General features: G+C 44.7%; 1 protein-coding gene across 7 annotated transcripts; it reads right to left on the bottom strand.

The window, feature by feature from the left end:
- Window positions 1-12,640: 12,640 nt before the first annotated feature.
- Window positions 12,641-67,590, bottom strand: LOC110497344 (endophilin-A1). 7 transcript variants are annotated; one of them, XM_090209566.1, is made up of 9 exons: window positions 67,476-67,590; window positions 30,882-30,950; window positions 28,764-28,836; window positions 28,352-28,495; window positions 27,578-27,711; window positions 22,013-22,171; window positions 18,518-18,624; window positions 17,921-18,033; window positions 12,641-15,725 (listed from the first exon to the last, which is right to left on the bottom strand). In XM_090209566.1, the coding sequence occupies exons 2-9, from the start codon at window positions 30,888-30,890 to the stop codon at window positions 15,532-15,534; spliced, it is 933 nt and encodes a 310-aa protein (XP_090065692.1). In that variant the 5' UTR covers window positions 30,891-30,950; window positions 67,476-67,590; the 3' UTR covers window positions 12,641-15,531. The 7 variants fall into 7 exon arrangements, with proteins under 7 accessions (XP_090065692.1, XP_090065690.1, XP_090065691.1 ...); XM_090209564.1 differs by lacking the exon at window positions 67,476-67,590 and adding an exon at window positions 66,674-66,934; XM_090209565.1 differs by lacking the exon at window positions 67,476-67,590 and adding an exon at window positions 66,674-66,934 and having other exon boundaries at window positions 18,518-18,621.
- Window positions 67,591-72,089: the final 4,499 nt, after the last annotated feature.

The following is a 72,089-nucleotide window of genomic DNA, read 5'->3' as shown; positions in this document are numbered from 1 at the left end:
ACACATTCACAAATTTGTTTGTGAACAATTAACAAGCTAGTTAGCTACCACATGTTCTTGTCAAACTGTCAACAGAGTAGCTATATGAATGTGACTACTAACCACCTACGAAGGTGGTTTGATGTGTGGCTTGAAATATCTAATTCTATGTGCTTTTTGGCTGTTCAGACTGCAGAAAAAAGAACAGATTCGAATCAGAGAGGCAAATAAATAGGATTTGAGTTACTTCAAACTGCCAATTTGAACAAGCCTTTAGTGACATTTCAGTGTAGCTTGACAAATTAGGCCAATGTCAAGGTCTTTGCCATCAGCAAAAGATGACTTAGTTGAGTCACTGACTAACTGTGCCATTGAAATCTGGTCTAAACTCGTTATTCAAGCCAAGGGTCTTACAGACCGACCGGTTGATTGGTTAGCAACAAAACCCATGCTTGCACAACTATGGGGAAAAACAGGCTTGGCTTAGATTGTTGACAACATGTAAACTATATTTAGTCTCCAAATGTTTATTGAAAACATACATATATTTGCACAATGAGCATTTGTTGTCTCAAATACATTGTTACAGTTGTTGGTCAGCTAGCTAGCTAATTTGAGCCATATTAGCATTGGCATGAAATCAGTCAAAACACCTCAAAACAAGACATGACATCAGGAACAAGACAAAACTAGCTGAAACAAAAGATCCACCTACGATTCCCTACAAGGCAGCTTGTCATTGCTGCTAGCTATCTGACCGTTCAGAATCATAACAACACACAGCTTCTGGCCCCATCGATGCGCCCATCATTTTCCTGACTTTGTCTGCCAACCCCTCTATGGGTGATCTGTCGACCTGTATGGAGGTAGATACATATAAACAGGAAGGTCAGAGGGAAAGTAAGTAGTAATACATTTTCAAATATGAACATGATGGCTATGTTTGTAAAACTGAAATGTTGACATTTTCAAATCTTCAAAGACCTAAGATGAGCGATCATTATAGGCCTTAAGACTAGAGTTTGTACGAACGGCACATGTGTGTTCTGTACAGTACAATATCAATGGAAGATAGACATGTCCATTCTACATTATGTATTTCACGTTGTGCCCTGCTGAATGCAGCCCTGAATTGGTCTTCCACCACACCCCTCAGCTGATTGGTTAATTAGGTGAATTAGCTTGATTGACCCCAGGTGTGGCTACTTAGAATATTAGACAAGACTCTATATAGAAGGATGGTTGATACACCTGATTCTCCGTGAGGCTGTCCACTTTATGTGGCTGTCCACTTTATGTGGCTGTCCACTTTATGTGGCTGTCCACTTTATGTGTGTTTGCTACTGACTGTATTTGAATTGAGTTTGTATTTGCACTCCAGATGCTCTCCCACTGAGCTACTTTGCATGCTGTGCGGTGGCCCTTAACCCAGCAGCACCAGGAGAGCTCTGTTTGATGCTCTGTTTGTCCTGCCCTTCCACCAAGTACACATCTAACTTGTGTGAGCTTGGAAATGTGTAGCTTTTATTGTATTTAAACACATTTCAATAAATCAAATGTATTTATAAAGCTGTTTTTACATCACCCTTTTACAGGCCAGATATGTAAACTGAAGGACTTGCCATTTTAAAATAAGTTGTCCTAATAAGGAAATAACTGCCAATGGAAATCTAATTCGTATGGATGTATATTGGTATTCATATTACAACCACAGCATAGTATGAGGTTTTTGTGTTTTCTTGAGTCCTCTATAGGACAGCACCCCAGGGTGCCTCTTTCCTTCTGTCCCCCTCCCCCATCCCCCTACCTCCCCCTGCCAGATTCCTGTGTAAGCCTGACTGACGGCATCACAGGGAGACAGGACACATGTTGAGATCTGAATCCCGATCCGGAAACACCAGCCAGGGAACGTCCACTATCTTGAAGGGCTGCCAGACGTAGCGTGGTGTCAGACACCCTGCATGCTGCACCCCCATGGTGTTGTTAGCACACACACATACAGACATGGAACACACGTGTGAACACACACAGCCACGGAGCATGTACACATGCCAAGACACACATCAACTTTCCTGAGAACCAGCTGCCAAGGCCCCGTATAACACCCACGGTCTCTCTCTCCCTCCCTTTCTCCCTTCTTCTCTCTTCCCTGTAGCTGTCTGACCCGTCTTACTGCCTCGTTTGTCATCTCCCTTCGCTGGCTGTGTGAGCGGTAGCTGACAGACGGGGTATAAGCCTGTCTGGTGTTGAGAGCCGGGCTTTCCACGCTGAATAGAGAAACTATGCACCAACGCCGGAGGGAAGCATGTAACGACACACACTGGCACACTCCCCCACTGAGAGCTGCCTTAGTCGTCTTTTTCTCTCTATATTGGTTAGTCTAGCTCTCTCTCTCTCTCTCTCTCTCTCTCTCTCTCTCTCTCTCTCTCTCTCTCTCTCTCTCTCTTTCTCTCTCTCCCTCTTTCTTTCTCTCTTTCTCTCTTTTTTTCTCTCTCAATTCAATTCAAGGGCTTTATTGGCATGGGAAACATACGTTAACATTGCCAAAGCAAGTGAAAGAGATAATAAACAGAAGTGAAACAAACAATATAAAATGAACAGTAAACATTACACTCACAAAAGTTACAATGGAATAGAGACATTTCAAATGTCATATTATGGCAATAGACAGTGTTGTAAAGATGTGCAAATAGTTAAAGTGCAAAAGGGAAAATAAATAAACAGATATGGTAGTTTATCATAATTGGATTTGTTTTCAAATTATTTTGGGGTCTGTTTTAATCTGAGGGAAATATTTGTCTCTAATATGGTCATACATTTGGCAGGAGGTTAGGAAGTGCAGCTCAGTTTCCACCTCATTTTGTGGGCAGTGTGCACATAGCCTGTCTTCTCTTGAGATCCATGTCTGCCAATGGCGGCCTCTCTCAATAGCAAGGCTATGCTCACTGAGTCTGTACATCTCTCTCTCTCTCACTCTTTCTCTCGCTCTGTCTCTCTCTCACTCTTTCTCTGTCTCTGTCTCTGTCTCTGTCTCTGTCTCTCTCTCTCTCTTACACTTACTTCCCTTTTATCTGACTACCTCTCCTGTCTTGGGGCCCCTCCCGCCTCATTTTACTTCGCTAGAACAAGAGAATGGCCTTTGATTTATACTGGTGTGTGTGCTTGCGTGTGTACGCGGTGTGCATGTGTATGGCTGATGGGTGGGCATTATTGAGCATGTAGAAAAATGTTGGACATGTCTGCAGGTGGTTTGGACGGCAGTCTTGCGGTCTACTGTGATCTGGGGTTGCACAGTGTGAAAAGCAGGCTGCCACCGTGTGTGATTCAGATGCCAAATATGATGAAGTGTTATAGCGCCACCGCCGTGCCTCTGCTTGCCGTAGCTGGCTGGGCCACCGCATAATATTGTCTCTTAAAGGCCCAGTCCGCTATTTTGCAGTCGTTTTAGATCATTCAAATTAATGCTGTTTGTTTTTCAAATGAAGGAGTAGGCCTCTAATGCAGAAAGCTAGATACATTAATATTGTTGTATTTCAAATGAAGTAGGCCTTTAATACAGACAAAGTGCCAGGCAGCTTCCTCGTCTGTAGTTTCATAGCCATTGCTCCTGGTTGTTTTTCCAACTTCAACTGTTTTATGAATTCCATTTAAATCAAAACGCCTCATTTCTGGATGCAAAAGTAGAGTCAGCAAACGATCAGTTCTGTGATTTATACTGAACAAAAATATAAATGCAACAATTTCAAAGATTTTACTGAGTTACAGTTCTTATAAGGAAAGGCGCAAATCTATGGATTTCGCGTGACTGGGCAGGGGCGCAGCCACGGTTGGCCCTTGGAGGGCATAAGCCCACTAACTTGGCTGCCAGGCCCACCTATTGGGGAGCCAGGCCCAGTCAATCAGAAATAGTTTTTCCCAACAAAAGGGCTTCATTACAGACAGAAATACTTCTCAGTGGGTGGGCCGGATGTGGAGGTCCTGAGCTGGCGTGGTTACATGGGGTCTGCGGTTGTGGGGCCGGTTAGACTTATTGCCAAATTCTCTAAAATGATATTCGAGGCAGTTTTTGGTAGAGAAATGAACAATTAAGTTCTCTGGCAACAGCTCTGGTGGACATTCCTGTATTCAGCATTCCAATTGCATGCTCCCTCAAAACTTTGGCATTATGTGGTGTGACAAAACTGCACATTTTAAATGGGTCTTTTATTCTCCCCAGCACAAGGTGCATCTGTGTAATGATCATGCTGTTTAATCAGCTTCTTGATATGCCACACCTGTCAGGTGGATGGATTATCTTGGCAAATAAGAAATTCTCACTAACAGGGATGTAAGCAAATTTGTGCATAAAATTTGAGAGAAATATGTTTTTTTTGTATGGAACATTTCTAGGATCTTTTATTTCAGCTCATGAAACATGGGACCAACACTTTACATGTTGCACTTATATTTTTGTTCAGTGTAATATTTAAGTGAGTTCAACAGTAAAGTAAATTCTGTGGTTGTTTGGCAGTTTGAACTTTCTTTTACAAAATGTCCGACACTCCATATACATCAAGGGATGCATTAAACACCTGAATGAGTTTCCTGGTTCCCCATGGTCTTTTTAGATAAATCATCATTATTTGAACGAGTAGGTGGCCTGTAAATATTTAATGAGGCTCTTGTGAAAGACACATGTCTGAAGAACCAATGAAATGCGTTCAGTAATTGTAACATATTGTCTGACATTTAAATACCACAAGCCGTCATATCTCATCTCTCGTCACGGTTTTGAATAGCAGGCCCTGCTGCGTGTCGTCGACATCCACTGAAGATCTGCATGGGTAGAGACAAATGCAGAAGAGCCGGGCCTCTTGCAAAGGTAGCTGAGCTGTCTCTATGGCGATTGGTCCAATACAGGGGCCTGGACCACCCACCAAGACGACTAGTGGGCCTGTGGAATGCTTTATACTGGATTGCCTGTCTGTCTGTGTCCCCCCTAATCACATCTCCTCCTGTGGCCGGCTCACAGCTGGGATGGTGGTTGGGGGGTGGCGCTAGCGTCATCACTACCTAGGAGAGTGAGAGGGTGTGTGTGTGTGTGCTTGTGGAGTCTGTGTGTTTATGAGAGAAATGTGTGTGTGGGAAATCTCATAGATGTGTGTGAGCCAGGGAAAACTAGGCCTACCACAGGAGGCTTCTGAGGGAAGGATGGCTCATTATAATGGCTGGAATGGAGCAAATGAAACGGCATCTGGTCGGCATCTGGTCAGTTCAGTTGGTCATGGATCCTACTCATGACTCATACATGGGTAGGGTCCGTTAGACTAGATCAATGGAACAACTCTGATAGATTACAGCTGAGCAATAGAACGGAGATCTTTGAATTTCTAAACGGTAGGCGAGTGTACAAACACAGTCCATGTACATCCCTAACAAATCCTCCACCTGTATCCAAAGAACCCTCTAGACAAACATACAACAGGCTACATGTTGACATTCCTGCTTGGATAAGCCCCCGCTCCAATAGGACAACAGTGTTGGTTATGCCGTTGCCCAATGTGTACCAGTGTTTGCAGATCAGGTCAAACAGTGGCGTGCCACAGTACCAGGCTGTGTCTATATTTGCGGTGATCAGCTCTGTGACAGACTGACAGACACCTGGCAGAGGGCCAGCACACACTGAGAGGTGTGTGGGTGTGTGTGGTGATATGCTTCAGTGACATTGAAAGACTAGAGCAAGGTGACTCAGTGCTGTGGGGTAGGCCTACTGTTTGGATGGGTCTGTGTCAAGGGTGTGTTCGTGTGAGTGTGTGTGTGTGTGTGTGTGTGTGTGCGTGCGTGCGTGCATGCGTGTGTGTGCACGTGCATGCGTGTATGGGTAGTTACATGTACACGTATGTGTATGGGTGTGTGTTTGAGGTTGGAGAGGGTGTGTATTTGCTTGAGCGACATGGAGACCTGGAAACTTCCAGATGGAAAGAAGAAGAGGGAGAGCCTGGCGGACTGATGACAGACTGTGGGTGGGGACCATAGCGATGCCACACACTACAACGACAACTATCAATCATCTGGTTGCTATAACCCCCCAAACACATATGCCAATACACTGTAGATCAAACAATCTCACATGTTGCTCACCTGTCACTGACATTGGCTGTGATTGGCTGTGGCCTGAAACTGAGCAACTGGCTTCAATAGAAAACAGGAGTAGCCTACACGTTACTGTGAAAACATATTTTGGAGTTCCATGTGTGTTTAATGTGGTGTTAGTGACAAGCCTCTGATCTTTCCTCACTTTGTCATTCTGTCAGGTATCCTATATCTCTTTGCCCTGAGGCCTGATACTGTACCTCCAGAAGACAACCTGAGGCCTGATACTTCCAGAAGACAACCTAAGACCTGATACTTCCAGAAGACAACCAACCTGAGGCCTGATACTTACAGAAGACAACCTGAGACCTGATACTTCCAGAAAACAACCAACCTGGGTTCTGATACCTCTGGAAGACAACCAACCTGATGCCTGATACTTCCAGAAGACAACCAACCTGAGGCCTGATACTTCCAGAAGACAACCAACCTGAGGCCTGATACTTCCAGAAGACAACCTGATGCCTGATACTTCCAGAAGACAACCAACCTGGGTTCTGATACCTCTGGAAGACAACCAACCTGATGCCTGATACTTCCAGAAGACAACCAACCTGAGTTCTGACACCTCCAGAAAATAACCATCCTGGGTTCTGACACTTCCAGAAGACAACCAACCTGGGTTCTGACACCTCCAGAAAACAACCAACCTGGGTTCTGATACTTCCAGTAGACAACCAACCTGGGTTCCGATACCTCCAGAAGACAACCAACCTGGGTTCTGATACTTCCAGTAGACAACCAACCTGAGACCTGATACCTCTGGAAGACAACCATCCTGAGACCTGATACTTCCAGAAGACAACCAACCTGGGTTCTGACACCTCCAGAAAACAACCAACCTGGGTTCTGATACTTCCAGTAGACAACAAACCTGGGTTCTGATACCTCCGGAAGACAACCTGAGGCCTGATACCTCAGAGAAGACAACCAACCTGAGGCCTGATACATCCAGAAGACAACCAACCTGAGGCCTGATACCTCCAGGAGACAACCAACCTGAGGCCTGATACTTCCAGAAGACAACCAACCTGAGGCCTGATACCTCCAGAAGACAACCAACCTGAGGCCTGAAATTTCCAGAAGACAACCAACCTGAGGCCTGACGCCTACAGAAGACAACCAATCTGAGGCTTGATTAACCCAGAAGACAACCAACCTGAGGCTTGATTAACCCAGAAGACAACCAACCTGGGTTCTGAGTCTGCCACTAGCACAGTCAGTGTAGTCAGCTCAGCTATCCCCATTGAGACCGTGTCTGTGCCTCGACCTGGGTTGGGCAAAACTAAACATGGAGGTGTTCGCCTTAAGACCTCCTCCATTCCTCTCATTATTGAAAGAGATTGTGATATCTCACATCTCAAAATAGGGCTAGTTAATGTTAGATCCCTCACTTCCAAGGCAGTTGTAGTCAATGAACCACTGATCATAATCTTGATGTGATTGGCCTGACTGGAACATGGCTTAAGCCTGATGCATTTTCTGTGATAAATGAGGCCTCTCCTCCTGGTTACCCTAGTGACCATTTCCCCAGTGCATCCTGCAAAGGCAGAGGTGTTGCTGACATTTACGATACCAAATTTCAATTTACAAAAAAAAAGACTGCGTTTTCGTCTTTTGAGCTTCTAGTCATGAAATCTATGCAACCTACTCAATCACTTTTTATAGCTACTGTTTACAGACCTCCTGGGCTGTATACGGCGTTCCTCACTGAGTTCCCTGAATTCTATCGGACCTTGTAGTCATGGCAGATAATATTCACATTTTTGGTGACTTTAACGTTCACATGGAAAAGTCCACAAACCCACTCCAAAAGGCTTTCGGAACCATCGTCACCTCAGTGGGTTTTGTCCAATATGTCTCCGGACCTACTCACTGCCACAATTATACTCTGGACCTAGTTTTGTCCAGTGGAATAAATATTGTGGATCGTAATGTTTTTCCTCATAATCCTGGACTATCGGACTACCATTTTATTAAGTTTGCAATTGCAACAAATAATCTGCTCAGACCCCAACCAAGAATCATTAAATTGTTTACACTATATATTTTACCTCTTGGTGATGTCATTCGGAAACATAATGTTAACTTTCATTGCTATGTGGACGATACAGAGGTGTACATTTCGATGAAACATGGTGAAGTCCCAAAATGTCCCTTCCTGGAAGCCTGTGTTTCAGACATAAGGAAGTGGATAGGGGCAAATGTTTTACTTTTAAACTCGGACGAAACAGAGATACTAGTTTTAGGTCCCAAGAATCAAAGAGATCTTCTGTTGGATCTGACAATTAATCTTGATGGTTGTACAGTCGTCTCAAATAAAACTGTGAAGGATCTTGGCGTTACTCTGGACCCTGATATCTCTTTTGACGAACATCTCAAGACTGTTTCAAGGGCTTTCCATCCACGTAACATTGCAAAAATCTGAAACTTTCTGTCCAAAAATTATGCAGAAAAATTAATCCATGCTTTTGTCATTTCTAGATAAGACTACTGCAATGCTCCGCTTTCTGGCTAGCCGGATAAAGCACTAAATAAACTTCAGTTAGTGCTAAACACGGCTCCTAGAATCTTGACTAGAACCAACCAAAAAATGTGATCATATTACTCCAGTGCTAGCCTCTGTACACTGGGTTCCTGTTATTAAGGCTAGGGCTGATTTCAAGGTTTTAAATGCTGACCTATAAAGCATTACACGGGCTTGCTCGTACCTATCTTTCCGATTTGGTCCTGCTGTACATACCAACACGTACGCTACGGTCACAAGATGCAGGCCTGCTTTTTGACCCTTGAATTTCTAAGCAAACAGCTGGAGGCAGGGCTTTCTCCTATAGAGCTCAATTTTTATGGAATGGTCTGCCTATCCATGTGAGAGAAGCAGACTTGAAGATCTTCGTGGGCTATACTCTGCCTTGTCTCAGCGTAGTAGGTTGGTGGTTGAAGATATCCCTCTAGTGGTGTGGGGACTGTGCTTTGGCAAAGTGGGTGGGATTATATCCTGCCTGTTTGGCCCTTTACGGGGGTATCGGACAGGGCCACAGTGTCTCCCGACCCCTCCTGTTTCAGCCTCCTGTATTTATGCTGCAATAGTTTATGTGTCTGGGGGCTAGGGTAGGTCTGTTATATCTGGAGTATTTCTCCTGTCTTATCCGATGTCCTGTGTGAATTTAAGTATGCTTCCCTCTAATTCTCTCTCTTTCTCTCTCTCTTTTCTTAGAGGACCTGAGCCATCGGACCATGGCCCAGGACTACCTGTCCTGATGACTCCTTGCTGTCCTCAGTCCACCTGGTCATGCTACTGCTCCAGTTTCAACTGTTCTGTCTGCAGCTATGGAACCCTGACCTGTTCACTGGATGTGCTACCTTGTCCCAGACCTGCTGTTTGGACTCTCTCTCTACCGCACATGCTGTCTCTAACTCTGAATGAGAGGCTATGAAAATCCAACTGACATTTACTTCTGAGATGCTGACCTGTTGCACCCTCTACAACCACTGTGATTTGTATTATTTGATTCTGCTGGTCATCTATGAACATTTGAACATCTTGGCCATGTTCTGTTATTATCTCCACCCTGCACAGCCAGAAGAGGACTGTCCAGAGCCTGGACTCGGAGCCTGGTTCCTCTCTACGTTTCTTCCTCAGTTCTGGACTTTCTAGGGAGTTTTTCCTAGCCACCGTGCTTCTACACCTGCATTGCTTGCTGTTTGGGGTTTTAGGCTGGGTTTCTGTACAGCACGTTGTGACATCAGCTGATGTAAAAAAGGGCTTTATAAATACATTTGATTGATTGTTCAAAGTTAGAAAAAGGACGTTTTCAACCAGATTCATGCAGTTTTCTCTCTATGCCTATTCTGACCTTGAACTATGCGGGTTTCTGCTATCGTTAGTCAACGTTTGATCTGATTGAATCTAGGCCTTAATTCCACCACCTTTAGATGTGAGGAAACCATGAATAATGTCGGGCGATCCTGCCGGTTCCAAATGGAAAAAGCATCTACTTTCTTCTTCCCTATAGAAATAACAGCATTCTCCATGCACTGTAATTTATAAATGTATAAATTATAAATTTATAAATTAATACACATAGCAATTGTTTTATAGAGTTTTTCCTTATGATCCCTGGAGACTAATGTGAAACCTGTCATATGGAAGCAAACTGAAAATCATATCAACGTGACATGTATGGCGGCACCTTTTCCACAGTGAAATAGGCTATGAATAGCTGTGCTGATATTCCGATTTTTTATCAAAATTTGCGTGTATGATATTTGGAGACCCAAGGTAAAGGTTTCTGTAGGGCTGAACCTGCTGAGTTGATGTATGTGCTTTAGAATTTTTTTATTATATGCTCGGGATCCGTTTTATCTTACAATTTGTATCATGTTAAATATTAGCTACTATCGGGAGCCACCATCAGTAATACCCACGTACATTTATAACTGTCATTTTAGTGTTCGTTTTCTTCAATTTGTAGCCTACATTTTGCATCATTCCATTCCGTTTACCTTTCTTTTCTCAAGCCTCTGTAGTTGTTCCCGAGGGTCGTTAGCATTAGTGGATCATATTAGGATAACATTGTGCGATAACTTGGGACAAGTAGCCTATTTGAATCATTATGGAACTCAGACCACACGTAGCAGGTTTAACCTGGAATCTGGCGCACGGTTCACGACGACTGGACTGAATTCCATGATTAGTAAGGATTAGAGTAGATTTATAGATTTATTGTTCAAACCTGATTGTACACTTTCCACCTTCCAATAATTCAGGGTTTGAACTTGAATATGACAACTTTCAGGATTAATCAAACCACTGTATTTTTGATTTATCAATATATTTAGTGCGTAAAGTCTCTCCAAAACGTTACGTTTTATGATTAATAGGTCCATTCCAAACCATAAAATGTGCCTAAATAATCAACAAGATCAGAGTATTTTTAAATCTACCAGTTGGTGCTGAAGCAACATATATATTTAGATGGCTTTCTTTTATTGATCCGTATATTCTGAACCCGTCCTCTCAAAGTATTCTAGTGAGTCTGTCAACAAAATTCTAATTAAAGGTACACCGTATTTAAAGGGGTTGCTTAAGATAAATGTACTGAAAACCCTATTGAATGAAAGCACCAATAGAAAATGTGTTGGCCAGAAAGTGGGAGGCTTTTCAGCGGTTTAATTAAATGTATTCAGCGCCCGCAAGGGAACCACACCCCCAAAGCCCTAATCATCTGCATTAGATAAATCTGAACACTAACTACTGAGAAGTGCGGTAGAAAGACGTACATTTCCTAAATCGGAATTGGCCCCAAAGTTAATACATTACAAGTTGGGTAAGATTGGAAAACAAGTTACAATCGGGATTCAAACTGGCAACCGTGCGGGTCGCAACCCATGTCGCAGCCCCCCTCCAACCTACCACCTCTAAGCAGAGATGTGCAGTATTTCATTTCGGAGTATTTCGTCTTTTGTATTATACTGGTCAGAACGCAAATATAGTTTGTAACCAAATACTTTTCTATACCATTTTGTGGCCCCCTTTCACCCTGCATTGATATCAGAAGTCTGATGGCACTATGGTGTGATAAGAGCGCCTGCTAAATTAACTAAATATCAATGTGTGTGGAAAATGGACAAATCAGTATTATAATGGCTACGGCCCCAAAACAATCTTTTGTCTAGACATGATACAGCTTGTCAAAATTGACTAATTCGTAGCAGGTTTAGGAAACTTTATGCAACAGGTTAGGATAATTAACTAGCAGGTTGGGAGAATTAGGTTAAACTGTATCCCTTCTAGATATGACCATGAAACAAGGCCAATAATAATACCCAGTGTGCTTTGTTGTTCATTTTCACATATACATTTAGGTAATTGAGCAGACACTCTTATCCAGAGTGACTTACAGTCAGGGCATTAAGGTAGATAACATCACAGTCAGGGCATTAAGGTAGATAACATCGCAGTCATAGTGAGTTAAACGTTTCTGTGACTGTTACTGAGACTGTTGATGCTGTTCGGGCCAGCTACTTGCAAATCTATTTCTGTATTTTAAAATATGTATTTTAATTAAATAGATTTCAAAATACAAGTATTTTGTAGTTTATGTTGATACATTGAATTTTATGGTATTTTGTAATTTTTTTTGCCCATCCCTGCCTATACTGTAACAGCTTTACTCCATGTCGCCACCCACTTTTTACGCTCACACACGCACAATAACGCCATAAATCAAATCTGTGCATCATTTTGATGGTTGTCTGCACCATCTAGTGGTAATCAGCTGTTAAAGTATGTGTGAGGCCTTGGCCACAGCTATATCCTCTTCCTGACGCTTTCCCCAGGACTGGACCATCACCGCACCACCTGGCGGCAATGGTGGAGATTGCAATTGTTATTAATCTTTCTCAAGGTCTTTCTTACATTGATCCTCTCTCCTTGCCGCCTTCTCAAAACGCATTGGAGGAGAATATCCTTCAGGTTCCTTCCAGACCAACTTCTCCTTCTCAACAGAGAGACAACAACAACAAACAACTCTAACCTTGTTTATTTGAATAAATTACATTGAGATATTTTAGTCATTTTTAACATCAAGCATATTGTCTTGTAATCCGGTGCAAGGGATGAAACCAAAACAAACAAAGAATCGAAAAACGACAATTGTGTGCAGCACAAACAATCCCTCGAATCACAATAGTTCTATATAATTACTGTATATATATGCATATACTTTATCACAGTTACAAAAATAAAATACGATACCGTAGATGCGCTACTACACACACACACGGTGAAAACAAATCACTGAAAAGCTGTACAGTCCTCATTGAGGGCAAAGATACACACGATAATTGTTTTAAAAAAGATAGAGAAGAGAAAAGAAAATGAAGGAAATATATAGCCTTTTATAAAACTTGAAAGCACAGCCAGTTCCAATCTGAATCTGCTTATTCTGCCAACAAACGAGACCGTTTCAAGTTGCGCTTCCCTTTAAAAAAAAATGAACGCTATAGATGGGTTTTCGGTTGGTTCAGCTTCGTCAATAGTATCATTGCGCTATACTGTATCGGTCCTTTATCAAATAGACATCCAGGAGGATTTCAATGAAGAAAAAATAATACTGACAGAAAAAATAGAAAATGTACACGTCATAGATACAAACCACAGTAGACCAAACCACCTGTGGCGCATACAACCCCATCTCCCTTCACAAAACACATACCAACCTCGGCCCAACCAAACCACACCCACCCAGTCACACAACAATGAGAAATGGGTGAAACACTTATTGCCCTGTCTGTTACACACATACAGTTTCACATTGGATTTGTAGAAGGGAAAACCACTGAGAATGAAGTCCTCAAAATGCTGGAGAAAACCTAGATAGATCCAGAGGCCAGAGTTTGGAGTGTACAGTAGTATCCAATTGCTTTAGTAGACTCTGGCCGTGACCCCACTCTCCCAGGGCGTTTCAGGGAGAGTGGGATATGCAAAAAACACATTTCCAACTCACACATGCATATTAATACACACTTGTTCCCACCAAATGATGATTATTGTTATATGCAACAGTCTGTTGCTTTGGTACCTTATATTGTGTATTGTTACATGTGCGGCCATTCATTCCTGGGATATGACAAGGGAAGGACAATCAACAAGGGACAGGGACTAAGGATCCTCAGAACCTTCAGTAAACAGAAATACAGTATGGACCAGTAAGAGCAACACATACCGTATGAATGGGTTATTTCAGACCGAGACTCCTGACAGAGAGAAGTTGCCTAGATTGCCTGACAACATTTAGACAAAGTGTAAGACACAAAGGGGTAGGGGAATTTGCATCTGGTTATTGATGTTAGTATCCTTGAATTAAATATGGTACCGTGTTCACTTTTTATAAAATGTTCCCTTTTCTGATTGATACAGCATTGCTTGTGTATTCCATTGGCCTCGTAACACAGTATTGGTCTGTGAGCATTATCAGCTAAAGCTAGTCCTATCAGATTCCATGACTTACAGTCTTCAATATAGTGTTATTTGTTTATCTGACTAAAGGACATTCTGATACAGTGAAAACAACTTCGCCAACAGGTTGAAGAAAATAAGGCTAAATCCGATAAGCGGTAAACTCCTATATGAAATAGCACAATACAGCAACCATTTTCACAAATATTTCCACGTCATTGGTAAAATACACACTGAGAAGATTTCTTAAACATTATTTCATATTATGGAAACGGTTCCAGTTTTTGCTTATACGCCACTTAGAAAACAATTGAACTACACAATTTAGTCTTTTGTTTCCGTAAATATTAATCTCCAATTTATAACCATGGACTCAAATACACTAGATGTAATCATGAGGCATACCTAAATCACACAGAGGACTTGTGTGATATAGAATGCCAACAAAACAATGTAGATCGCAAACGAACTACACCCTCAGTTAGAAAAGCGAGTAGATCTGCCATTGACACCACTCAGCCCTGCTGTAGGCCTACCCTCCTGCATAGGTGGCCAGTTTGGTCTAACTATGGTGCCTTGATTAAATCACACTGAATCCTTACATACCTCACTCTCAGTTTAGGTCTGTATGAAAAGACACATCAAACGATATCCCCTCCGTCATAAACATACATCTGTTGTTTAGCATGAAATGGACACAGTCTCTCTAGGAAACAATCCATGCATGCAAACAGAAGGCTACCCTTTTCAAACGGGAAAAACATATATTTAGCTTGAATATATATTTATATTTATATATATTTAGCTTAGAAGAAGTAAATCTGATAAGATAAAACACTAAAACATGCCTGACCTACAGTGTCTAACAAAGTGTGAAACATGACCTAAACGTGATCTAACGGACCAGATAACCGCCCAGAAATAGTAGCCTACAATATGTGACGTTGATGAAATTATGCTAGTCTAGAAGTTTCCACGAAGTACAGAGAAGGATAGTAACGGCCATTTTGAAAGACACACAGCCAATGTAAACCTAGATGAAGCCAGGAAAGACGAGGATTGAGGAACTGTAGAAGCTCCTGAAGGAAAACAAACTTGAGGACAAAACCGAGAAACACTCTTTTTGGAAACAAAAGAAAAAACAACCATAGCATTTTATTGGTTTGATGGTAAATGTCCACGATGGCATTCAAAACGGCATCATTGCTTATTTTTCGTATTTTTTTTTCAAAAGTCTGTTTCGTTAGCACTCGTTGGCGTGACACCATGCTGTTGTTGATCTCGCCACAGCCGATTTCGTCGTCATATCTTCATTGTAGTTAGATCTCCTTTTTAGCGGAGTGAAAGGGAGGGTTTCCGGGAATGTTTGGGGGTGGCGGGAGCTGGGGATGCAGGGATTAAGATTTGTCGCCTGGGAAAACTGCTGCTGCTGATTCGCCGTTGCCGTGGCAACGACTTTAGGGCAGGGGCACCAGGATATCCACGTAGTTGACGGGGAAGAATCCAGAGCTGCCGTGGATCATGCCCTCGTACCAGTTGTCGTCGATCTTGTTGGTGAGAGTGATGATGTCCCCCTCCTTGAAGCCCAGCTCGCCCTCGTTCTCGGGGTCGAAGTCATACAGCGCCCTGCAGGATGGCTGGTCTAGGGGAGCTGGAATGAGAGAGAGAGAGAGAGCAATGGATGGAGAGATGGTGAGAGAGAGAGAAAGAAAGGAGGAGGGATGGGGAGAGTGTGAAAGAGAGAGAAAGAGAGAGATTGAGCGGTGGACCAATGGAAAGGGATAGATGGAGAGAAGAGAAAGCAGAGTTATAGTGTATGGCTGGAGAGGTCTATGGTATAGAAAGAAAGATGGGGGTGAATCCTAACTTCCACAAGGTCAAATCTTCACTTAGACTCCAATTGACATCAATGGATGAGCGAAAATGAAGTTAATTCAACTAAGTGAAAATTCGACTTAAAATAGAAGTTAGGGTTATTCCTATAGTAAAAGAAAGATAAGATTATCTCTGGAGTAAAGTTCTTACCTGGAGACCTTGCTGAAAGGGGGATGGAGGGCAGACGGAGGAGGAAGAAAGAGAAGGAGGGGGAGACAAGGTAAAGAAGAGAGGAATGCATTAAAATGAATGTGTATTTAGGTGATCGATTGATAGATATATTGAACAGACAGTAGTGTTGTCACGATACCAGAATTTTGACATCGATACCAGGTTTAGTACTGTATCACAAAAACTCAATACCATCACAATACTCGATATCAAAATGATACCATGGCAAAAAAAGAAGGCATATTAGCCAAAGCCACAGAATGGCACTTGATCCAGACAGAAACTTAGCTACTGATCTGTTCAATCGTTGGGCATCTTTTGAGTTCAATATCATTACATTCTAACTTTTTTAAGTTAACAATTTTCAGAGACAGCCATGTATCCATTAATGGATCAATTATACAATCAATTTGACTTTGTTTTTTTTGCCTCGTGAACGACATCATTACTGGTTAAAAAGAGAGAGCACATTTTTATTAAAGAAACCACTTCTATGCAAATATCGAACCGTGTTTCATGTTCTAGTATGGATAAAGTATTGACGTTTCGGTATATCGTGCAACAGTAACAGACAGAAAGACAGACAAAGGGAGACAAGGCCAATCAGAGGAGAGAAAGACGTAAAAATGTTGGTTTGTGTTGTCGATTGATTGATAAACAAATCGAAAAGACAAACGCACAGACAGAAAGGCAGATAGAGAGAAACAAAGACTGGAATACTGACAACAAAACCTTGGAATACAAACAGAGAGAAAGACAGGAGAGAAATCAGGAAACAGACTGGAGCCAGAAAGACAGTCCAAGAAAGAGCAAGAGACAGACCGTTCATATGGACACAGACAGAGTGATAAAATAGAGGTATTCTGTCGTATCTCTCCAGAATTCACTCTAGGCTCACCTGGAGACCTTGCTGCAAAGAGGAAGAAAGAGAGAGAGCAAATGTGGGAGAAAGAGAAGAGGTATTTATGTTTAACTGCAATTGACATAGTTGTATAAATGGATGGATGGGTGGGTTATGGCAGTGAACAGATGGCTTGGACAATCACCAAACAGATGGACGGAGACGGACGTACGGACAGATAGAAAGACAGTGATAGAAATAGACAGAGTCATATTATGGTATCTCTCTAGGGTTCACTCTTGGTTTACCTGGAGACCTTGCTGCAAAGAGGAGAGAAATCCAAATGCAAAGCAAGCCACACAGGTAGAACAAATACATTTGTGATTTATAGCATTTGGAAGTGGATGGATGGAGAGATGGAGAAATTAAACTATGGAGAGATGACGAGATTGAGAAATGAAGAGATATGAAGATAAGATGATTAGCCAGCCAGCCAGCCAGATAGATGGACAGACGGATGACTTAGCTCACCTGGAGACCTTGTTGCTGGATGGAATAACAGAAAGGAAAAGAGAAGAAAGAGTAGACAGGTATATATTTCCATTTGCCTGATAAGTGGATGAACGTAGAGACGGGGAGATAGATAGAAGATGGGAAGACAGACAGAGAGACAGAAATAGACATAAGGAAAAGAGAGAGACGAGAGAGACGTTGATAGTGATGGAGAGAGAGAGGGATGGATTGTATTTATTATGGATCCCCCATTAGTTCCTGCCAAGGCAGCAGCTACTCTTCCTGGGGTCCAGCAACATAAGACAGTTACATACAGTTTAAAATACTACATAACATTACATTTCATAACACCTAGTGATGTAGAGAGAGAGAGAGAGAGAGAGAGAGAGAGAGAGAGAGAGAGAGAGAGAGATGTCGAGTTTCATGGTAGGAGTGGAGAGTCTCACCTGGGGACCTGGATCCTTGGATGGCTCCATTGTGGTTTTCACTAGAGAGGTCCAAGGACTGACGCGGCTTAGGTATGAACTCTTTCTTGGGCTTGTTGGAGGAATCCCTTATCCTATGGATAATACATTGCAGAAACAAGCCCATATAGTGAAGAGGGTGCTGATCCCAATCCCCCACCCCCCCACCCCCTGCCGCATCGCTCGTTGAAAGAATTAATAGAATCTATTCATTCTATTTCTGCGGCATACCTAAGGTTTGGGGTCAAGGGTTATTGGGATCAATTCCATCTCACTTCTGGCGAATTCAGAGAATTCGGGAAAGGAATAATCAGGCGGTTTCAATTCTTGATCCGAAGACGATTGGCATGGTATGGTATTGCCCCCGTACTCTCTACTAGGGTTGCGAAAATTCCGGAAACTTTCCCAACATTCCCAGGTTTTTCTCCAACCAGGTTTTCAAAATAAAAAACCTGTGAACTTTGGGTAAATTTCAGTAATTTCGCAAAAATCCTCCGTACCTCCAGCCGGTACTGACCGGTCATGGAGACACAGATTATAATGATATATAATGATATATATATTATTATAAATACTGACCGGTCCTCCATCTTGGACTGCAGCTGGGTGAGGATCTCAGCACACTGACGATGGTACTCCACCTGGGCTTGGACCAGCGCGGCTAGCTGGCTCACCTGTTCAATCTGCTGACGCAAACACAAAAGGCCCAACGGGACGACTGTTACATATGGGCGGCGTGGCCCAAGTCCTACCGTATACATCCGGACTCACTGGTCTGGCTAACATACAGAAACTACAGTGTGATACTGCCAGGTCAACACAGCCGCCTTACTGTGTGACGAGCCTCCCACTCGGTCCACCGAATTCTCTCTCTTTGCTCTTGTTTTCCTTATTAGGATGTCGGTGGGCTCCGGTGTGTCCTGGGATAAATACACCTTTCCCCCCTTCATTGGGGAGACTCTCCCCATGCAGACACACTGTTGGGTGTGGTATTTTTGTGGCTGTTTTGTTTGTTTGCTTTGGCACCTTTCAACACCCCTCATTATCACATTTATGCATGCAACCACACTTACACTACTGACTAAACACACCATTGTTACTTGTTTAGTTTACTTTAGTTCATCAACATATTTTTGCTATTCCTTGATCTCCATGTTCTCTCCCTTTTTGTTACGGGCTACGAGCCGGTTCGGGACAACTGGTTAACGTACAGATACTTTGATATGACAACACAAGATCAAGAAAGACTGGATGGATCGATAGATGGGTGGAGGAGCCATTATAGAACGTAGAACTGTTATTATAATTATTTATATCTCTATAGAAGTCCTGTTCATCTGATATCTGAGGCTCTAGGGTCCTGATACTGCCTTGATGAGAACCTCCAGTCCACACAACACAACGTTACATGCAAACAATACACAGTGAGTCAAAGTCAGCCTGTGATGCTCTGACAAGAGGTAGAACAAGAGCTTTGAATCATGACCCCCTCTGTTGCCGTGGTTGCAGCTGGCCAGAGGGGGAGGTGACTTGGACTAGAGACGGAGGGAGAGAAGAGGGCAGAGACTAGAGAATAGACAGACACAGTTTGCTGAGAAAAAATAAAACTATTGAACATCAAACATGTGCTCAGTGATGGACAGAAGATGCAGTATAAAGACATGATGACTACTACTACCACTGCTGCTACTACCACTGCTGCTACTATTACCTGCTGCTACTATTACCTGCTGCTACTATTACCTGCTGCTACTACCACTGCTGCTACTATCACTGTTGATACTATTACCTGCTGCTACTATTACCTGCTGCGTCTACCACTGCTGCTACTATTACCTGCTGCTACTACCACTGCTGCTACTATTACCTGCTGCTACTATTACCTGCTGCTTCTACCACTGCTGCTACTATTACCTGCTGCTACTATTACCTGCTGCTACTATTACCTGCTGCTACTACCACTGCTGCTACTATTACCTGCTGCTACTATTACCTGCTGCTTCTACCACTGCTGCTACTATTACCTGCTGCTACTATTACCTGCTGCTACTACCACTGCTGCTACTATTACCTGCTGCTACTATTACCTGCTGCTTCTACCACTGCTGCTACTATTACCTGCTGCTACTACCACTGCTGCTACTATTACCTGCTATTACTATTACCTGCTATTACTATTACCTGCTGCTACTATTACCTGCTGCTACTATTACCTGCTGCTACTATTACCTGCTGCTACTATTACCTGCTATTACTATTACCTGCTATTACTATTACCTGCTATTACTATTACCTGCTGTTACTATTACCTGCTGCTACTATTACCTGCTGCTACTATTACCTGCTGCTACTATTACCTGCTATTACTATTACCTGCTATTACTATTACCTGCTATTACTATCACCTGCTGCTACTATTACCTGCTATTACTATTACCTGCTGCTACTATTACCTGCTGCTACTATTACCTGCTGCTACTACCAATGCTGCTACTATTAACTGCTATTACTATCACCTGCTGCTACTATTACCTGCTATTACTATTACCTGCTGCTACTACCACTGCTGCTACTATTACCTGCTACTACTATGACCTGCTGCTACTACCAATGCTGCTACTATTACCTGCTGCTACTATTACCTGCTATTACTATTACCTGCTGCTACTATTACCTGCTATTACTATTACCTGCTATTACTATTACCTGCTATTACTATTACCTGCTATTACTATTACCTGCTATTACTATTACCTGCTATTACTATTACCTGCTATTACTATTACCTGCTATTACTATTACCTGCTATTACTATTACCTGCTATTACTATTACCTGCTGCAACTATTACCTGCTATTACTATTACCTGCTATTACTATTACCTGCTGCAACTATTACCTGCTATTACTATTACCTGCTATTACTATTACCTGCTGCTACTATTACCTGCTGCTACTATTACCTGCTGCTACTATTACCTGCTGCTACTATTACCTGCTATTACTATCACCTGCTGCTACTATTACCTGCTATTACTATTACCTGCTGCTACTACCACTGCTGCTACTATTACCTGCTGCTACTATTTCCTGCTGCTACTATTACCTGCTGCTACTATTACCTGCTGCTATTATTACCTGCTGCTACTACCAATGCTGCTACTATTACCTGCTATTACTATTACCTGCTGCTACTACCACTGCTGCTACTATTACCTGCTGCTACTACCAATGCTGCTACTATTACCTGCTATTACTATTACCTGCTGCTACTATTACCTGCTATTACTATTACCTGCTATTACTATTACCTGCTGCTACTACCACTGCTGCTACTATTATTACCTGCTGCTATTATTACCTGCTGCTACTACCACTGCTGCTACTACTATTACACTACTAGCAATATAGATATTTAGTGCTTAGACCCACAGGTAAACAGTATACTTGCATTTATTAATTAGTTCACCACTTCACACTGAACCTACAGTACAGGAGGAAAACATGGTGCTCATGTGTCAATGGTGGGTCATCACCTACCTACCTACCTACCTACCTACCTACCTACCTACCTACCTACCTACCTACCTACCTACCTACCTACCTACCTACCTACCTACCTACCTACCTACCTACCTACCTACCTACCTACCTACCTACCTACCTACCTACCTACCTACCTACCTACCTACCTACCTACCTACCTACCTACCTACCTACCTACCTACCTACCTACCTACCTACCTACCTACCTACCTACCTACCTACCTACCTACCTACCTACCTACCTACCTACCTACCTACCTACCTACCTACCTACCTACCTACCTACCTACCTACCTACCTACCTACCTACCTACCTACCTACCTACCTACCTACCTACCTACCTACCTACCTACCTACCTACCTACCTACCTACCTACCTACCTACCTACCTACCTACCTACCTACCTACCTACCTACCTACCTACCTACCTACCTACCTACCTACCTACCTACCTACCTACCTACCTACCTACCTACCTACCTACTTCCCACACAGTGTGTGTGTAACAGTAGAAACATATTCCTTACATCACTCTCCAACAGGTTGAACATGCTGAGCTCAGCGATCTCCTTGGTATCGTCAAACTTCTCCAGAGCCTGTTTGATCTCATCGTCCGTCACCTTGCCCTGACGCTTCTTCTTGTAGTCGAAGTCCAGACGGCGGCCTTCCAGTTTCTTCAGGTGATGCTGCGAGGAGAGGAAGGAAGAAAGGGTGATAAGAGTGACAGGTTAGACATGGATCACTCCAAATGGTTAGACGACTTCATCCTTTTCGTACCAACCCAAACCGTACTGTGCTGGTCCAGCTCAGCTTGGCCCAGTTCAACTCATGGCCCAGTCCTGAAACAACCCCTGACCTCAGATTGGACAGGCATATGCCAGCCACATGACCGGAGGTCCCGGCCACATCAGATCAAATCAAATTTTATTTGTCACATACACATGGTTAGCAGATGTTAATGCGGCTGTAGTGAAATGCTTGTGCTTCTATTTCCGACAATGCAGTAATAACCAACGAGTAATCTAACTTAACAATTTCACAACAACTACCTTATACACCCAAGTGTAAAGGAATGAAGAATATGTACATAAAAATATATGAATGATGGTGATGGTACAGAACGGCATAGGCAAGATGCAGTAGATGGTATCGAGTACAGTATATACATATGAGATGAGTAATGTAGGGTATGTAAACATATAAAAGTGCCATTGTTTAAAGTGGCTAGTGATACATTGTGCATCTGTAAAAGTTTGTGAGTGCTTTTGGTGACAAGCCAAATTTCTTCAGCCTCCTGAGGTTGAAGAGGCGCTGTTGCGCCTTCTTCACCACACTGTCTGTGTGAGTGGACCAATTCAGTTTGTCCATGATGTGTACGCCGAGGAACTTAAAAAACTTACTACCCTCTCCACTCCTGTCCCGTGTGGATGGGTGGGGGGTGCTCCCTCTGCTGTTTCCTGAAGTCCACGATCATCTCCTTTGTTTTGTTGACATTGAGTGTGAGGTTATTTTCCTGACACCACACTCAGAGGGCCCTCACGTCATTGTTGGTAATCAAGCCTACCACTGTAGTGTCATCTGCAAACTTGATGATTGAGTTAGAGGCGTGCATGGCCACGCAGTCGTGGGTGAACAGGGAGTACAGGAGAGGGCTCAGAACGCACCCTTGTGGGGCCCCAGTGTTGAGGATCAGCGGGATGGAGATGTTGTTACCTACCCTCACCACCTGGGGGAGGCCCGTCAGGAAGTCCAGTACCCAGTTGCACAGGGCGGGGTCGAGACCCAGGGTCTCGAGCTTGATGTCGAGTTTGGAGGGTACTACGGTGTTGAATGCTGAGCTGTAGTCGATGAACAGCATTCTCACATAGGTATTCCTCTTATCCAGATAGGGTTAGGGCAGTGTGCAGTGTGGTTGCGATTGCGTTGTCTGTGGGAGCTTCTTGTTTTAGTTTCTGTCTATAGGCTGGGAGCAACAAAATGGAGTCGTGGTCAGCTTTTCCAAAATAATCTGAAGGTGGTGCCATCACCAATACTTACCCGTATCAGACACCTTCAGGCATATGATTATTCAGAGTTAATTATAAACTTTTAGTATACCAGAGTTGATTTTCCCTCTGCCCTTAGAACAAAAAAGTCTAAATGAAGCTCTCCGAGAATCTAAACTTTACCAGCTGAGTATTGATTCTGTGGTCTGGCAGGGAGACGGATGTAATTGTATTGGGCAACTCCAACGAGAGAGTAGAGTAAACCTGCTGCCTCTCCCTCCAGGGCAGTAAACATTGACTGAGCATTAGGAGTTATCCAACTGATGTCAATGTCTAGATGAAGTGATTGTTACACCACTTATTTATGTGCATATAAAGGTGCAACGTTGGCATTAACATTACATTTTTTAAATCAACATTTTCCTGGTCTGCTTTCAACGTGACTAGGATTTGAGTTGTATGTTGTAATGTATGCAATGACTTTCAATGTGTCTCATTAAGGACATAGAAAATTAACGGTACATCGGTCTAGCTTACCATGTTATGTCTAGCTTGCAGTGTTGTTACTAGGGTGGTGTGTCAAGCTTGCCGTGTTGTTACTAGGGTGGTGTGTCTAGCTTGTCGTGTTGTTACTATGGTGTTATGTCTAGCTTGCCGTGTTGTTACTAGGGTGGTGTGTCAAGCTTGCCGTGTTGTTACTAGGGTGTTGTGTCTAGCTTGCCGTGTTGTTACTAGGGTGTTGTGTCTAGCTTGCCGTGTTGTTACTATGGTGTTGTGTCTAGCTTGCCGTGTTGTTACTATGGTGTTGTGTCTAGCTTGCCGTGTTGTTACTATGGTGTTGTGTCTAGCTTGCCGTGTTGTTACTATGGTGTTGTGTCTAGCTTGCCGTGTTGTTACTATGGTGTTGTGTCTAGCTTGCCGTGTTGTTACTATGGTGTTGTGTCTAGCTTGCCGTGTTGTTACTATGGTGTTGTGTCTAGCTTGCCGTGTTGTTACTATGGTGTTGTGTCTAGCTTGCCGTGTTGTTACTATGGTGTTGTGTCTAGCTTGCCGTGTTGTTACTATGGTGTTGTGTCTAGCTTGCCGTGTTGTTACTATGGTGTTGTGTCTAGCTTGCCGTGTTGTTACTATGGTGTTGTGTCTAGCTTGCCGTGTTGTTACTATGGTGTTGTGTCTAGCTTGCCGTGTTGTTACTATGGTGTTGTGTCTAGCTTGCCGTGTTGTTACTATGGTGTTGTGTCTAGCTTGCCGTGTTGTTACTATGGTGTTGTGTCTAGCTTGCCGTGTTGTTACTATGGTGATGTGTCTAGCTTGCCGTGTTGTTACTATGGTGTTGTGTCTAGCTTGCCGTGTTGTTACTATGGTGTTGTGTCTAGCTTGCCGTGTTGTTACTATGGTGTTGTGTCTAGCTTGCCGTGTTGTTACTATGGTGTTGTGTCTAGCTTGCCGTGTTGTTACTATGGTGTTGTGTCTAGCTTGCCGTGTTGTTACTATGGTGTTGTGTCTAGCTTGCCGTGTTGTTACTATGGTGGTGTGTCTAGCTTGCCGTGTTGTTACTATGGTGGTGTGTCTAGCTTGCCGTGTTGTTACTAGGGTGGTGTGTCTAGCTTGCCGTGTTGTTACTAGGGTGGTGTGTCTAGCTTGCCGTGTTGTTACTAGGGTGGTGTGTCTAGCTTGCCGTGTTGTTACTATGGTGGTGTGTCTAGCTTGCCGTGTTGTTACTATGGTGGTGTGTCTAGCTTGCCGTGTTGTTACTAGGGTGGTGTGTCTAGCTTGCCGTGTTGTTATTAGGGTGGTGTGTCTAGCTTGCCGTGTTGTTATTAGGGTGGTGTGTCTAGCTTGCCGTGTTGTTACTAGGGTGGTGTGTCTAGCTTGCAGTGTTGTTATAAGGGTGGTGTGTCTAGCTTGCCGTGTTGTTATTAGGGTGGTGTGTCTAGCTTGCCGTGTTGTTATTAGGGTGGTGTGTCTAGCTTGCCATGTTACTATGGTGGTGTATCTAGCTTGCCGTGTTGTTACTATGGTGGTGTGTCTAGCTTGCCATGTTGTTATTAGGGTGGTGTGTCTAGCTTGCCATGTTGTTATTAGGGTGGTGTGTCTAGCTTGCCATGTTGTTACTAGGGTGGTGTGTCTAGCTTGCCATGTTGTTATTAGGGTGGTGTCTCTAGCTTGCCGTGTTGTTATTAGGGTGGTGTGTCTAGCTTGCCATGTTGTTACTAGGGTGGTGTGTCTAGCTTGCCATGTTGTTATTAGGGTGGTGTGTCTAGCTTGCCGTGTTGTTATTAGGGTGGTGTGTCTAGCTTGCCGTGATGTTATTAGGGTGGTGTGTCTAGCTTGCCGTGTTGTTATTAGGGTGGTGTGTCTAGCTTGCCGTGTTGTTATTAGGGTGGTGTGTCTAGCTTGCCGTGTTGTTATTAGGGTGGTGTGTCTAGCTTGCCGTGTTGTTATTAGGGTGGTGTGTCTAGCTTGCCGTGATGTTATTAGGGTGGTGTGTCTAGCTTGCCGTGTTGTTATTAGGGTGGTGTGTCTAGCTTGCCATGTTGTTATTAGGGTGGTGTGTCTAGCTTGCCGTGTTGTTATTAGGGTGGTGTGTCTAGCTTGCCATGTTGTTACTAGGGTGGTGTGTCTAGCTCGCCATGTTGTTACTATGGTGGTGTGTCTAGCTTGCCATGTTGTTACTATGGTGGTGTGTCTAGCTTGCCATGTTGTTATTAGGGTGGTGTGTCTAGCTTGCCGTGTTGTTATTAGGGTGGTGTGTCTAGCTTGCCGTGATGTTATTAGGGTGGTGTGTCTAGCTTGCCGTGTTGTTATTAGGGTGGTGTGTCTAGCTTGCTATGCTGTTATTGTGTTATGTCTGTTATGCAGTTTTGCTATTATGTCTGCCTTGTGATGTCATGCGAGTGCACTGTTCTTGTTATCCTTGTATTTTGTATGTAGGGATTTTTTTTAATGCAATACTCACTCAAAAAAGAGACCTGGGTCCAGGGGTGAAAGTAGACTTAATTTCTTACCGGTACGAGACACCTATACTACAAAAATTGCAGGGTAGCCTACTCTGCGGACACTGACAAACATATCAATAAAACCGATGTTGTCTGATCCATCTAATCGGCCTATGGGAAGGGGAGACACAAATACAACCTGAAGGAGGAAATGTTTGTCCAAAAACAAACAAAAACAGTGGTACTGACCCAATGACAAAGACTGTGAACATGCACACTCACCGGGGATATGGCTGATGTTCTCGCTACTGTTCACTCAATTAAGTTAGGAATTTTGATCACTAAAAGACAGGTGAGTATCTTCATTGTCTTCTCTTTACAGCAATAGCCATTTGCTTTCCAAACAGTTTTTCTGCAATTGTATTTTTAAATATTGCGATATGCCTGGCTGGGTCTCTCTTCTTCTCACTGATAGTCGCAACTCAACAATCATCTATTTGGTATTTGCCCAAATTTGCGGGCCCTTCGACTGTGGGCTATGAGATTTCAGACAATCTACAGTTAAAAAAAAGAAAAAAATAAGCTACTTCAAATGTACTTTAGGGAACGCTTCCCCAGCTTCCCCAGCTTCCCCAGCTTCCCCAGCCTTATGGACACGCCTATGCCTTCTGATTGTGGCATAAACACAACCAGTCATTATGTTTTCATCTGATTGTCAAACAATCACTTAACCAAGGCGCTCCTGTAGCCTACCTGCACACATTCGTCCAAACCCCAACAGTGCTCTGTGCACCCGCAATTTGATGAATTGAAAGAGACATCTGTTACAAAAACCCCTGTGTGTGTTGTAATGACATTCTACCATTGTCATTTGGCCTACACTTGTAGCCTGAATTGATTCATCCACTGTTGTCCATGCGCACCTCGGTTTCGGCCACTCATCTCCATCTTGACAAAATGTAAGTGTTCTCCTCAAACCACAATGCAATTTGGAGGGTAAACCACCCGGTTTCCAGTCAATTCGAGGCTGACATGCAGCAATGTTAAATAGTGGTGTACTAGCCTATAGTTTCTGGGCATGTTGTATTACCAGGCGGCCTTACTTTCCCCCAGTCTGGGTCTCAATGTTGCATAAAATATCAAATAAAATGAATAAATCCAGTCTCACCGCAATCTCCTTGAGGTCTTTGTCGTGGAGAGTCTGCAGCGGGTCCAGGAAGTTCTGCTTGACCTCCATGTCGAGAGCATCCTTCACCTCCCCCAGCTCACGCATGGACTCCCCAGCATCGATCAGAGCCAGGCCTGGAACACACAGGGGCATAATATAACAACATGTACTCCTCCATCTCCTTCAGACAAGTTGAGGAGTTTGCACATCAATGTTGTTTATGAGCGCTAAACTAGCCCGCTCCGTTGTTTGTTTGGTCTTATGAGTCGGCAAGGCCGCACAAACAAATCTGGGGGCAGTCTAGCAATCAGCACCATTATAAATAGACAATGGCGGTGATCGAAATCGGTCTTGCCTATTACCAACTAAAACTACATACTGGGTACTAATAGTACTACATACAGTTTAGAACATACTGTTTAGTAGAAAGGTACGCAGTAAGCAACCATTATCATTTCAACATACTACTCATCCATACTGAGAAGGCATCATCAAATGCACAATCGCATTTGTTCCCCGTCATTCGTACATTTTTGTAGAGCGAGTCCCATATTCTGATTATGAGCTGTTGTCAAACATGTTCAAACAAGTGCAAAAACAGTGTGCAGCGAATTCTACTTGATGAAAAGACTACATGAGTATAACATCCTGGCATTTAAAACATACAACATTTTAGAAATGTCACATCCTATACAACGTTATATTTCCGTATACCCAAAAACCTACTATTTAGAAGGCAAGTACGGATATTCAGACACGGCCATAGTGACTTACCAAAGTTGGACTCTTCCCCGAGCTCCCTGCCAAACTTCTGCATGGACTCTCCCAGGACGGTCTCGGTCTGGATGTAGCCCAGACCCTTCTCCTGGCCACGCATCTTAGACATGGAGTTGATCATGGTCATCTTGGCTCTGGAGGCTGTACACGCAAACAATTCATTCATGAATCACTCAATCAATTAAATCAAATCAAACTTGCCGTACAAGTTTACTTTTTAAACATGTGCCTGATTATGGTGTGTTGTCATGCGTATAATTTATTCAATTAAATAACAATCTATCAAAAAGGGATGACCAAAACACGGTGCCTTTATTTTCAGCAGGGTCCATAGGGCTCAGGTCAAATGTAGTGCACTATATAGGGGATAGGGTGCCATTTGAGACCAGCCATGGCACGTGTCTCTCACCTGGGTTGGGCTGCAGATACTCAGTGGTCTTGGTCATAATGTCCATCACCGCCCTACTGGTGGTGTCCACCTTCTACAACCCACACAGAGAGAGAGAGAGAGAGAGAGAGAGAGATTTTTTTTATTTAAAAAAGGAGAGAGAGATTATGACAAAGACAGAAAAGAGAGGGGGGGTGAGAGGGAAGAAAGAGATTAAGACAGAAAAGAGAGAGGTGAGGGAGGAGGAGAGAAGCAGGAGATTGAGGCAGAAAGACAGAAGATAAAGCTGGGGTGTAGGGGAGGAAGAGAGAAGAAGGAGAAAAGATGGAGAGAACGAGAGAAAACACAGAAGGAGGAGGAAGGCTTTGGTTCCTGTAGTATGGAGCGAGAGATAACACGCCTGGACAGAACATGAAGGGGCTTTACTCTGATGTGTGGAGGGAGAGACAACATGCCTGGACAGAATATGAAGGGGCTTTACTCTGTAGTGTGGAGGTGGAGGGAGAGACAACATGCCTGGACAGAACATGAAGGGACTTTACTCTGTAGTGTGGAGGTGGAGGGAGAGACAACATGCCTGGACAGAACATGAAGGGGCTTTACTCTGTAGTGTGGAGGTGGAGGGAGAGACAACATGCCTGGACAGAACATGAAGGGACTTTACTCTGTAGTGTGGAGGTGGAGGGAGAGACAACATGCCTGGACAGAACATGAAGGACTGTACTCTGTAGTGTGGAGGTGGAGGGGGAGACAACATGCCTGGACAGAACATGAAGGACTGTACTCTGTAGTGTGGAGGTGGAGGGAGAGACAACATGCCTGGACAGAACATGAAGGACTGTACTCTGTAGTGTGGAGGTGGAGGGGGAGACAACATGCCTGGACAGAACATGAAGGACTGTACTCTGTAGTGTGGAGGTGGAGGGGGAGACAACATGCCTGGACAGAACATGAAGGGGCTTTACTCTGTAGTGTGGAGGTGGAGGGAGAGACAACATGCCTGGACAGAACATGAAGGACTGTACTCTGTAGTGTGGAGGTGGAGGGGGAGACTACACACAAAGCTGACAGCTGGTGAAGATTGCTTTTGTGTTCCCACTTGATGCTGGTCAGATATGCCAGCTCTCTGCCTTCTTCAACACAGACCTCACACTACTATTCGCCAGAGCCCTATATTTAAATGCATGGCTCTGCTATACACTCCTCAGCCTCCCCAGCTGTCTAGAATAAGACACTGCACTACAGAATGATGGTTTTGGCTTGGTCTCTCCCCAATCACAATGCACGCACACTTAATTTTCCCACTTTCTAGAAGCAATTTCATAAGAATTTTTCCAAGGCATTTAAATTGAGATAAATGTCTCTCTTTTATTGAAAAAAAGTAAATGTGCAGTGCACCGCACAAGGTAATACAATAGGACTATGAGAGTGGTGAGGATATAGTTTCTAACACAAATGAACAAGGCTTGGGAGAATGGGCTCATTCATCACAACATTGTAATATTGAAGAAGAAAGAGGATTCTTAGAGAAATAGAAAGAGGATTCTTAGAGAAATAGAAAGAGGATTCTTAGAGAAATAGAAAGAGGATTCTTAGAGAAATAGAAAGAGGATTCTTAGAGAAATAGAAAGAGGATTCTTAGAGAAATATTCTTAGAGAAATATTCTTAGATAAATAGAGAGGATTCTTAGAGAAATATTCTTAGAGAAATAGAGAGGATTCTTAGAGAAATAGAAAGAGAGGATTCTTAGAGAAATAGAAAGAGGATTCTTAGAGAAATAGAAAGAGGATTCTTAGAGAAATAGAAAGAGAGGATTCTTAGAGAAATAGAAAGAGGATTCTTAGAGAAATAGAAAGAGGATTCTTAGAGAAATAGAAAGAGAGGATTCTTAGAGAAATAGAAAGAGAGGATTCTTAGAGAAATAGAAAGAGAGGATTCTTAGAGAAATAGAAAGAGAGGATTCTTAGAGAAATAGAAAGAGAGGATTCTTAGAGAAATAGAAAGAGGATTCTTAGAGAAATAGAAAGAGGATTCTTAGAGAAATAGAAAGAGAGGATTCTTAGAGAAATAGAAAGAGAGGATTCTTAGAGAAATAGAAAGAGAGGATTCTTAGAGAAATAGAAAGAGAGAATTCTTGCCTTCTCCATTTCAGTGAAGTCATCATCATGTTTAGTCCCCTCTGCTCCCCCAACCTTCTCACTCACCCTCTGCAAGAAGACACAAAAACATGTCAAGGTTAATATAATTTAAAAGCTTTCTGCACCTCAAGAAAGACGATAGATGAATGTAACAAAGGTGGAATCAAATGTTAAAGATACCAAAACCAGAATACGGCAAATTCATTTTTATTTCAGTCAATATAGCTTCCATGTTGGACACTGAAATGGAAAACTCCCCAGGGTGTACAATTCAATTCACAACTCATTTCATTATTAATCAAGCCTTACTATTCAAGTAGCTGGACAAAAGCACATTCATTTCATTTTCAGCTACCTTTGTAATCAGCCAGTCTCTCAAAACATGCAGTGAATAAATTCCAGACATTGAACTATTTGAACAGAAATCGTTCTCCTAGCTACAGTTATTTACCCTCCTGGTTACCCCCCTCCTGTTGTTTTGTGTTGCGTCTATATGAGCCAGTGTCTTGCATGTTGTTGCTGTCTCATGTCTGCTCTGTCATCAGTGTACACTAACACTAAGGTTGTGACCCCTGTTCATATTCTAATTAAAATGACACTACAAAGAGAAACATATCAGATTAACCTTGTCAGTTTACAGTTCCACACACACACGAAAAATACCATCTCGTTAGAGGAGCGGTCTTATTCAAGGCTTTGTGATATAAAGTCAGTCACCACAACCACAGCCTGTGACATAACCTGGTGCCCAGGAGGCCTACAATCTGACACATCCAGGCCAGACGAGCAGCTCACAGAGGGCAGGATGAGAGATGAGAGGGAATTAAGGAGAAGTCAATTTTGTGACTGAAGGATCAATTGCTGTGAGCAAGCTTGTTTAGGGAGAGTGGGAATTTGCAGTGCTCCTACGAGACTGTATCATACCAGATGGAAAATGACTAACAAGATAGAAAGATTACTAGAGAGAGACGGTGATATGACTTGTATTAAGTAAGGAACTAATTCATTGAAGGCACAAGGGCTCTAAAAATCAGCTTTTATCCTACTCATGATGAGATGGTGAAAATGACACTAAATTCCTCCTGCTATGCAGAGAACACGCACAGAGACAGAGGAAGTGAGGAAAGACCTTCTCCTGTCATCAGTTTCTGCTTAACATCACTCAGAAATCTTTAAGTCCTCCGTGAAACAGTTGCCAGTTGTTGCCATGGAGACAGGCATCTGCCTGGTTCGGCTCGTTGGCTATGTGTCTCCTGCACCCAAATCTCTCCCCCTTCCCCACTCCTTCCCCCACTCCCGTTTCCTCTCCCCCTTCCCCACTCCTTCCCCCACTCCCGTTTCCTCTCCCCCTTCCCCCACTCCCGTTTCCTCTCCCCCTTCCCCACTCCTTCCCCCACTCCCGTTTCCTCTCCCCCTTCCCCCACTCCCGTTTCCTCTCCCCCTTCCCCACTCCTTCCCCCACTCCCGTTTCCTCTCCCCCTTCTCCACTCCTTCCCCCACTCCCGTTTCCTCTCCTCCTTCCCCACTCCTTCCCCCACTCCCGTTTCCTCTCCTCCTTCCCCACTCCTTCCCCCACTCCCGTTTCCTCTCCCCCTTCCCCACTCCTTCCCCCACTCCCGTTTCCTCTCCCCCTTCCCCCACTCCCGTTTCCTCTCCCCCTTCCCCACTCCTTCCCCCACTCCCGTTTCCTCTCCCCCTTCCCCCACTCCCGTTTCCTCTCCCCCTTCCCCACTCCTTCCCCCACTCCCGTTTCCTCTCCCCCTTCTCCACTCCTTCCCCCACTCCCGTTTCCTCTCCCCCTTCTCCACTCCTTCCCCCACTCCCGTTTCCTCTCCTCCTTCCCCACTCCTTCCCCCACTCCCGTCTCCACTCCCCCTTCCCCACTCCTGTCTCCTCTCCCCCTTCCCCACTCCTTCCCCCACTCCTGTTTCCTCTCCCCCTTCCCCACTCCTTCCCCCACTCCAGTTTCCTCTCCCGCTGCTACTTCCTGGAATACCAGACACAACGATCAAAGGCCAAACCCAGGAGAGACAGGGAGGGAGGAAGAGAGAGAGAGAGCCTCCGACTCTTTCGCAGTGCGGTTGTGTCATCATCATCTCCGGATAGAGGACAGTGATGCTGACAGTGATGCCAGCCCAGTGACGCTGTGAGTCCTAAAATGGAGGTCAATGATATGTAATAATATGCGGCAGTGTGTCACATCACGGAGGCTGAGAGCAGGGTACAGACAGGGCGGGCATCAGAACATTAAGCCCTCCATAACAGGGCATTTGTGTGTGGGTGTGTGTGTGTGTACGCGTCAAGCCAGACAGACATCATGTACCAATCTCATATTTCATTACTACAAGGACAATCCTACAACACGATTCACAGAACATCACCAATTCAATCATGGTCAGAACAACATTGGCCGACCCTTGTCAGACATTTTGCAAATCTATTGGAGTTTAGGGCTTTTAAGATAGAAAAGTTGATTTCGGCAGAGAGCGAGAGCGAGAAAGAAAGGAGAGAAAGTGAGAGACAGAAAGAGAGCGAAAAAGAAAGGAGAGAAAGTGAGAGACAGAAAGAGAGCGAGAGAGACGCCACTTGCATTTCTCCACAGGACTATAAATAGATGAAGTAACTCTGTATCTTAATGCATTCCTCCTTAACTACGTCATGTACCGTATTGAGAGGTATCACAAGACGGGATACAGATATGGTGTGTGTATGGATTGTCTGCCACCCCAGTGCTGTGACTACCCATGACTGCACATTGCAGCCTTCATCGCTTCCCCTGCTAGACACACACACACACAAAAAGCAGATAATCAAATGTTCCCCTCGATAGAAACATCCCGTTGATTGAAATATCAGTTAAGCACACATTGGGAGCACACACTGACAGATGGTTAATGGAGATCGGCATACGACGTCGGTGTGTGTCCAAACCCAACTCATGAAGTATTTATGAATAAGATGCAGGGGAGAGGAGACACGGGAAATGGAGCACAGCTTTAGCTAACAGTGACTGGCACAATAGGGGCTCTGCCCGGCAAAGCAGGAAGTCTGGCCGTTAGAACCTAATTAGATGAAAAGCGACTAAATCACGCAGAACCAATGAGGACCCATTGCTTCTCTAAGGAGACACGGTAATGTTTCTATGTCAGTGGGCTGGAGAAACGGTGTATACTGTCTGCTTGTGTCCCCGTCACTGCAACACTTTCCTGATCTACACTGTAGAATGGAGTGTCTGCTGCAGGACAGAGCCAAAATGGAGGATGGTGTGCAAGTGGCCCTGACCCAAGATAGCACTTGGCAAGGATAGGGGACGGCTGGAGTGCCCCTGAGAGAAGAGGTGAATATATGTGAGAGAGAGAGAGAGACAGAGAGAGAGACAGAGAGAGAGACAGAGAGACAGAGAGACAGAGAGACAGAGAGACAGAGAGAGAGAGAGAGACAGAGAGAGAGAGACAGAGACAGAGAGAGAGAGAGAGACAGAGAGAGAGAGACAGAGAGAGAGAGACAGAGAGAGAGAGACAGAGAGAGAGAGAGAGAGAAAGACGGGATAATTAGAGAGATAGGAGAAAGAGGGAGAGACAAAACAAACATAGGTAGTGTTATCAGTACTAAGAGATCCAGAGGTGGAGAACAGAGAAAAAAGAGGAACAGAGAATTAGAGGAAACGAAAAGGCATGTTGGGGTGAGGGACATACAGTAAGAACACCAGGAAATGGAATGAAGTGGAGCTAGTCGATGCAGATTTGAAACATCAGATTTTAAACCTACATCTAACCTTAACGCACTGCTAACCCTAAATTAAGACTAAAAAGTATTTCTTGTTTTCAGGAATTTTTACAATATAGACAATTTTGACATTGCAGCTGGCCTATCTGAGGGGAAATCGCTCAGTTCTACCTCCTGGACAAAATCATGACAGTAAACGTGACAAAAGCCTGAAATGAACACGAGAGCCAATGACTTAATGCTGTCAGTTATGCGAATAGTGGCCTTGAAGCAGTCACCTGGAGGTGCAAGCAGTGACGTCACTAGTGACTGTAGTGTTGTGGACAGGACTTCACACAGTGAGCACACAGAACAGGTAAAAGTACACACAACTGACTCACAGCACCCCAGGGCATAGCAGCATGACATACTGTTGAATAGCTTCCACAGGAATCTCTGGGCATTGTTGTTCTCAACGGAGTTCAAGATGCACAATATTCCCCTGGAGGGTGAATCCTAACATCCACTTCAGTCTATATTTGTTTTACTTCGTCGCCCATTGATCTCAATACATGACTAAGTGAAAGAGGAAGTTAGGATTTACCCCGATATTTATAGAAACTCTGCCAAGTCAAGTATGTTTGGTTCAATGGAGGACACCTCGGCTCATCTGCCACCTGATATATCCTCCCCATTCGTGTTACATCATCACTGTGGGTCAAACAGACTGGCATGACTTTGTTTACCTTCTGACCAGGGCAGGGACATCCGATGCTTAATTAGATGAGTGTCCAGATTCTCAGACACCGCCTAGTCCTAGACTAAAGAGTTACAATATTTAAACTGAGAGTTTCCATTGAAAAGGCTTTTTAGTCCAGGCTTACTGTGTGTCTGGGAAACTAGCCCCTAGGGGTGCATCTCCATCGTCTAAAGTTGCTTCCTCTCCCTCACCTGTATTGATCTGACAACACAGGCGCGGTAGACGCCACTTAGGAATGGGTGCTTCTGGGAATTTATTTACACCAGTCCAATTCTGTAAAATCAGCTGCAGATGGAGAAAAGGAGAATTTTAATTCACTTGATTCACCTACATGAATGAAATGGATTTGATTCCAGATTGCAGTTGATGAATATGGTACTGGGTAGTGTGTATGCCCTACTATGCTGTTGGGGATATATTGTATTGTTCTCATAGTCACTCACTGCTGTAGATATTGGGACAGCTGCATTGTACTGTACCACATGAGTGAGCACCCACAGTAATGTAATCACTGAAAGCTCAGGGACAAACCCATATCAATACATCTCCCGTCACAAATAAGTAAAACCCTTTTCTCCTCAACAGTTCATTTCATCTGACTGTGCGCTCAGGTGGTGAAAGGCAGGGAGGTTGTTTTTCTAGCAGGGATTTTTAGTTGAAGCTCCATTCTGGGCTTTGGGTTCTTCAGAGTTAATAAATGATGGTTGAAGGAATGGTTATGAATGAAGTAGAATTATTATTATGATTCGTTCATATGAATTGCTGCTTTTCTTAACTTGAAAAAGAGATGTCAATCTCACTGTGACTTACCTGGTTGAAAAAAACAATATGAAGAATGGTTATATACAACAAGCGCTTATAACCTAAACAATTAAAGAGTATTTACCTGAATGTCAGCACCAGAAAGCACCATTAGTCTACTAGAGGTTAGAGGGACTCATTCCCCCCCCCCCCCCCCCAATAAACTAAACGCCTCGGAGGCTCAAAACAGCCGATAGTAATTAGCCCACAGAGTGGTGACATCGCATGCCCCCTCCTGTGACCTTTAGAACTGTCACCCGCTCCAATGGGTGACAGAGTGAGGGAGGGAGGGACCTTTCCTTCAGGCATCAACACCCTTTTTTCCCTACACCACCCTCTCTTTTCAAGGTGAAACAACATTCCAACAACAAAATCCCATTTAGTCGTTTCACAAGAGTGTTTTCTTCAACAAAGCTCAGGGCCAGATGTTAATCCAACACGCTTGTGTCTTTCTCCGAGAAATGACACGCTCTCATTTAAAACTATACTGATACAATAGACCCAGAAGATCCTTTGTTTCATTTTAAAAGCGTCTTTGAGACCCTTCGTGTAATGAAAAGCGCTATATAAATTAAACATATGATTATGATTATTATTAACACCCAAAGAAACCAAAACAACTGTTAACCCCTCCAGAGTGGATCAAGCTCCATTGTTCCACTGTGTAAATTAAATAACAGATGAGAGAGAGAGACAGAGAGAGAGAGAGAGAGAGAGAGAGACAGAGAGAGAGACAGAGAGAGAGACAGAGAGACAGAGAGAGAGACAGAGAGAGAGATAGAGACAGAGACAGAGACAGAGAGGGAGACAGAGAGACAGAGAGAGAGATAGAGACAGATAGAGACAGAGACAGAGACAGAGAGAGAGACAGAGAGAGAGACAGAGAGAGAGAGAGAGACAGAGAGACAGAGAGAGAGAGACAGAGAGAGAGACAGAGAGAGAGACAGAGAGAGAGACAGAGAGACAGAGAGAGAGACAGAGAGAGAGATAGAGACAGAGACAGAGACAGAGAGGGAGACAGAGAGACAGAGAGAGAGATAGAGACAGATAGAGACAGAGACAGAGACAGAGAGAGAGACAGAGAGAGAGACAGAGAGAGAGACAGAGAGAGAGACAGAGAGAGAGACAGAGAGAGAGAGAGAGAGAGAGACAGAGAGAGAGAGACAGAGACAGACAGAGAGAGCACTCAGCCAATTCATTCTACTGTGTGCCCACTGAGACGGTCTCCCTTCTGCAGCGCTCCAGCACATCCACTTCCTCCTCTATAAATACACACCCAGACAGTCAGATTACTAGAAAGGCTGCTGGCCTGGCCACCATGTGAGAGTGTTAAGCTCAAGGCCCAGTGTCCTGCATATAAGTCCATCAATAGGTGTGGCAAAACAAACATCCTGGATGAAATCCTCATACACAGTAAGATCTTAAGAGAGGAGAGGATGCTTGGTGTGTGCTCTCACACTACCAGTCAATCCAACAGCAGTGGTGGAAGCTACCCTTAACCACAGATCTAGGATCAGATTCCCTACTCCCAATTCTAACCATTACACACTAACCAATTGTTAGGTTCTGAACGAGTAAAAAAATCACGGACGACTAGAAAAAGCTCAAAGCAAGTTTATTCAAGCCACTGGGTGCTTCAGCTGCAAACACAACATACAAGTCACACAAACACATCTTTCTACCTCCCTACTAGGAGTCGTCATCTCCTTGTCTAAGATAGACACTCCTGTTGTTGTTAGGCAGAAACGCAGTAGGTTCCTCTTACTGATATTGTCATGGCCCTGCTTAAGTCTAGGACCCTCATGGGTGTGGAAGTGTGTGTGTGTGTGTGTGTGTGTGTGTGTGTGAGAGAGAGAGACAGGACGGTAATCAGATGTTCTTCTAGTTCCTCTTTACCCCTTTTGTACATGTAAAGTAATTACTAAGTTCTGGTAACATGAATAAGTATATTTCAAGCTGGAATCCAACACTACCCACAGATCTAGGATCAGATTCCCTACTCCCCATAATCAACCTTAACCATTAGACACTAACCTACCCACAGATCTAGGATCAGATTCCTTCCTCCCAATAATCAACCTTAACCATTAGACACTAACCTACCCACAGATCTAGGATCAGATTCCCTACTCCCAATAATCAACCTTAACCATTAGACACTAACCTACCCACAGATCTAGGATCAGATTCCCTACTCCCAATAATCAACCTTAACCATTAGACACTAACCTACCCACAGATCTAGGATCAGATTCCCTACTCCCAATAATCAACCTTAACCTGCCCATAGACATTCCACATGTATGGACAGTATGAAGATGTGTAGATATATCACTGAATGTAGGATATGGTGTGTGTGTGTGTGTGTGTGTGTGTGTGTGTGTGTGTGTGTGTGTTCTATTATCTAATTGGAATATGTGGTGTAATTACTTTGGCTCGTGCTCTGGGTAGCAGCTCTGCCTGAAATAACCTCCTCTCCTATTTTTCCACTCTCTCTCTCCCCATTGGTGTAAATCTCTGGGCAGGGTGACAGGGATCAATGACAATCCTCAAAGATAGCCCCCACTGTACCCAAACTCCCTCTAGCCATCCATCCATCCCCTCTGTCCTCTCAGCAGTGTTCCAAAATAACACGCTACGCATCATTAGTGGGTGTTACTGTGCTATACAACATTAGCTTTAGCGCTAGGTAGCATCAGGGCCGGCAGCGTCACATGGAGCTCCATGTGAGCCACACATGGAGAGGCCACTGCTGCTGCTCCACACTCCCTTCCATCTCTCCTCCCCTCTCCTCTTCTTCCTCCCTCCATCCATCCCAGCAGATCCTCTCCTCCCTGGTTCTAATCCGGCCTGGGCACATTGAGGCCCCTGCTTTAAATACGTGTGTCAGTGGGCAGGGATTAAAAACTACAGCAGGCCAGATTAGGAGGTTATAAAGAGACTGGAGCGTCCCGGCCAGCAGCTGGGCTGGACAAAGACCTAACTGTCACTTCCTCTCAGATTTACTGCTCCTTTTCATCCCTCCTCCCTTTGTGGGGGAGAATAGAGGGGGCATGGGATCTCCCGATGTGCAATCATGGAGTAGGAGGAGGTTATTCCTCCCTTCCTCTGACTACTCTCTCATTCCACTGTCGAGCAGCATAAGCTTCAAAATATTTCCCTCTTTCCTCCCGCTCTCCCTCAGTCTCTCCTAGTCCCTCTCTACCCCACGCTCGCTCTCTCCCTCAGTCTCTCCTAGTCCCTCTCTACCCCCGCTCGCTCTCTCCCTCAGTCTCTCCTAGTCCCTCTCTACCCCACGCTCGCTCTCTCCCCCAGTCTCTCGCTCTCTGTCCAGACGGTTGAGAGGGAGGGTGGATGGGGAGATGGGTGAGGGGTATGTGACTTTGCCAAATGTTGTGGTTAGGAAAACACTTGCGTAACAATGCCCAGAAGAGCTTTCTTTCCTTCTCTCCCTCCCCCTCCACTTCCGTCTCTCCCAGTCCCCCCCCCCCCCCCACTGTATCTGTCTCTGTCCCTTTCCCTCTCCCTCCCTCTGACTCCTCCCTCACTTACTCCCTTCTCTCCCTCCCTCCCTCACTCTCGCTCGCTCTCTCCTTCTCCCCCCCAAAGTCCTTGGGGGTCTGTGTGTCCTCATCAACACTTTGGTGGGGAGAGCAGGCAGCTCTCTTCTCATGCTACGATTCAGCTCTCCTCTCTGCTGGACCGGACGGCACTGTGACTCAGCAGAAACCAAAGTACATTCATTTAGGATGCGTCCCAAATGGCACCCTATTCCCTATGGGCTCTGGTCAAAAGTAGTGCACTATAGAAGGGAATAGGGTGTCAGTTTGGATGCACACTTAGACGCGTGTCAAGAATCTACTAACACAGATATATACTGAATCGAGACAAGCAATTACAATTTAAACACAAGCTTCATCTAAATTTAGACTGATATTAATGCAATTTCAACGCAGCGGAACAACAAATCTATACCCTCATTGTCTTTCCTTCGTTTCGACCACAGACGCTCTCGCTCCAGGAAAATCATGATTGTGGTGATCCTCAAATCCCGAAGAGCACATGGGTGGTGGTCGGCCCACTCTTCCGCTTTACAGTAGTAATGATCCCAATAGCAGCAGAGACAACACAGCGGCATTGAAAGCCTGTGACGTGGACAAGACCACAGAGACAACGGATCAACACCCATCAACAGCCTCCCACCCGATGGATGACATCATCTAAGGCTGCATCCTAAAATGGCACCATACTGTTGACCAGGGAACATAGGGTCCAGGCCAAAAGTAGTACACTATATAGGGAACAGGGTGTCATTTAAGTCAGCCTACAAAAACAAGTCTTCAGCCGCTAGAGTCTAAATCCCTAATCCCAAGACAAACCTTGATTTACCTCTCGGTAAAGCAGTGCCTTCCAGCACAGGAGTAGAGCATCAGTCTTTCTATAGATCTGAGTGAGAAAGACTCCAGACATAATGTTGAATGGAGCATCCACACAGAGGAGGTCAAGCCTCATGTCCAAACCCATGTCTGGGCCTCAGGCTTTGGCAGGCTGTGCTGCGTCACCAACCCGTGTGTGTGTGTGTGTGTGTTGTGTTGTGTATAGGGCCCCTGGCTGCTCTAATCTGATCTGTAAGCCTTTGCATGGCTCTTACGTAACAGTGGGAGGATGAGTCGGCGCGCGAGGCGAGATGTGTCCATTCCTCCCCATCCATGTGCTGCTGGAGAGACAGGGGAGGGAAAGAGCACCAGCTGGCGCTGTTCGTGTGTGCGTTTGAGTACAAAAGAGATTGTGCTTTTGTACTCATAAGTGTGCAAATGTGCGTGAGTGATGACAGTACACAGACTGAGAATGTCTATGCTGTGTGCATGTCAAGGTGAGTCATGCGAGTGAGATGGATTCATTCTTATTACATTTGTGATTTCATGCTTTTGACTATGATTTGTGTACTTGTTTGACATTTTTGCTGCACTGCTAAGAGCTGGTAACACAAGCACATCGCTGCACCCACTATGACATCTGCTAAACTGTTTGATTTGATTGTGTGTGTGTGTGTGTGTGTGTGTGTGTGTGTGTGTGTGTGTGTGTGTGTGTGTGTGTGTGTGTGTGTGTGTGTAATCTAGAGGAGGAATCCAGACGTAAGAACTACCTTCATTCTCATCCCCCTATCAGAGAGAGAGAGAATTCTAATCCTGCATGCATGAGACTCGTGGCGCAGCTCATAACCCATGATGCTTTGTGAGGAATCACACGATAACTTCGACCTCATTCCTCTGGGGTCATAGTGTATGTCTCTCGCCTGACCTTCCTGCACAATAAACACTGCATCTACTATTAGTGTACACTGACTACTGTACCACTGTTGTATTATTTACCTTACAGTGGACTAACCATAAACTTGATCACAGGTGATTAACAGCGGATGACACTACCCTGGCATGCAACAAGACATTGACACGGTCTATCATTGCTGTACTCGTGTCATTCAATCAGCTAGCAATGTATTCACAATAAAATGAATTGATCAAATTTACATAAAAAACGGATGCCGATAAATTATCACGACACCTTTCCTCAATGTCATTTCCTTCATAACCAGGTATTACGTAACAGTGGGAGGATGAGTGGACTGGACTGTCTAAATAGAGGGCATTGTAATAACAGGCTGTATATTAGATATCTACAGTGGCAAGAAAAAGTATGTGAACCCGTTGGGATTACCTGGATTTCTGCATAAATTGGTCATACAATTTTACAAAAGACAAACACAGTGTGCTTAAACTAATAACACACACATTATTGTATGTTTCTTGTCTATATTGAATACATCATTTAAACATTCACAGTGTAGGTTGGAAAAAGTATGTGAACCCCTAGGCTAATGACTTCTCCGAAAGCTAATTGGAGTCAGGAGTCAGCTAACCTGGAGTCAGGAGTCAGCTAACCTGGAGTCAGGAGTCAGCTAACCTGGAGTCAGGAGTCAGCTAACCTGGAGTCAGGAGTCAGCTAACCTGGAGTCAGGAGTCAGCTAACCTGGAGTCAGGAGTCAGCTAACCTGGAGTCAGGAGTCAGCTAACCTGGAGTCAGGAGTCAGCTAACCTGGAGTCAGGAGTCAGCTAACCTGGAGTCAGGAGTCAGCTAACCTGGAGTCAGGAGTCAGCTAACCTGGAGTCAGGAGTCAGCTAACCTGGAGTCCAATCAATGAGATGAGATTGGAGATGTTGGTTAGAGCTGCCCTGCCCTTTAAAAAACACTCACTAAATGTCAGTTTGCTATTCACAAGAAGCATTGCCTGATGTGAACCATGCCTCAAACAAAAGATATCTCAGAAGATTAAGAATTGTTAACTTGCATAAAGCTGGAAAGGGTTACAAAAGTATCTCTAAAAGCCTTGATGTTCATCAGTCCACAGTAAGACAAATTGTCTATAAATGAAAAAAGTTCAACACCGTTGCTACTCTCCCTAGGAGCTGTCATCCTGCAAAGATGACTGCAAGAGCACAGTGCAGAATGCTCAATGAGGTTAAGAAGAATCCTAGTGTCAGCTAAAGACTTACAGAAATCTCTGGAACATGATAACATCTCTATTGGCGAGTCTACGATATGTAAAACACTAAACAAGAATGGTGTTCATGGGAGGACACCACAGAAGAAGCCACTGCTGTACAAAAAAAACATTGCTGCACGTCTGAAGTTCGCAAAAGAGCTCCTGGATGTTCCACAGCGCTACTGTCAAAATATTCTGTGGAGATGAAACTAAGTTGAGTTGTTTGGAAGGAACACATACCTCTGTGTGGAGAAAAAAGGCCCAGCACACCAACATCAAAACATCATCCAACTGTAAAGTATGGTGGAGGGAGCACCATAGTTTGGGGCTGCTTTGCTGCCTCATGGCCTGGACAGCTATCGTTGGCAGAAAAATGAATTCCCAACTTTATCAAGACATTTTGCAGGAGAATGTAAGGCTATCTGTCCTTCTGGAGTGGCCCAGTCGGAGTCATGACCTCAACCCGATTGAGATGCTGTGGCATGACCTCGAGAGAGCAGTTCACACCAGACATCTCAAGAATATTGCTGAACCGAAACAGTTTTGTAAAGACGAATGGTCCAAAACACCTCCTGATCGTTGTGCAGAAAACTACTGAAAACGTTTGGTTGAGGTTATTGCTGCCAAAGGTGGGTCAACCAGTTATTAAATCCAAGGATTCACATACTTTTCCCACCCTGCACTGTGAATGTTTACACGTTGTGTTCAATAAAGACATGAAAACGCATAAATGTTTGTGCGTTATTAGTGTAAACAGACTGTCTATTGCTGAGATGAAGATCAGATCAAATTGTATGACCAATTAATGCAGAAATCCAGGTAATTTACGAAGGGTTCACATACTTTTTCTTACCACTGTATATGAAGAGAATGAAAATGGAGGTATTGTCATTCCACAGCCACACATCGCATTAGAACATGTTCTCTCTCATACAGTCACCGTTCAAAGAGAAATGAGCTAAATGTGTGAATAACAGAACAATCTACTCTCTGCCTTTCTTGACTTCTCTACCTGTCATTTTCTCTCCAACTTCCTCACTTTTCTCCTCCTCTCTCAACAGCTACATGGTAGTAGGCATCTCTCTCTCTCTTTACCACTCTCTCTCTCTCATACGGCAGAAGGCGTCTCAGTCCCAGAAGGGCCCTTGGGAGTTATGTAAATGAACGTTTCTGGGCGACGACTATTCTGCCAGCACCGGATTTAGTGAGGAGGGTCCAAGGCTTTCATCCTGGTTAGAAAGCCTCGCATCATGAGGGTGGAGAAAGAGAGAGACATGAGGGTGGAGAAAGAGAGAGACATGAGGGTGGAGAAAGAGAGAGAGACATGAGGGTGGAGAAAGAGAGAGAGACATGAGGGTGGAGAAAGAGAGAGAGACATGAGGGTGGAGAAAGAGAGAGAGACATGAGGGTGGAGAAAGAGAAAGAGACATGAGGGTGGAGAAAGAGAAAGAGACATGAGGGTGGAGAAAGAGAAAGAGACATGAGGGTGGAGAAAGAGAGAGAGACATGAGGGTGGAGAAAGAGAGAGAGACATGAGGGTGGAGAAAGAGAGAGAGACATGAGGGTGGAGAAAGAGAGAGAGACATGAGGGTGGAGAAAGAGAGAGAGACATGAGGGTGGAGAAAGAGACATGAGGGTGGAGAAAGAGAAAGAGACATGAGGGTGGAGAAAGAGAAAGAGACATGAGGGTGGAGAAAGAGAGAGAGACATGAGGGTGGAGAAAGAGAGAGAGACATGAGGGTGGAGAAAGAGAGAGAGACATGAGGGTGGAGAAAGAGAGAGACATGAGGGTGGAGAAAGAGAAAGAGACATGAGGGTGGAGAAAGAGAGAGAGACATGAGGGTGGAGAAAGAGAGAGAGACATGAGGGTGGAGAAAGAGAGAGAGACATGAGGGTGGAGAAAGAGAGAGAGACATGAGGGTGGAGAAAGAGAGAGAGACATGAGGGTGGAGAAAGAGAGAGAGACATGAGGGTGGAGAAAGAGAGAGAGACATGAGGGTGGAGAAATAGAGAGAGACATGAGGGTGGAGAAATAGAGAGAGACATGAGGGTGGAGAAATAGAGAGAGACATGAGGGTGGAGATATAGAGGGAGACATGAGGGTGGAGATATAGAGAGACATGAGGGTGGAGAAATAGAGAGACATGAGGGTGGAGAAATAGAGACAAGACAAGGAGAGAAATTTGTCACGACTCGGAGGAGTGCAGAGGCTCCAGCATCCACACTACTGCTGCTGCCACGACGACCAGTGACTCACCCCTTCTCTTTTCCAGCATCGTAGTCATGCCAACAATGCATCACGAGCCCGAGCCCCAGCCTGAGCCGGAATCTCCATTTCAAAGGGGAAAAGGAATGAGAGGGATAATGACATGGAATAATGAGAGGGATTTGACTGTAGATGGCCTCGACTTCCTACGACATGACACCACGCAGGGAGATGTATTGCCCTTGAGGGGTTGTCTAATGTTATCATAATGTTGTGAGGATGTGATTAGGGTGTTAACACAGTGACTAACAGATGTCAGTGGTGATTCTGCTTATGACTCGGGGGCTTCAGGCGTGGCGTACTGGACAGAGTGTAGATACTAGCATCCGCCATCTTGTTGGTATGAATATCATAAGATCATTGGCATTAGTACTCTGCTGGGAAAAATGCTTTTCTACGAATGCGTCTATACAATCTCACAATATGTAGCCTAATTCTGTTACCATCTGGTTGATATCTCAATGATACGTTTGAATTAAACAGTAAATGCTCTCGGTCTGTTTTGATGTAACTTGACATTCAAAACCAATTCCTTTGACACAGACATTTCTTACAGCTTAAGATGCCTTTAGTGACGTGTGTGTGTCCTAATCCTTGGATCCATGAGAGGCCCATTTATCCGAAAGAAACGTGAAAAGCCTCTCCTATAACTCACTAGCTCACCCTCAGAGCGCTCCTGAATGCCCTATCTAAATACATTCAGCCTGAGCTCCAACAAGAAGGTGCATCCTCAGCGACATGTCAAAAATAATAAACCAATCATTATTTATCTAAACGGAAGACGGCAAAACAATATATATTTTTATCAATGTGATGAATTACTATACAAACAAAATCAAGACTATAATATATTTGCTCTTGTAGCACACTTCATTTCTTCATTTACAAACAGACAGACACTACAAGGCAGACTAAAACAGATTCGGTACAACTAAACTGTATTGACTGAATAGGGTTGTAAAACATCAAACTGTAGCTGGCCACATAAGAATAGAGGATACTGTCCAGATAAAACATGGGTCTGGAGCAATTTCTGTCTCGGGTGAAAGAGCTCAGATTATATGAGTCTTTGGAGGGTGTGTGTGTGTGTGTGTGTGTGTGTGTGTAGACATAAACTGTAAACACACACACCATCCAGCATCTCCGTCTCCAGTGGTTGTGGAGGCAGTAATGGCCTCTCTGGTAGGTGAATCCATCACCAGTCCTCTCTCTGTGTCAGTATGGTCTGGACGACTGGTGTATGTCAAGGGAGAAATCCCCTACCCTAACACAGTCACAAAGATCCACGACATCAATGGTGGGCCATTAGAATCCCAGCCTAGAATCCCAACCGATACGTTCCGTTTCACCTAGTAACACCAAACAGAACCTATCAGTTGGGATTCCAGGCTATTAGAAGCCCTCACCCAGACCACACAGTCACGACAAACTGACAGGATGAACACGCAAAGTCAAGAGGTCAGAGCCCCAGGTCAACGGCACCACTTGGAATCACCATTTTCACTAAGTACTTTTAATCTGCTACAGTAGAAGGTGAAACTGCTCTGTGGTGGTTTAACGACGCATGAACACTACACCACGTTTAAAATATGTAAATCTGGGAGAGAATATGTAAAGCCGAGGCCACGTAGCTAGCTGCAGTCGCTAACGTCGCTTGAGGGAAGAGTAGCGGCAGGGGACATACAAGAACCTGACTGTTACTGACAGCTTCCTATAGAGTGGTAGTATGTGGTGGGCTGTATTCATGGTGCTATAATGTACAGCTCCAGGAGGTAATACAAGGAAATATAGAGGCTATTCATTACATTCTGGAAGCAGAGGAAAGGAGGAGTGACTGTATGGTAGTTCATTCTCAGGGTCTCTCTCAGGAGCTGGTGATAAACCACCTCAGGGTCTGTAGGTATAGAGAGAGAGGGGGGGGGGGGGGGGAGCAGGGATGAAAGTGAACAAATTGATAAAATATGCTAAAAGAGAAGGAGCAGGAAGGGCTGGGTGAAAGAGGGAGAGAAAAGCGTGGGAGGAGAGAGGAAAAGTCATGGAAAGGTAGAACATAGTAGTATGTGACAGATGCTATGACAGCATGTCAATGAGGGTGGGGTAGTCAGGAGGGCTGGGGCCCAGCCAGAGGACCATGGGTTATCTCCTTCCTAGGGGCTTCTGAATCACTACAGCCTGCAGCAGGTGTCAGGTTTCAGCGAGTCATGGGGTGTATTCACTAGGAACCAAACGGAACAAAAACGGGGAGGGACCTACCTGAATGTGTCCAATAGAAACGTGTTTGCACTAATGATTACACCCATGGTTAACGGTTTCTGTTTCTTACAACTCACTGTACATGACAGTCTTTATCCTTAGCTACTTTCTTACTGCACAGTATGCACACTGCACATTAACTTAGTGATATCCTATACCACCTCTACTCTATACATTGATACGGCCATTTCTAATATTCATGGCATAAATAAAAAGGTGTTTATAAATTTGGTCTACGTTACTTGAAAAACTGTACCTTCCAGATGAATCTTATAAAACAAGATGAAAATAAATGGAGTCGAGCTCAAATGAACATTCGCTACATTTCAGTCTGATAAAGACAAATGTGAGTGGTTCCCTCTCCGTCTCACTACAGCGACAAACCATCGAGGGCAGTAGTGTTATTCACGGCTTGCCTGGGAGCTGGGAAAGACAAGCAGTCGGCTGTGGACGCCTAAATCAATACTGCAGTAGAAACCCATTCCTCATCCTCACAGACCTAAGCAAACGCTCCTGCAGACCGTCAATCAGACAGCACCGGCCGAGCCCAGATATATATTTTTTCTAAACACACAAAAAAACAATATGCCTAATATTGGCATTGGTGACTGAACCCGCTGTGAGTAATTACAAAGCCCCTTTAAAGACTCACATGTCATTCTATTACATTGAGCACAGGGTTTATTTGATTAAATTTCCTCTGTGTTGATAAGGTCGTGACTGGGAGGGAAAGGAGATCCAGGATTGTAACGATATACCCAGACCTCAGGGCTCAGACTGTCATCAAGCCAACTGAATACAGAGTAGGAGAGACAAGGGCTGCATCTCAATAGTCAGTGGCTCAGTGGCTTTTACTTTAGTCTACTTGGTAAATATTTCCTGCTCTCGTCTCTCCTACTGCCCTCGTCTCTCCTACTGCCCTCGTCTCTCCTACTGCCCTCGTCTCTCCTACTGCCCTCGTCTCTCCTACTGCCCTCGTCTCTCCTACTGTATTCAGTTGGCTTGATGACAGTCTGAGCCCTGAGGTCTGGGTAGATCATTACAATCCTGGATCTACTACACCAACTACACTGTTGGTTAATTAAGGGCTTGTAAGTAAGTATTTCATAGTAAAGTCTACACTTGTTCACTTGTTGTATTCGGCGCATGTGACACAAAGTTTGATTTGAGAAAGCACTGAGACAGCTTCCCCCATTGACATAATACACATCCAGGCTTTGGTTATAAAGCTAAGATAGCACAGGGGGAGGGAGGGAGGGAAGGAGGGGAGAAAAACACAAAACCACATGTGTGTGCACGATGTGTGTGTGTGTGTGTGTGTGTGTGTGTGTGTGTGTGTGGTGTGTGTATATATATATATATATATATATATATATATATATATGTGTGCGTATGTACTGTGTGTGTGTAAGTGTGTGTATGTATGAATGAATGAAGCATACGTGGGTGGGTGTGTGTGTGATGTGTACGGTGTATGTGTGTGTGTGATGTGTGATGTGTACTCATCCATATTTAACGACTACTGCCTGCGATAACGGGAATAAGCAATTGCTGGATCTCAAAGCCTTTCTAAGGCAAACAATTCAGGGTGACGGGGCTGATGGGAATTGGAAGTGTGCCCAAGGAGTCATTCAGAAACACACAACTGGGAAATCCCTAGGAATGACTGGAGAAAGCCCCTTTGAGGATTTCATATATTAACATTAACATTAACACACACACACACACAACCAAGGCTGCCGGAACCGCAGTCAACTTCCTCCTCTTAGCGTTGCCATACCAACCAACTCAAGTCTCTGACCTCTTCCCCCTTTTCTATCTTTGTTCTACCTCTCAATCATTCATTTCTTTTTCCACAAGTGTTCTCCACAGTACACACACACACACACACACACACACACACACACACACACGCACACACACACACACACACACACAATTCAGTGAGGGGGAAACAGTCGTAACACAACGGCATTATCCACAGGTATTAACCAGGTGTCTAACATGTCCAACAGATGACCAATGTGAAACCAACACTTCCAGCTAAGTGACTCACACAGTAATTACAAATACCTAAATCCTTTCTTCATTTTCTCGTTTAATCTAAACTCTCTAATCCCTCGTTCATTGGGGTGCTTCACCTTCACATGGCTTTCACCTATTAAGTCAGATCTGGGACGTACTTCAAGGAAGATAGGAAGGAAGGAAGGAAAAAAAAATAAGAGTCTATTTTAAAAGTATTAGGGTTAGGTGTTAGGTTTAGGGCTACAATTAGGGTTAGTGGTTAGGTTTAGGGCTACAATTAGGGTTAGGGGTTAGGTTAAGGGTTAGGAGTTAGGGGTTAAGAGTTAGGGAAAATAGAATTTTGAATGGGAATCAATTGTTTGGTCCCCTCAAGGATAGTGAAACAAATGTGTGGTGGGAGGATCCTGTTCTGGTAATAAAGCTGTATGATCTGGATGTGCTACATGTGTAAAACACAGTGGAATTGTGTGTGTGTGTATGTATGTGTACAGTATGTATGTATGTATGTATGTACAGTATGTATGTATGTATGTATATGTTGAGGGTTTACACCCTGTATGTGTTACCATACAATGATCTTCTCCTCCAAGGAGAGAGAAAAGAGGACGTGAGGAGTACGCAATTGAGATCTGGCACAGCCAGATGAGGACTGGCCCCGCCTCAGAGCCTGGCTCCTCTCAAGGTTTCCTCCTAGCCACTGTGCTTCTCCATCTACATTGCTTGCTGTTTGGGGTTTGAGGCTGGGTTTCTGTATAAGCACTTTGTGACAACTGCTGTGTAAAAAGGGCTTTATAAATACATTTGATTTATTGATTGATCTTCCCCAAGACCTTAAAGGAATCAAGCGTAGGGACACACAAAACACACTTCAAGCACACACGCATGCTTAATCACAGTCCACACCCACAATCACACTCCAATACTGCATACACACATGAATACCACACACACCTCTCTGGTTTCTCAAGGGGGGTTTGTGCGGTGGAGCACATGTTAGTGCTAAGGCCAGCTGGTGCAGTAATGACACGGTCCACTGTGGCGTCTATGAGTCATCGGTCGACCCGATTGGTCCATGGGAATGAACGGATGCTCATCGACACACACACACACACAAAGCCTGCACCCTCACACAGTGCCCCAGAGTTGGCCCCCTCTGTAGTCACCATTCATTATCCTGCTGCTGATCTCACCTGACAGATACATGGGTCATTCAGCTACAGAGGCCTGTACAGACCCTCTCCTCTCCTCCTCTTTCCCTCCTCCCTTTTCCTCTCCCCTTCCTCCTCTCCTCTCCTCCTCTTTCCCTCTCCCCTTCCTCTCCTGCCTTTTCCTCTCCCCTTCCTCCTCACCCTCTCCTCCTCTCCTCTCCTCCTCTTTCCCTCTCCCCTTCCTCTCCTGCCTTTTCCTCTCCCCTTCCTCCTCACCCTCTCCTCCTCTCCTCTCATCCTCTTTCCCTCTCCCCTTCCTCTCCTGCCTTTTCCTCTCCCCTTCCTCCTCTCCCTCTCCTCCTCTCTTCCACTCCTTCTCTTTTCCTCTACCCTTCCTCTCCTCCTCCTCTCCAAGGCCTGATAAGTGCCCTAGCCCATAGGCCCCTCTGTTCCTCTTTCATCCTTTCCTCTCTACTCCCCCTCTCTTCCCGAGTTACAATAAATCACATACAAGGATCCAAAATTTTTCACCACCCCCCTTCACATTTACTCATTGACAATGGGTTTACACTGCAATAAAATGTGCTTGAAATGAAATCTTGTAACTACTAATACTCTATGGGTTCATGCCCTCTTGTCCAATACCTGACCCTCTGATATATCAGAGGAGCAATGAGACTATAGATCACTGATATTACCCTGACACCACACCCAGTGCATTACGCTCACGTCCACAAATGACAGACAGAGACCGCAGTACCCATCATAGTTACAGATGTAGGATCTTAATTTGATCGCCCTGTTGCAGGAGAACTTTTCAGCATTGCAGGAAATGTAAAACATGTAGTGTATGAGGTTGAAAAAGGTTCTGAAGTTGGTCATTTCCACTTTGAAAAACAAAGAATGTCCACATGTCCTGTTGCTGTAGGAATATTTCCCTGCTGTAACAAACTGCCTTAATGTAATTTGCATTTTGTTGTGTTACAACCTGAATTTAAAATGGATTAAATTGCAATGTTTTTATCAATGACCTACACAAAATACCCCATCATGTCAAAGTGGAATTATGTTTTTCGAAATGTTTACAAATTAATAAAACATGAAAAGCTGAAATGTCTTAGTCAATAAGTATTCAACCCCTTTGTTATGGCAAATTACGTTCAGGAGTAAAAATGTGATTAACAAGTCCCATGATAAGTTGCATGAACTCGCTGTGTGTAATAATAGTGTCAAACATGATTTTTGAATGACTACCTCATCTCTGTACCCCACACATACAGATAATTGTAAGGTCCCTCAGTCGAACTGTGAATTCCAAACACAGATTCAAACACAAAGACCACAGAGGTTTTCCACTGCCTCACAAAGAAGGGCACCTATTGCTAGATAGGTACAAATAAAAAACACAGATTGAATATCCGTTTGAGCATGATGCAGACATTAATTACACTTTGGACGGTGTTTCAAAATGCCCAGTCACTACAAAGATACAGGCGTCCTTCCTAACTCAGTTGCCGGAGAGGAAGGAAACCGCTCAGGGATTTCACCTTGAGGCCAATGGGGACTTTAAAACAGTTCAATAGCTGTGATAGGAGAAACCTGAGGATGGATCAACAACATTGTAGTTACTCCACAATACGAACCTAAATGACAGAGTGAAAAGAAGGAAGCCCGTACAGAATACATGCATCCTGTTTGCAACAAGGCACTGAAGTAAAACTGCAAAAAATGTGGCAAAGCAATAAACTTTTTGTCCTGAATACACAGTGTTAAGTTTGAGGAGAAATCCATTACAACCCATTACTGAGTACCACTCAGTTTAAAGCATAGCGGTCGCTGCATCACTTACATTTTAGTCATTTGCAAGCACCATGCTCTACCAACTGAGCCAGACGTGACCACCATGTTATGGGTATGCTTGGAATTGTTAAACACCTAGAAAAATCCTAGAAGAAAACCTGGTTCAGTCCACCAGACACTGGGAGATGAATTCACCTTTCAGCAGGACAACCTAAAACACAAGCCCAAATCTACACTGGCGTTGCTTAACAAGAAGACAGTGAATGTTCCTGAATGGCCGAGTTACAGTTTGGTAAGACTTGAAAGTGGTTTTCTAGCAATGATCAACAACACATTTGACAGAGCTTGAAGAATTTAGAAAATAACAAATGGGTAAATATTGTACAATCCAGGTGTGTAAAGCTCTTAGAGACATACCCAGAAAAAATCACAGCTGTAATCTCTGCCAATGGTGATTCTAACATGTATTGACTCAGGGATGTAAATACGTCCATTTCTACATTTCATTTTCAACAAACGTGCCAACATTTTTTTAAATATATGTTTTCACTTTGTCATTATGGGCTATTGTGTGTAGATGGGTGAGAACCAAAATTGATTTATTTCATTTTAAATTCAGGCTGTAACAACATGTGGAACAAGTCAAGGTGTATGAATACTTTCTGAAGGCCCTGTATGTCCCTACAGCAATCTATTATCACCATCCATAACTCAGGTGTGTGTGGTCAGCTCTCCAGACACAGAGACACTGTGTGTGTGTGTGTGTGTGTGTGTGTGTGTTTGAGAGAGGTAGGGGGAATTCTATCTCTAATAGGATTCTGGTAATAAAGCTGTGTGGCCTGGATGCTCCGCATGTTTAAACACAGAGAAACTGTATGTGTGTTTGTAAGTGTGCATGTGTGTGTTCTCCTGGGCCGTGTCATCATGTGCATGTGTGTGTTCTCCTGGGCCGTGTCACCATGTGTGTGTTCTCCTGGGCCGTGTCACCATGTGTGTGTTCTCCTGGGCCGTATCACCATATGCAGGTGTGCCTTACTAGCCACAGATGTAGCACTGATGACTCCTATTGAATCCATCCGATTTCTGACGCCCCTAATACTGCCTCCATCTTGGACCGGGCCAATGCTGAACATGAAACAGCCTATCATCAACACATAATACCAATAACAATATTTAGATTTTAGAATACCATGTGTTAAGGAACCCCTCACCTGTCTTCCTTCTGGAGGCTTCTGGAACTTTCCCCTCCCAGTCCATCCTCTCAGCCCCAGCCTTCCTGTGTTTCCCAGCCGCAGTAGGTGATGCCCAGAATATGTAATATCTAACTCCTGAATAAAACATCTTTCATGGCCTGAATACTGATGTTATGGGGGGAGGGGGAGAGGGAGAGACGGAGGAGAAAGAGAGAGCTGCTATATCTGCCTCCGACCAAACTGCCTAGTTTATTGTCCAGGCGTCATCACTCTCCAAGACAGGGACGGGGAAATACAAAGGAATGAATGAGTGATGACTGGCCGTGACTGTGCCGTCAGCTCATAGAACTACACTCTCCGGTAACACTTTCAGCCTACAGTCATGACGAGAGAGGATAGTTTTTTAAAAAGTGTCCCTTTCAATGGTCAGTCATTCACAAACACAGAGAGAACTTTAGAACAGTAGGCTAATTAGTGGAATTAGCTGTTCACTAATCAGTGTCCATGTCACCATTCATTGTCTCTCTCTAGGCATTAGTTGCCTAGCTACGGGGCGTTCTAACCCAGGGCAAAGGGATTAGGATTATCGGGAGTGGTTCTGTGGATGTCATCTATTAACCTCTATAATACTGATCCAGAGTCAGCCCAGCGCACTACCCGTTCTCTGTATTTGACAAGCTCAGCTCACTCAATACCCTAATGGACTGGGCCTGTACTCACAAAGCGTTTCAGAGTACGAGTGCTGATCCAGGATGTAAGCTGATTTCTGGGATGTCTCCTGATCTGACAAACAGCGCTGTAGCTCTGCTACTTTCCATAGGCGGATGCATAGGATTGAGACGCAAACAATGTGAAAAATACATATCTAGCTAAACTGACAGATTCATTTTTATTATGTTACTTAGGATGTACTCTAGGGGGGTTTAAACAGATCATTACACAGCTCCACATTGTGTTGGGGACAATAAAAGGCTGCTTCCAACCTTGTTTTGGAGAATTTGGCAGTACGTCCAACTGGCCTCAACCCCAGACCATGTATAATCACACCAGTCCAGGACCTCCACGTCCGGCTTCTTCACCGGTGGGATCATCTGAGATCAGCCACCTGGACAGCTGATGAAACTGTGGGTTTGCACAACCAAATAATTTCTGTGCACAAACATCTCAGGGAAGCTCATCTGTGCACCCGTCAACAACCAAAGTACTTTGAGCAAATACACTCCAAGAAGAGGTACTGTAAGTAAAAACACAGTACATCCTGAGGGGAGGGAATTGGCAGGCAAATATCCCGAGTAATATAGAGGTACTTTGAAGAAGAAAATAAAGCTCAGATAAAAAGGAGGGGTAAGGAATATCTTCAGGTTTCTGGAGTGATGAGAGGATCCAGTGTACAGCACCACTTCTGCTGTACTGCAGAACTACATTTAAATTGGCCAGGACTACCCTCACACACACCCACGCACCAAGGAACGAACACACACACCCACGCACCAAGGACTACCCTCACACACACCCACGCACCAAGGAACGAACACACACACCCACGCACCAAGGACTACCCTCACACACACCCACGCACCAAGGAACGAACACACACACCCACGCACCAAGGAACGAACACACACACCCACGCACCAAGGACTACCCTCACACACACCCACGCACCAAGGAACGAACACACACACCCACGCACCAAGGACTACCCTCACACACACCCACGCACCAAGGACTACCCTCACACACACCCACGCACCAAGGACTACCCTCACACACACCCACGCACCAAGGAACGAACACACCCACGCACCAAGGACTACCCTCACACACACCCACGCACCAAGTAACGAACACACACACCCACGCACCAAGGACTACCCTCACACACACCCACGCACCAAGGAACGAACACACACACCCACGCACCAAGGAACGAACACACACACCCACGCACCAAGGAACGAACACACACACCCACGCACCAAGGACTACCCTCACACACACCCACGCACCAAGGAACGAACACACACACCCACGCACCAAGGACTACCCTCACACACACCCACGCACCAAGGAACGAACACACACACCCATGCACCAAGGAACGAACACACGCACCAAGGAACGAACACACACACCCACGCACCAAGGACTACCCTCACACACACCCACGCACCAAGGAACGAACACACACACCCACGCACCAAGGAACGAACACACACACCCACGCACCAAGGACTACCCTCACACACACCCACGCACCAAGGAACGAACACACACACCCACGCACCAAGGACTACCCTCACACACACCCACGCACCAAGGAACGAACACACACACCCACGCACCAAGGACTACCCTCACACACACCCACGCACCAAGGACTACCCTCACACACACCCACGCACCAAGGAACGAACACACACACCCACGCACCAAGGAACGAACACACACACCCACGCACCAAGGAACGAACACACACACCCACGCACCACGGACTACCCTCACACACACCCACGCACCAAGGAACGAACACACACACCCACGCACCAAGGAACGAACACACACACCCACGCACCAAGGAACGAACACACACACCCACGCACCAAGGAACGAACACACACACCCACGCACCAAGGAACGAACACACACACCCACGCACCAAGGAACGAACACACACACCCACGCACCAAGGAACGAACACACACACCCACGCACCAAGGAACGAACACACACACCCACGCACCAAGGAACGAACACACACACCCACGCACCAAGGAACGAACACACACACATTTGTCGGCTAGTCCATTCTAGGACAATTCAATTGACAAATCTACCATTCTCCACTCCTAACAGAACAATATCCATGCATCCTTGGTCTTCGGGTGCTTTAGCCCGAGAGTATTCACTGAAGCTCAGTACAGGAAGTAAAGGCAGCATTGGAGATTCATAGCTACTCGCCACCATCTCTCACTATAACAGTCTTTTCCCAAATCAATACAACCGCTGTAAAGGCATTTACTCCACCCATCAATAACTGAGTAATGGACTTTTGCCAGTGGTGCAAATAAACAATATCTTCCTATGAGCTCAGAAGAAAAACAAAATCAACCAGGAAATAGACCAAGATTGAAGGGTGAGAAAGTGTTAGTCGTTGCGTAACGTCTCATTGATGAAGGTATATTGAGCTGGTTTCAGGAGCAATACAGATTTCTTCATGAGGCAGTTCTAGTGTAAGACTATTAGGCAGTGTGTGTGTGTGTGTGTTAGCTTATTAGGGCAGCGCTGAAGTGAGAATCCAGTCAGTGAAAGATGACTATAGAGATTGTGCCGTGTGTGTAGGTACATCAGGTGTTTGGGACTTGATCCTCTCAGCTACTGTTCTCTTCTTTATTCCCCTGCCTACAGTATTTTGGCATGAGTCCTGCCTTTCCCACCATCTCCCTTTATTTCTCTCTCTCCACCCCTCTCGCCCTATCCCTCCCTCCTCTCTTATCTCCCAGATGGATCGGTTCTCCCCTGCACTGCACTGCAGTATACATGACTAGGAGCAGCAGAATGAGAAAGAGGAAGGAGAGGCAGACCAGATGACTCACCCTCTCCTCTCACAATCTGCGGCCCTACAGGCCCCTAGGCAGGCTGCAGCCACATCCAGGGAGTCCAACGCTGCTGCCACACACACACACACACACACTACTAAATCAGCAATCACAATGGATGCACACATAAACATGTATTGACCAAGCACACAGAACACTACTAAATCCATCACAACGGATGCACCATTCCTGAAGTAGACATACCCTAACGCCTCTCTCCACAACGCCTCTCTCTCCTCAACTACATCCATACCAAAGACACCATGCTAAATGTTATACGTTGCTGCATTACTATAGTCAGGTGGATTATACCGTGGTCCTGAATCCACAGCTACATCTTCCTGAGCTGAAAGGGATTCCCATGTACTGAGTGACCCTGGTCTGCAGTGCTAGAGGCAGCCTTTGGACTGTTCTAATGATGACAGCTAATGACGCGTGTCCTCCAGACACTGTTGATGTACATGGTGTTGTACCCTCTTCCAACTCGGCACAGACACAGCAAACACACACAGGCTGAATATGATTGTGTTTGTTTGTGTGTGGCCTTGCTGCAGGGACTGCTTGCTACTACAGTGGATGGATTCTCTCCCTCTGCAACAAGCCATGGAAAGGGGATTTTCAAGTGAACCGAAGTGAAGAGCAGTCGTGGATGTTTTGTCTCGCTGGCCTCTTGGAGACGGGCCCTTTATACTCTAATCAGACGGCACCAAATGTTCTGGAAACACCAGCCTGAGAGGCTGAGAGGAAGACAACAGTTGCTACATAATGTCAGAGACATTATCAGTGTGTCCTCGGCTCAGGGTGGCGTCTACCGGTCACGATAACATTCAACACGGGCAGATGTTTGATACGGGCAGTTCAACAGGTCAAAGGTAGAACATCAGTACTTTGTTACAGTAGATCAAATACAAGGGAAACAATCATTCAATTACAATCATCAATGCCTTTGTCATCTCTCCCATCTATGGTAAACAGCACTCAGATTCATCTTCTTCCTTTAAATAACCACTTTACACCAATCAACAAGAGATCAATGACACTACCAATCTTCTGATTGGCAGGGAAATGTGAATGACAGGAGGCAGAGCAAATGCCTTTAAGGGACACCTGTCACAATGCCCAACGTTGTAAGCTCTGCAATAGTCTATATGCCGGGGAGCTAGGGTCAGTCTGTTATGTCTGTTGGAATTCTCCCGTCTTATCTGGTGTCCTGTGTGAATTTAAGTAAGCCCCCTCTAATTCTCTCGCCCTCCCCTCCTGGCAGGACCATGCCTCAGGACTACCTGGCCTGATGACTACTTGCTGTCCCCAGTCAACCTGGTCACGCTGTTGCTCCAGTTTCAACTGTTCTGCCTGCAGCGATAGAACCCTGAACTGTTCACCGGACGTGCTACCTTGTCCCGCACCGGCTGTTTAGGACTCGCTCTCTACCGCACCTGCTCTTTAGGACTCGCTCTCTACCGCACCTGCTGTCTTGACCTCTGAATGCTCGGCTATGAAAAGCCAACTGACATTTACTCCTGAGGTGCTGACCTGTTGCACCCTTTACAACCACTGTGATTATTATTTGACCCTGCTGGTCATCTTTGAACATCTTGAAGAACAATCTGGCCTAAATGGTCATGTACTCTTATAATCTCCACCCGGCACAGCCAGAAGAGGACTGGCCACCCCTCAGAGCCTGGTTCCTCTCTAGGTTTCTTCCTAGGTTCATGCCTTTCTAGGGAGTTTTTCCTAACCACCGTGCTTCTACATCTACTTCGTTATTAAAGATTAGTGCAGAGGTAATCTTAAGTGTACAAAAGTCATGCAAGACCGAAAGGTTTTAAAAATGCTGCACACACTTCAGAAAGAAAGAGAGAGAGAGAGAGAGAGAGAGGCAGAAAGAGAGAGGAGGCAGAGAGAGAGAGAGACTTCTTCTAATAGACTACAGACCATCTCTAATTAGGAGAATTGCGGCTAGATGGGACCGACTTATTTTCTCCCTGAAGGGGGAACTACTGTACAACACAAAAGAGACAGAAGAAGAAGTAGGAAAGAACCACTGCTGTAGTTTCTCAATTCCTCTTGCACTTGTGATTTGCACATAACCTTGCCTCATGTGTTCATGCTGTTCTGATACCATATCTGCATGATGATGGCAGCTGTAGTCTAGAACAGATAGTATTCAGTTACAGCTCTTCCCACGCTGGACTGACCGAGATAAGAGGTTGAATGCACCTCCACGTATTATGGAGAGATGTCTCTGTCTCGGTCACACACACACACCCAACCTTTCCAAAACAAAACCCCCACACGTTGCTTCATGCTGGTACCACAGCTGTTGCGGACAAAGCAGAGCAGTATAAACCCTGTTCTCCACCCTGGGATAAACACGGCCATGTTTTACACCTGTCCATAGGAGTTACAGAAACACCACCCATTGGTCCTTTATTTGGAGATGTGGAGTTGGTAATAAAGCCATCATCAAAATGACTATCAATCTCTCTACTCATCATAATCGTCTTGAAGTTGTCGTCTATGCTATTCTGATAACTACCATGTGATGGGGGAGCATAGAAATAGAACCTGTCATAGATATGAATTCTGTCATTCAATTTCTATGTGGGGAAACATGTCTGATGTCTTCCACTGACCTGGTTCAGTAGCTCTTAGTGCCACCTGATATCCATAGAGAAACTGCAGCATCATATCTCAGGAATACACACACACACACACACACACACACAGACCAGACAGACCAGACAGACACATCTGCTCGCACGCTGTCTTGCTGCGGTCTATCTGTGCCACAGTAGCTCTCAGAAGAAGAAAGCACAAGAGGCTTGAATCATTTATCAGACACAGCAGTGGAGTGAAGAAACGCTGCTTCATTAAGAACAGTGACTTAACACACAACGTTCACAACGCTCCACTTTAACCTCTACTGAACAGAGACCTCTATGCTATTTTACTCCTGTTCTCACCCATGTAGCTAAGCCAACCATATTAGCCAGTAGAATAACCTGCCATGTAATAGGGTATAAGAAGATTACAGTAGCCATATAGCTTAGAATCACCAATGTCGACAGCATTAAAATCAACTAAACGTGTCGGCGGCCCGAGTTTCCCTTCTGACATTTATCTAAAACATCCATTTCTGTACAGCCAAAGACCCTGCAGACACTTTCTGAAGTTCCCCATTTCCTCTCCTCCTTCCCCCTCTCTCTTTCTCCCTCCCCCAGCAGTAGATGTTTTTGAAGGTATTTTTAGTTACCTGTTGGCAGACTGTTAGTCTGGCTAAGACCTAACTCTCAAAGTCCTCCTTCGGATGTTAGAGCTTGGAGTGGCTCTTTCATGTTGTCAGCACGATGTGTTTATAATGAAGGAGGTCTGTGATTTTCCTGGTTGGTTCTCCTCCATGTCTTTCTGACTTATGGACAACCACACAGGCCCCGAGCTCCGCCCCCTTCCATTACTACTGTTGGATTTTCATATCCATACATTTGAGAGAACCAATCAAACACATCACTCAAATTCTGAGACAAAATTGCATTAACAAACGGCCTCTAGACCAGTGTGTCACAGCTCTCCCCGTGCTGTGATTCACGTGGGTCGCGTCAGCCAGGCTAGTGTCAGCCAGGCTAGTGTCAGCCAGGCTCGTGTCAGCCAGGCTCGTGTCAGCCAGGCTCGTGTCAGCCAGGCTCGTGTCAGCCAGGCTCGTGTCAGCCAGGCTCGTGTCGGCCAGGCTAGCAGACTATTACCATTAGATGCAATGTACTACGGAGCTACCATGGGCTAAAAACAGAACGTCACAACCAATGTTCTGAGGAGGGCATGTTCTGGTGAAGAAGAGGGTTTCCCCTCTAGCATAACAGAACATGGGGTAGACCAGGGGCTACCCTTGCAGCATTGGGGAACATCCAGCATGCGCCACATCTATTTCTATGGGTACAGGCACTGTTCATGACACAAACTGTTCACACTCCTCTTGGTGGTGGAGAGAATTTTGCAAGTTTAAAGCTTATTGTCTTGCAATTCTATACATTTTGCCATGTCCAATGTGTATTCATGTGATATTTGAGTGGCTAAAAAATGACAACAATATCTACGGGCTAAAAACCTAAATAAAAAAAACAGCTGATATGGCCGACTTGATCTGGACATTTATAAATAGCTCTCGAAGTAATGACATGACTTACATGACACGAGGAAGTGATGATGCACTACCCAATTTAGAAATTGCACCTTGTGCATTCTACTAATCTACTAGCCTAGTTCATGCGTTTGCCCCACAACAAATGTTAGCCTAGTTCATGTGTTTGCCCCACAACAAACGTTAGCCTAGTTCATGTGTTTGCCCCACAACAAACGTTAGCCTAGTTGATGTGGGTAGCTGTGGATAAGCAGTAGTCTATGACGTGTGAGAGTCAATCATGCCATGGCTAACATTCAGTATGGGGCCTCTCATCCTACCATGGGAATATAAGCCTGACATTTGGAGAGCATCTGTTCTCCTCCACACTAACTGATGCTTCTGACTCATAGCTCTCCTTCTTTGTCCCTCTATCCCTCTCTCCATTTCCTTCTTCCTCTTTCACTAAGGACAAAGTCGACGGATGGCGTAACACACACACTGTCCTCTAGAAATACTCTAAATAACACAACCAATTTGGAGAAAAACATCCTCGGCGTGAGTCATCCTAATTGCTTCCCAAATCAAAAGACGTAATACAGTCATGTTTCCCAGTGAGCAGGAGAGACTATTTCTCATTGCACCTTATTAAACTTCTGAAATGTCTCATTTCAACTTATAAAGCTTCTCTAGGAAGAGATCAGGATGGATTTGTGTCCAGTGATGGAGGGGGACTTGGTTGCTTTAACCTTCCCTCTCCTCTCTCACCAATATTAAATGGACTGCATTGCAGTTGCCCTTGTACAGTGCGTGCGAGAGAGATTGTGTAAGAGAGTGAACAGTGTGTGTGTGTGTGTGTGTGTGTGTGTGTGTACACAACTGTTTAAGTGTGTGTACTAAATCCCTCAGTGAAACCAGCAGCTTTTTATGGCCAGTTGTTCCCCACAGAGCCCTGGCCCATAAAGCCTGAGTGAAGAAGGGATAATGCACAGCGTGCAGGAGGGAAATGGAACATAAAATATACACCACAAAGCATCTGCTACATAATCACACAGGCAAGGCAGGGTCTGATGGGTAATTAGCCGTTAGCATTAGCTCTGGTCAATGTCGGGTCAGTTGAGATTCCCGGGACATCCAGTACAATAATGTTCTGGATCATTACATCTGTTAGAACTGATTTCAGATCAGGTCACTGGACCTTAACCACTATGAGCCAAAGCCACAAAAGGTGACCCTGGATCAGATGTAAACCTTCAAAGAAACAACATACACTTTTTACCTTTTAGAGATGGATGCTTTGTCTTGTAACCAGAACGACCACATATTAAAAACTTATACCAAATCAAATGACATCTTATTGGTCACATACACATGGTTAGCAGGTGGTAATGCAAGTGTAGCGAAATGCTTCTAGTTCCGACAGTGCAGTAATAACTAACAAGTAATCTAACAATTCCACAACAACTACCTAATACACACATATGTAAAGGGGTGAATGAGAATATTTACATATAAATATATGGCTGAGCGGCATAGGCAAGGTGCAATAGATGGTATAAAATACAGTATATGCATGTGATATGAGTAACGTAAGATATGTAAACATTATTAAAGTGGCATTATTTAAAGTGACTAGTGATTAAGCAGTTGCTGTACCAGGCTGTGATACAGCCCGACAGGATGTTCTCGATTGTGCATCTAAAAGTTTGTGAGGGTTTTGGGTGACAAGCCAAATTTCTTCAGCCTCCGAGGTTGAAGAGGCGCTGTTGAGTCTTCTTCACCACGCTGTCTGTGGGGGTGGAACATTTCAGTTTGTCTGAAGTGTACGCCGAGGAACTTTAAAACGTTCCACCTTCTCCACTGCTGTCCCTTCTATGTGGATTGGGGGGTGCTCCCTCTGCTGTTTCCTGAAGTCCATGATCATCTCCTTTGTTTTGTTGACGTTGAGTGAGAGGTTGTTTTCCTGACACCACACTCCGAGTGCCCTCACCTCCTCCCTGTCGGCCGTCTCGTCGTTATTGGTAATCAAGCCCACTGCTGCTGTGTCGTCTGCAAACTTGATGAATGAGTTGGAGGCGTGAGTGGCCACGCAGTCGTGGGTGAACAGGGAGTACAGGAGGGGGCTGAGCACGCACCCTTGTGGGGTCCCAGTGTTGAGGGTCAGCCAAGTGGAGACCCCACCCATAAGCCCCTCCCCCCTCCTTAGGCCTGTTCATCCACCCATCTTCCCCACTGATCTCCTATGTCAGGGGACAGGCATAACATTTGCTCTCAGATGAATAGAGGGAGCCCTGCTGTCACTGCATGGGAGACTGAGTGCAGCATGCAGAGTGTGTGTGTGTGTGTAAAGGCAGATAGCAGGAGAGAGCTCCTCCTATACCTCCTGAGGTTTACACACTCATACACTTATACACTCACATTGGCCAGCAGCATACCACTCTGCATCCCACTGCTGGCTTGCTTCTGAAGCTAAGCAGGGTTGGTCCCTGGATGGGAGAACAGATGCTGCTGGAAGTGGTGTTGTAGGGCCAGTAGGAGGCACGCTTTCCTCAGGTCTAAGAAATATCCCAATGCCCCAGGGCAGTGATTGGGGACATTGCCCTGTGTAGGGTGCCATCTTTTGGATGGGATATTAAACTTCTGTCCTGACTCTCTGTGGTCACTAAAGATCCCCGGTGTCCTGGCTACATTCCCAATCTGTCCCTCATACCATCATGGCCACCTAATCATCCCCAGCTTTCAATTGGCTCATTCATCCCCCTCCTCTCCCCTGTAACTATTCTCCAGGTCGTTGCTGTAAATGAGAATGTGTTCTCAGTCAACTTACCTGGTAAAATAACAGTAATACATTAAATATAGGCCCATTGCTGTAAAGACCAACGATGTATGACTACATCTGTATGTCTATGGTGACACATACACACAGTCTCTGGGTGCTCCGAGGTCAAATCTAAAGGGAGAGAAAAGGTTTCCCACGGTGACAGTGACAGACAGCTCCCTCCTTCAGGTGTCTTGACCACAACTACATCACTATTCTACCCAGACATGGCTTGGCTACTTCTACCACAAGGATATTTGTACAACTCACTGTTCCTCAAAGTAGTAGTACATATACTCTGACAGGTTGAAACGGCCTTATGATACATTAGAAACCATTAACTTGCATCATTCATTGGTAACACATTGCATGTGGCGTAACAGTTATGGGACACAATGTTCAAAGTGTATTGAACATGAACTGAATGTTGAGATCGAAGCAGCTGACATTCAATGACCTGTTGCTGTGCATTTGGCAGTATTCATTGACTGTATGATTCAGTCATTGTCTTTGCTTGTCTCTTAACAAGTGACTGCACATACAATATTACTGAATTGACTGTCAGCTGATGACTAATGTCATGTGTGTGTGTGGGGGGTGTGTGTGTGTGTAGTGTACTAAACCAGTGTGAGAGAGGACAGAGGCCTTGTTTAGACTTGACAGTTCATGCCGTTTTAGTGTTCTGATCATAGAGTTCTGATCATGGAGTTCCGAACGCGTCAGGCATCTACATGAAACATGTCTACCGTGTCCACAGTGTGTCTGGATTCCCTTTTCCAGCACTATATTCAAATGCCAGTATTCACTCTACAAAACGGTGGAATAGGCTAAATATGATAACACAACAACTGATGTCAGTTGCTAACTACCGTAGCAAACTAGCCAGCTAACCTCTGTAGCTAGCCTGCAAGCTAGCAAACAAACACTACAGGGATTGCAAACAGGTTAGCAGAACTACCAAACAAAAAATAGTTTTTCTAAATATTAGCTAGCTGGCTAGCATTTATAAGGCCAGCAAACATGTTCCTCACATGCTAGAAACGCATTTCCTCCAATGTTATAATGAAAAGGTGCCTCTCGGTCCCAAAACACAAGTTTTCTGGAGACTTGTGGAAGAAGTGCTGATGATGTCGCCCACTGTATGCGCTTTCGGTAGCCTGATTGCATCCACACTGAGGAGGAATCCACACACAATGCAGCCCTGACCACCTCCTGAAGTGGTCAGCCAGATCTGAACACAATCAGACCACAAAGCCACTTTTGTGTGTCTAGGCCAGTCTTTTCAATGCGATCTTCGCATTCTGATAGCAGAAGTAACATGCAAGTGTCAAGTGTAGACATGGCCAGAGTGACAGGGTGACTCAGCCCTGTTCTAGGTCCTCCTGCTGCGTGTGGCCCAGAGCGCATGTCACCCTGCACTCCAACACAACACCCCCGCGAACTCTCCAGGGAGGTTAAACCCAGCTTGAAGATAAAATGTAAGCCCTTCAGTTAGAGACACTCAGGGCTGGTGCAGAACACGTCTTTGGACATCACTTTGGCAGGACTGAACCGGGCGTTTTAAAGGGGACAGGCCAATGGGGCGCACAGACACTTCCCAACGGTGTCTTAAATCCGTCCAAAGTGATTAAAACAGCATTAGCTATAGTCTATTTTTAAACCAGTAAAAACACTAAACAGAGATTGGGATGGCCCTAAACCATAAACCATATTGCAGTGTGTAGATGCGTCCACCGGGATGCATTACAATTATACTTAAATGACGGATCATTTCACACATTGTACGGTTTTCTGCATCGTCAGCAAGTTGGAGAAAGCACCCCGGGAGGAATTAGATTCAGTAGGCCTAACTCTAGACAGTTTGTCAGGACAGTTAGATGTCGGTCGTGAGATGCCCGGTTTTAGAGGGCGGCGAGGTCAACCTGCGCAACCGCGTTGGGAGGATTTCAACCAGGACTCATTTAACGGTTACATAAAGGCGATTTAATAACGCACTGGTCTAGCCCTTATGGTAGAAAAAACAGATAATAACATTATTCGTTGTTCCAAGCTGGAGTTTTTCTCCGGTACAGGCGGAACGTCATGTGAAGTGGAGAAGGTGTACCCATCATCACATTTTCAGACCATCTGTCCTGTACCGACGGTCTGTGATGTAGACGGTCAGTACTATCCGGTATCCTTGGGACGTCCCTACACTAAACACTAATCTTAACCATTTAAAACATGGCATTTTCCAATCCGCTAGGGACATCCCAAGGATCCCGGATAGCACGGACCGTAGAGCAAAGGGATTATCGTGAAAACAATCCCCATTTTGTTATTTTGACCTGAAATCACTCTCTGCATAGAATGTCAAAGGTTAATTTATCACTCTCTCTGCACGTTTCAGAGGGATAAGAATGATGCGGCCCGTGGCGCATTGCTGCGTCGCGCCAGTCCTTTTTAATGTCATTCATTTAGGGGATTCGAGCGCCATTGAAGGGATACATACAGTGCAGTTGTGACAGGAAGATCAATTTCCTCACAATAAAGCGTATTAGCCATGATGCAACCGCGAATATGCTACAAACTGTCTACCACGGAAAAACGCTGCGCATAACTAATGAGGCAGATACCGTTATGTTATCCTTTCAACACCAACCTCACAAAGCATTAACCAGCAATCACGAAAACCCTTGACATTCTCAATGCATCTACACGATTAGGCTACTATATCCAAAAGGCACGACAATGTCCTGTATTATTTGAATTAACAATGCGGCTTACCTGAGTAGCTTTGTGGAACTGTTTCTTAAACCCAGCTACAGACATGGCTCCTGCTGCAATACACGACGATTCTAGATGGATTACGAGCTGATGTGGGATTGTTTTGCAGGAATCTCGGCTCCTAATTGCGTGGGATGATATTGCTTCCGAGGAAAACCCCTCTGTATTGCTCTTAACTATTGGGAATCTCCTTTGAGCGGGGGCCGTGATCAGTGATCAGCATAGTCTACCGAATGTCAAACACACATGTACGACACGCCAGTGACGTCAGCGCTCCGCAACCAGGCTCTTTTTTTAAAGCAGCAGCGTAGGCTACAGAGTTGGCCAGTCTATCTACCACTGCACGACACGGCATGTTTAAACGGCCATACGCTGTAATCACGCCATTTTAGAGGAGAGTGTGGCGAATAAGGGGATATAAGCGCTAAATCGGGACGTGACATGGCAGACAAGTATGAAAAAACAAATTGGCACGAAGGGAATTACATCACTTGAAGCTAGAATCAAGAATCGGCCTTTCATTCCCATTTTAATAGCCTACGAAATCCAAATAGAACAATGTGCATTACAACCTTGTTATACACCACAGATTAAAAAGGCATATGGGGAGGCAGGGTAGCCTAGTGGTTAGAGCGTTGGACCGAAAGGTTGCAAGTTCAAATCCCCGAGCTTACAAGGTACACATCTGTCGTTCTTCCCCTGAATAGGCAATTAACCTACTGTTCCTAGGCCGTCATTGAAAATAAGAATTTGTTCTTAACTGACTTGCCTAGTTAAATAAAGGTTTAAAAAAGGAGCCTACCAGACATTGTATCCGCAGTAGCTATGAGTTGGGAGTTTCAGCACCACGTACGTAGCCGGTTCTAGCACCATGGACAGCAACCAGCATGGGCGCTCTAGCAGGAACGATTGGGCACACAGAGCTAAAGGTCCTTTCCACATTAAATAGATTCGACACTTATGACTACAATCCAACTGAAGTCGTAAAGGTACAGATTAAGAACAACAATGAATACACATAAAACATACATGAGTTCAAAAGTTGAGCCTATTCAATCTAAACTTAATTCCAATAAATGATACGACTAAAACATCAAATGTGTTCACACATATTGAATAGCCTAACACACCTAGCCTACACACCATCCGGCCATCACAATATTCTTGGCCTGCTTACTATAAAAAAGTAGCCTAGCTATGGTCCTTAAATTAACACTGAGCTGAAGAAGCTTCACATTTTTGCAGCTCAGCCCTTAGGCGCCAGACGGCAGGCCGATAGTTTCATTTTGGCAAACAGTTTGAGATGCATCCAATATGGACACTATTACAGCCCTGGAAGAGGGCCCAAGCTAAATGTCGATATCTAGCTATAAAATTACACACGGTGTAGCTGGAGGCCCTGTGATAGGTAACTTCTGAAATATATATTGGTGGAAATTAAAGACTTGGCTTATATGCCTGCCCTGGAAATGAGTAGCCTTCATTCTTGTGTAACTATATAACGTCAGTTCAATTTACTCATTACTTTCTTCCCCCTGTTCATTGACTATCCCTAATACAGAACTCAAGTAGATCTATGGTTGTTGGTGAACAGCCTCAATGTGCAACAATAACATTGTATTACAGATTAATTGCTTATTTTTGCAAGCTGAAGCCATATTATGCATTTTCTGGGTCAGTGGTGGGAGGTCTAGGCCTATGACATGATCGCAGTGTGTGTGTGTGTGTGTGAGAGAGAGTCATATTGAGTGTGATAAACACTATTACTCACACATATGGTTAACACTAATAAACAACATGGGGTATGATTCATGGTGATACGTGTGAATAATGCAGAAGCAGGTAATTAGTGCATTATGGTGATATGGCATGGAGGCGGCGGTGTGACTCAAATCCATTTAATTCGTCCAGCAAATGTGAACACAACATTCGACTCGCTTGTAGGTTTAGGCCCAAACCGGCATACAAAGTAGTTTGTCAATGCCAGTGCAGGCAGGCCAGTCTTTCCTATGGGAAATAGGGCCATCATGTGGACAACAACCCAAAGTGCATCTATTAAAAAAACATGACTGTCTGGCACTATGTATTTCTTTCAGAACTACTGTATAACACTGTATTGCCGCCACCTTGTGGTCAAATGGTATACGCAGCACGTAAGGCCCAAACGCTAAAATACATGTCTGCTTGAATGATAAAGTACATTGTCTTGGCGACACCTTGTGGTCAAATGGTAGACCTGGGCGCACAGCGAATGAACAATGGACAGAAGAAGCATCTACGCTCTAATTAACATGCCACTGGGGCAGTGGCGATTTTAGCATGTCAATCTTGGTGGGGCAAACTCAACATATATTTTTTAGATGCATGCCAGCAAAGCCACTATACAATACAACACTAAACAATGCATTAATGGTGACAAAGGTGCCCACAAACTGTTAAGGCCAACATAAATCTGTCCCAACAGCAGAGCTTTCTTTTCAACACAATGGAGTGAATACTTACCATGCTACACCTGGCTATCAACAGCGCCATGTCTGGCCTCGAAACAGTTTATTCAGCCTCATTTACTGGCTTAAAAATAAATAAATACATAGCTGATATGGCTGACTTGCTTAAACAAATGTGGTTTCTACTGACAATTGAGATGTACAAACTGTGGCATAAGGGAACAATGAGCAGATAAGAGGCAATCCGTAACTTTGATTAAGACATTAATGAGCAAGCTAAAACAGACGTAGTCAATATAGCTATTTGTTCAGCACTTTTGAAGTGTACAGTGCCAGAATTCAGAACATGGGCCGTTCTTACAGTATTGTCCCTATACACCAAGTCAGAAACGTAGGATTAATAAAGGGGGCATATAAGGAGACAATGAAAGCTCCTACAATATTCGATGATGACATTTCTCTAAAACAGGCTATAGGCTACATGTGCACCACCAAGTCAGAACAGTAGGCTAAATTATGAGGGGGAAAGGGACCAAACTATTAGGTTGAGGCACATGGGCTACTAACAGCTTACTACACAACATACACTAAGTATTACTTTCTTAGCCTCAGTATACATATTTCCCTGACATATTACATAATTTATTCAGCAGCATACCATACATATTTGGACTCGTTGTGCTGTGCTAACTTGAACAGGAAGGTGGCGCGGCGGTCCTTCTTGTGGGAAAATTTGGCAGTCTGGCATTCTATGGAATTATGGTGCTTTCAAGACTACTGGGAACCCAGAAAAAAACAAGATCGAATCATGACGTCAATGATCTTCAGGTATGCCTCCCGGGTGGAGCAGTGGTTAAGGGCGCTGTACTGCAAAGCCAGCTGTGTCATCAGAGACTCTGGGTTTGCGTCCAGGCTCTGTCGTAACCGGCCGCGACCGGGAGGTTCATGGGGCGACGCACAATTGGCCTAGCGTCGTCCGGGTTAGGGAGGGCTTGGTCTGTAGGGATGTCCTTGTCTCATCGCGCACCAGCTACTCCTGTGGCGGGCTGGGCACAGTGCACGCTAACCAAGGTTGCCAGGTGCACAGTGTTTCCTCCGACACATTGGTGCGGCTGGCTTCCGGGTTGGATGCGCGCTGTGTTAAGAAGCAGTGCGGCTGGTTGGGTTGTGTATCGGAGGACGCATGACTTTCAACCTTCGTCTCTCCCGAGCCCGTACGGGAGTTGTAGCGATGAGACAAGATAGTAGCTACTACAACAATTGGACACCACGAAATTGGGGAGAAAAAGGTGTAAAAATTCAACAACAAAAAAACAAACAAAAAAAAAAAAAAGATCTTCAGGTCAGAACTCTAGAAAGTGGCTGAGTTCCCAACTTGAAATTCCGAGATGGATGACTGTTCAAAACTTATTTTCCCAGTCGGAGTTCCCAGTTGTCTTGAACTCACTGAAGTCTGAGATTTCCCAGTTCCGAGTTTCCAGTTGTTTTGAACAGTCATGATGGATTGACAGCATGGCCAATATATTCAACCTTTTCTGGCCCAGGGTGTTGCGTGTGAATGTTTATCCTTTTAAGCTTGGAAAAGAGACCCTGAAACCCAGACTTGGACCACACACCCTCTCCACCCAATAGCAGGGAGGGGAAGCTAAATAGTGATTACTTTGCAATGCTTGCAGTTGCCACTGATTCCTTCCAAACCACTCATTGTTGAATTTGCGATTTACAACTTGTGTAGTGTTTATGTCCAATGGCCGATGAGCACCGATACGCTTTATCTACAATTTTTCTTCAAATGACAAGGATTGGAAATAATTTGCCAGTAGACTGTTGACATGATTCATGATGATGACTGTTAGCTAAGACTTTGAAAGTAAGGTGTTGACATGATCAGTCCAAAGAAAGCTACTGTAGATATAACGTGATTTGACGTCATTTTATCTGTGGCCAATGACCTTGAGCCTTCTTGGATGGGCGCTTCTAATGTAAATCTATGGCAGCAACTAAGGGGGCTTTAACTTTCTAGCTCTCCCTGTAGACTGAGGTTGCGGTGACGTAGCGTTCCCATGAGTGACAGAACACTGAGCCAATTACGGCGCAATCAGAGAAGATTACCAACACCTACACTCTGTATTTTTTGCTGGCTGCCCCACCGCCACAGAAAGCACTAAGTTAGGCTGAAACAACTGCATTTTGGAGCTGCCTTACTCAAGAAAGCAAAAAAGAGACCATGTTTGTATGAGGGTTTATTAACTCAAAATTATATATTTTAAATTGTTTGAAAACTGATATGTGACACGTATTAATGCCAAAATAACATGCAAAACAGGCAAAAAAATAAATATAATAATAAATATACACTGCTCAAAAAAATAAAGGGAACACTTAAACAACACAATATAACTCCAAGTCAATCACACTTCTGTGAAATCAAACTGTCCACTGAGGAAGCAACACTGATTGACAATACATTTCACATGCTGTTGTGCAAATGGAATAGACAACAGGTGGAAATTATAGGCAATTAGCAAGACACCCCCAATAAAGGAGTGGTTCTGCAGGGGGTGACCACAGACCACTTCTCAGTTTCTATGCTTCCTGGTGCCTGGAAGTTCCTATGCTGGCGGTGCTTTCACTTTAGTGGTAGCATGAGACGGAGTCTACAACCCACACAAGTGGCTCAGGTAGTGCAGCTCATCCAGGATGGCACATAATTGCGAGCTGTGGCAAGAAGGTTTGCTGTGTCTGTCAGCGTAGTGTCCAGAGCAAGGAGGCGCTACCAGGAGACAGGCCAGTACATCAGGAGACGTGGAGGAGGCCGTAGGAGGGCAACAACCCAGCAGCAGGACCGCTACCTCCGCCTTTGTGCAAGGAGGAGCACTGCCAGAGCCCTGCAAAATGACCTCCAGCAGGCCACAAATGTGCATGTGTCTGCTCAAACGGTCAGAAACAGACTCCATGAGGGTGGTATG

This window comes from Oncorhynchus mykiss, chromosome 19 (assembly GCF_057628025.1).
Source record: "Oncorhynchus mykiss isolate SJ-2025 chromosome 19, ASM5762802v1, whole genome shotgun sequence".
NCBI classification, from domain to species: Eukaryota; Metazoa; Chordata; class Actinopteri; order Salmoniformes; family Salmonidae; genus Oncorhynchus; species Oncorhynchus mykiss.
The sequence above is the reverse complement of the archived record's forward strand: the minus strand, read 5'-3'. Positions and strand labels throughout refer to the sequence as shown.

Excerpts from the sequence above, each read along its gene's own strand:
- LOC110497344 (XM_090209564.1), bottom strand. The coding sequence starts at position 66,718 with ATGTCTGTAGCTGGGTTTAAGAAACAGTTCCACAAAGCTACTCAG. Across the intron at positions 28,837-30,881 it reads ACTTCACTGAAATGGAGAAG|AAGGTGGACACCACCAGTAG; the intron begins GCAAGAATTCTC and ends TGTGGGTTGTAG. Across the intron at positions 22,172-27,577 it reads AAGACCTCAAGGAGATTGCG|CATCACCTGAAGAAACTGGA; the intron begins GTGAGACTGGAT and ends CTCTCCTCGCAG.